General features: G+C 40.8%; 1 pseudogene; it reads right to left on the bottom strand.

The window, feature by feature from the left end:
- Positions 1-11584: 11584 nt before the first annotated feature.
- Positions 11585-64347, bottom strand: LOC126184204 (brahma-associated protein of 60 kDa-like; annotated as a pseudogene).
- Positions 64348-72089: the final 7742 nt, after the last annotated feature.

Below are 72089 nucleotides of genomic sequence, written 5' to 3'. Positions count from 1 at the left end.
GCCACCTCGCTCGGTAATATATAAAAGGGGTATCTCCTTGTAACAATGCCGAGACAATGGACATGAGAGAAGTAGCAGCAGAAGGGCTGAGTGCATTTAGGGTCAATGGTCCCATTGTTCTCTTTATGCAAACAAACTGCCCAGTTGACCTAGCATCATTGTGTAAATAAACCAGTGTAATTTAAAACCTTAATGTAAACAGACTGGATACGTATCCTCACACTGCTTATTATTGTTATATGTGTTATCATTTATTATTATACAGTTCAGTCACAGTCTTTTTGAACAAATAATATTCACATGTTCCAAATAGAGATATTTACTACAGTCACAGCAGCTGTATGTGGTAGGGGTGTTATTTCTCCTGTCACAGTATGAACAATGTCCTCTCTGTTTGTTAGGATGTTGACTGGGCCTTTGAAAATTTCACAAATCCTTGAAGGATATTAGGCAGTATGCTACTCATGGCAGCTCAGACTCACACATGTTCTGTAACAAGCTCATAAGACAACTGGTACAGAAAATCTCTTCATGGAGAGCAGCTCTCTGGGTTTTTAACAGCATGAATCACTAAGGAATTGATACCTCCAACATTCATTAATGAATAAAATATGACCATAGACCATCAGTGAGTACGTCTTGTACAACTGTAGGCAGCACACATCTTGTTACACATGTCTACAGCTCCTTTTGTCTTGTTATACATGACTATCATTTCTGCTTTGCCTGTCTCTTCATAAACTCTGTCATCATGGTGAAGACTGGATACCAGTACAATATTTTTGTCTTTCTTAGGAACATATGATACAAGATTGTAAGATCCTCTAAAGTCAAACATATTTGCACCCACGTGACATTTACTTGGCTTTGTGAATTCAAGTGGCAATTCCTTTTTGTTTTATCGTATGGTTCCTAACAAAGTTAGCTAAAAGTCATTTTTATTGCTTCAGCCAACTGAAGACTGGTAAACCAATTATCCACTGTGATATTCCTGCCAGTTCCTTTGATGGAGCTACACAGTCTCTGACCTACAGCAGCTGAAGTGTTATTTACATAAGATGGCCCCTCTGGTTGTGTTCAGTCATACACTTCCAAATCAATAGTATAATACATCCTGGTATTAAAAAGAACAAATATTTTTTAATCCATATTTGTTCTTCTTGCTGGGTATATCCTGTCTAAAATTACAATTGCCTCCAAATGCCACTAACTTCCATCATTTGTGAGGTATTCAAAGGGAGTATGCTGTTTTGCAATTCTGGACAAACATGTCAAAAAGTTTCTTGTTGGAGCTAACTTGTCATATTTCAGTCTTTCTTCCCTTGTGAACTTGTCATCAAATCACAGATATCTTAGAAGGAAGTGAAATCTACACAGGGGTACAGTGGGCCTAAAAAGTTCTACCACTGTACCATCAGTCTTCCATAGATTGCCTGCCTTTAGATTGTTAGCATTCAACATTCCAGCCAAATACAGTAAACCTATTAGAGCTTGAATTTCACTTGGAGTCATAGTGTTACAGTCACAGTGTCTGGAAAATTTACTTCTCTGGGACTCAATAAACAGGTTTATGTTTTCTTCTATTGCGCTGATAATATTAACAGTAAAAAAGAGCCTCCAAATTTCAGTTGGTGTTTGCAGACCTTTTACAGTAGGCTTTGCATTTTGGGATAGAAGATGGATTATTGTACTTTTGGACCTGGTTCTAGCATTTTTTGAATGTACATTGTAAGGTAACGGAGGATAATATGAAGCTCTTCCAAGTAGTTCATAATTTAAATTTAAATTACAGCAGTAGAAATAATATGTTAGGCTGGTTTACTTCAATCAAAACGTTTCATAGTAGAATTAAGTTATAAAGATGTTTAGAACAACTGCAAAGTAAGTTCTTATTTTATTAAGAAGATACCATTCAGTTTCGATCTTTGTAGTGCCAGACAAGTATTTATATGTCTCATATTTCATGCAAAGATGTCATTAAATGAAGGGAGAGGCAGGAAACTGTACCAAAACATGGAGTTATTCCCAATTATGTAATCTGATAGCATGTGATAAATTAGTTCTGATTTTAATTTTTGGTGCTAAAGAATAAAATTATGTATTAAATGCAGAGTGAAAACAGTGTAATGCAAAATGGCATGAAAATACTTGTATCGTGTTTTGACGAGTGTTGTAGTTTCATTGCATAGTTGTTGTTTTTTTTATTGCAACGAATTAAAAAATTATGTGGTGATAAATGTGTGTAAAATTATATAATGTATTTAGGTTTAGTATTTAAATCTTATAAAAATTGTAAACAAATTGTGGGCATGTTTAGGAATTATTTTGATTAATGTAGTGTCACGTGACCCTACTCAGGACTGGGGATATGAGGGGGGAAAAAAACAGGTCTTTGGTTCGTTATCTGTTGTGGTGGTAAGTTCGGAGCAGCAAAGTACCATGAGTATAAGCATGGATGCCAGTGTGTGTGAATAAACTGAAGGAACAACATGAAAGTGTGTAGGTGCAAGACAATAAACCATATCTACGAATTGCACCGATTATTATTTATCCAGATCTGATTTATTTGTGAACTTTAAAATGCATGGCCACAAAGTTAGAAGGGTTTTTTTTTATTTTTTTTTAATAAATGTTTCAATCTGTACTTGTATTGTTTAAATCATTTTGTGCAAGGTTGTGATATAGACAATTGTGTATTCAATTCACTGCTGTTCAAAGGCTAGCCAATATGAATCACTATTAGGGGCACAAATGCAACCACTCACTACCATCTCCCTTTGCAGATGAGCCACGTGAAAAATAGGTAGTGAACGAGCCCAAGTACAGTTGCAATTGAGGGCTTATCTGGGATAGGACTTTCTTCTCTATTCCATAATATTTCGGAATCGTGTGTCCGTCTGATGTTTACGTTTTTGAACAGTCAGTGTGAGGGCTCTGAGCTAAATCAGTGCATAAGCAGTAGTGGTGTGTTTGTGCTGGACAAATTATGTGCTGCCCCTTGGTTACGCCAATATAAGGCCACCATGATTGTGATGCAGTCATTTACACAGCCTGTTGACTATGCACTACCACAGGCACCAATCACACGCAATCTTCCGTGCCGTGTCCACGTGTTGCCGCGGGTAAAACCATCGTCCGTGCCGTGTCCATGCATTGCTGCAGGTAAAGCAGTCAACAAAGCTGTATCCACGTGCTGCCAAGGATCAATGCCATCATCCGTGCCACCAACCAACACATCTACATGCTGCCAGGGGCCACGCCACGTTTTCTCACTCCTGATTGAGTTTGCTGCACATCCACAGCGCCGACTACAATTCATTGTGTAGCTGTGCTGCCGCCGCTGACTGCAGACTTAGCGTCACATGAGGATATAAAAGATGAGTACAGCCAGCAGCTATATTGCAAAATTGTGCTCTTTCATTAGCCATGGCCAATGAGGTGCATGAATCTCAAAGTGAAGGCGAATCTGTGGATGTTAGGAGTAGCTATAGTAGCCCTATCATGCCAAAATAAATAGGCCGGATACCAGGAAGTGACCTGAGTGCATTTTTTGTAAAACTTACTAGTAAATTAGGAGAAATAGATTCAAAAATAGGGAATAAAACAACTGAAATAGTTGGAGAAATGGATTCAAAAATAGGGGATGTGGAATTGAGGCTTAGTGGTAAGATAAAGACAGTGAGTGAAAAATTTGATTATCTAGATCTCAAATTCACTCAAATTACAGATAAAGTCAAAAAAACTGTTAAAATTGTTGAGGGAATTATTGAGAGAGTTGATGAGGTTGAAAAAGGACTAGTAGCCAAGGTGGACACTGTGCAAAGTAATCTTGTGGGGTAGATTCAAGCACAGGAAGAGAAATGCACATTATTTCAGAAACAAGCAGAGGCAGACATTGAATCCATTAAGATAGGAGTGCTGAACTGCCATAAGGGGATTAATGACAATAAGGAAATGGAAGGGGAAATAAATGACTTGAGGGAAACAGTTAATACTGTAGCAGCAGAGAATGGAAATATGTTATTGGGATATCCTATGGGACATGGATTTCAATCAAAACCTTTTAGTGGAGAGAATAAATACCATTCGGTTGACTTTTTAGCTGCGTGTAAGGATAACTTTGTGACAAGGATGAGTGAGCAGGCAAAAATTAAATATGTTAAGAGGCAGTTACCCCCCCCCCCCCCATGAACCATGGACCTCGCCGTTGGGGGGGGGGGGGGGGGGGAGGCTTGTGTGCCTCAGCGATACAGATAGTCATATTGTAGGTACAACCACAATGGAGGGGTATCTGTTGAGAGGCCAGACAAACGTGTGGTTCCTGAAGAGGGGCAGCAGCCTTTTCAGTAGTTGCAGGGGCAACGGTCTGGATGATTGACTGATCTGGCCTTGTAACAATAACCAAAATGGCCTTGCTGTGCTGGTACTGCGAACGGCTGAAAGCAAGGGGAAACTACAGCGGCCTTTTTTCCGAGGGCATGCAGCTTTACTGTATGGTTAAATGATGATGGCGTCCTCTTGGGTAAAATATTCCGGAGGTAAAATAGTCCCCCATTCGGATCTCCGGGCGGGGACTACTCAAGAGCACGTTGTTATCAGGAGAAAGAAAACTGGCGTTCTACGGATCGGAGCGTGGAATGTCAGATCCCTTAATCGGGCAGGTAGGTTAGAAAATTTAAAAAGGGAAATGGATAGGTTAAAGTTAGATATAGTGGGAATTAGTGAAGTTCGGTGGCAGGAGGAACAAGACTTCTGGTCAGGTGACTACAGGGTTATAAACACAAAGTCAAATAGGGGTAATGCAGGAGTAGGTTTAATAATGAATAGGAAAATAGGAATGCGGGTAAGCTACTACAAACAGCACAGCAAACGCATTGTTATGGCCAAGATAGATACGAAGCCCACACCTACTACAGTAGTACAAGTTTATATGCCAACTAGCTCTGCAGATGATGAAGAAATTGAAGAAATGTATGATGAAATAAAAGAAATTATTCAGATAGTGAAGGGAGACGAAAATTTAATAATCATGGGTGACTGGAATTCGAGTGTAAGAAAAGGGAGAGAAGGAAATGCAGTAGGTGAATATGGATTGGGGCTAAGAAATGAAAGAGGAAGCCGCCTGGTAGAATTTTGCACAGAGCACAACATAATCACATCTAACACTTGGTTTAAGAATCATGAAAGAAGGTTGTATACATGGAAGAACCCTGGAGATACTAAAAGGTATCAGATAGATTATATAATGGTAAGACAGAGATTTAGGAACCAGGTCTTAAATTGTAAGACATTTCCAGGGGCAGATGTGGACTCTGACCACAATCTATTGGTTATGACCTGTAGATTAAAACTGAAGAAACTGCAAAAAGGTGGGAATTTAAGGAGATGGGATCTGGATAAACTGAAAGAACCACAGGTTGTACAGAGTTTCAGGGAGAGCATAAGGGAACAATTGACAGGAATGGGGGAAAGAAGTACAGTAGAAGAAGAATGGGTAGCTTTGAGGGATGAAGTAGTGAAGGCAGCAGAGGATCAAGTAGGTAAAAAGACAAGGGCTAGTAGAAATCCTTGGGTAACAGAAGAAATATTGAATTTAATTGATGAAAGGAGAAAATATAAAAATGCAGTAAATGAAGCAGGCAAAAAGGAATACAAACGTCTCAAAAATGAGATCGACAGGAAGTGTAAAATGGCTAAGCAGGGATGGCTAGAGGACAAATGTAAAGATGTAGAGGCTTATCTCACTAGGGGTAAGATAGATACTGCCTACAGGAAAATTAAAGAGTCCTTTGGAGATAAGAGAACCACTTGTATGAACATCAAGAGCTCAGATGGAAACCCAGTTCTAAACAAAGAAGGGAAAGCAGAAAGGTGGAAGGAGTATATAGAGGGTCTATACAAGGGCGATGTACTTGAGGTCGATATTATGGAAATGGGAGAGGATGTAGATGAAGATGAAATGGGAGATATGATACTGCATGAAGAGTTTGACAGAGCATTGAAAGACCTGAGTCGGAACAAGGCCCCGGGAGTAGACAACATTCCATTGGAACTACTGACGGCCTTGGGAGAGCCAGTCCTGTCAAAACTCTACCATTTGGTGAGCAAGATGTATGAAACAGGCGAAATACCCTCAGACTTCAAGAAGAATATAATAATTCCAATCCCAAAGAGAGCAGGTGTTGACAGATGTGGAAATTACCGAACTATCAGTTTAATAAGCCACAGCTGCAAAATACTAACACGAATTCTTTACAGACGAATGGAAAAACTATTTGAAGCCGACCTCAGGGAAGAACAGTTTGGATTCCGTAGAAACACTGGAACACGTGAGGCAACCTCAGACCTTACGACTTATCTTAGAATAAAGATTAAGGAAAGGCAAACCTACGTTTCTAGCATTTGTAGAATTAGAGAAACCTTTTGACAATGTTGACTGGAATACTCTCTTTCAAATTCTAAAGGTGGCAGGGGTAAAATACAGGGAGCGAAAGGCTATTTACAATTTGTACAGAAACCAGATGGCAGTTATAAGAGTCGAAGGACATGAAAGGGAAGCAGTGGTTGGGAAGGGAGTAAGACAGGGTTGTAGCCTCTCCCCGATGTTATTCAATCTGTATATTGAGCAAGCAGTGAAGGAAACAAAAGAAAAATTCGGAGTAGGTATTAAAATCCATGGAGAAGAAATAAAAACTTTGAGGTTCGCCGAAGACATTGTAATTCTGTCAGAGACAGCAAAGGACTTGGAAGAGCAGTTGAACGGAATGGATGGTGTCTTGAAAGGAGGATATAAGATGAACATCGACAAAAGCAAAACGAGGATAATGGAATGTAGTCGAATTAAGTCAGGTGATGCTGAGGGAATTAGATTAGGAAATGAGACACTTAAAGTAGTAAAGGAGTTTTGCTATTTGGGGAGCAAACTAACTGATGATGGTCGAAGTAGAGAGGATATAAAGTTTAGACTGGCAATGGCAAGGAAAGCGATTCTGAAGAAGAGAAATTTGTTAACATCGAGTATAGATTTAAGTGTCAGGAAGTCATTTCTGAAAATATTTGTATGGAGTGTAGCCATGTATGGAAGTGAAACATGGACGATAAATAGTTTGGACAAGAAGAGAATAGAAGCTTTCGAAATGTGGTGCTACAGAAGAATGCTGAAGATTAGATGGGTAGATCACATAACTAGTGAGGAAGTATTGAATAGAATTGGGGAGAAGAGAAGTTTGTGGCACAACTTGACCAGAAGAAGGGATCGGTTGGTAGGACATGTTCTGAGGCATCAGGGTATCACCAATTTAGTATTGGAGGGCAGCGTGGAGGGTAAAAGTGTAGAGGGAGACCAAGAGATGAATACACTAAGCAGATTCAGAAGGATGTAGGTTGCAGTAGGTACTGGGAGATGAAGAAGCTTGCACAGGATAGAGTGGCATGGAGGGCTGCATCAAACCAGTCTCAGGACTGAAGACCGCAACAACAACAACAACAACAACAACAACAAGAGGCAGTTGGAAGGGGGAGCTCAAACATTGGCAAACCAAAATGATAATAAATTTTGTGATTTTAAAACCTTTGAAAACCTGGTCTTGAACAAATACCAGGGCCAGGCAAAACAATTAAGATTGTAAAACGATTTTTTGAATGGACCTAGTTACAAGAGTGGACAGGGTAGGCAATCAAAAAACTAATTGATGCCTCACGTAAGGTCCGCAGGGGGGCTGGTAATTTTGTGAACAGGGCCAGACAAGGACATGATGGGATGAATAATGAAGTCAGCAAGGAAAATAGGGAAATTTGAATGTGTCATATGGATGCTGTCTTAGGAAATTAAAATCCGTGGGGAGGTTTTAACAATTACAGAAAAAGAGATAAAAGGTATGACAGGAAAAAATGGAACAAGGCTAATATCAGAAATGAACAGTGTGAGTTTAACGTTGATGACATGATTAAGAGGGAAGAGAAATTACAAGCAGAAGAGGACAATATTGCCTTGTGTGCAGCAAAATTCAGAGACAGATGTAGTTTCATCAAAAGGGGAAACAGAAGTGGATATGGAATTAAGGGGCAATGTTCACAGTAGTAATGGATGTGATGAATGGGTAGAGATGTCTATCGGTAATAGTATGGAGAATTATGGTAAAGGTGAGGAGAGGATTACACAGTGTGATGTAAAGGTTAATATGATTGGTGTATTTGACAATGTGGAAAATGCTGGTAAATTACCTACTGATAGTGTTACTGTGCTTATGTGTGCAGGTGATGACTGTGGTAGTGATAATGAGTTCAATGTGGATATGGAAATATGTAATATAGAGAATGTTGCTGTAGGTTGCCCTGAAGATAAAATTGTAACCTTCGTTTTCTGAACTGATGAGGTGGGGGAAGTTTATGCAAAGATCTGGGATAAAGCATATAAGGATTTCAGTGTATCACCTTGCGGAAAACCCGGCTGCAAGGTATATGACGGAGCTGGGTAGGCTATGTAGGACATATTGCAGTAAAAAGCATAGCACGTGGGCAGAATATATAACTGTGTTCAAGGGTCATATGAACACAGTGAAGAGTTGTGCGACAGGATTCTCACCCTATGAGCTCATGAAAGATATCAAGCCAGACAATCTAATCGCAGAACACATATTTTCCTCCATCTCAAGGCTTGACAAGTCAAGAGAAGATGCAGCTGGCCAGACAGCAAATGTTAAAGAAAGGACATGAGAGACAGAGGAGGCATGGAGAAAGGTATAAGACAACCAAGTTCAAGGAGGGAGATAAGGTGCTGGTGAGGAACAAGAAAAAAATCGAGTGACATTGATGGTGAAATCAAAAAGTTATTTGAATTATACTATGGGCCCTTCAAGATAACTGGTTGTCCACACCCTAATGCTCATAGCTTGTTATATCCAGTGTCCAAAAAGCCATTTGGACTGAGAAATGTAACTGAGGGTAAGGAAGTGAGAGATTTCCATATACACTATTGTGTCTAGTTAAGAAATTTTAGGATATAATGGCTATTATAGGCAGCTATAAAAATTATTGGGGGCTATGTATTTGTGTATGTATAATTGGAGGATTATTTGTGTTTCTGTGTGTGTTGCAATGCTATTGTTTGGAGGTCAACAAACTTCATTATACTGTATGTATTTGCATTAACTGAATCTGTTGTCCAATGAATTTGCACAACTGGTGTGGGATGATAGAAGCATTGTTGGAAAAAGTCATATATGAACTGAAACTGACTGTATATATAGTCTCTATTTCTGTAGAAATAAGTGTGGAGAATATAAAAGCAGGGAGGAATCTACAAATAGTTTGTTTGAAAATAGTCGAGATTTTATAAAAAATTTCTAATGTATCTGTGGCACCTGGAGTTGATACTGGTGCATGGGGGTAGGATTGTTGCTGGGATAGTCATGTAGGGCACTTACTAAATATGCAAACTGTAGAGGCATATGGGAAATAATGAACTTGCTTATTATAAGATGTTAATGAGGGAAGTAATGGAAATAACACTAATGGCTAAGTGGATGCACATAAAAGTTTTATGACCTTAGTAAGTTTATTTGCCATTCATGATTGAATCTAATCGAAATGGCAGAAAAGAATGGATTTCAAGATATTGCCAAATATTATGTGAAAACTGATATACATATTCATGAAAAATTTTGGAGTTTATTTATGTACAGTGATATAGCTGTATGGGTGCTTAAAAATATAAGAATATGCATCTGGGAATAAATTCTCTTGGTGTGGGGGGTACAAATATGTTGGAGCTCCTGATTTGGGAACATTTGAGGGTTGAAATAGAATATATTTAATTATGCCATGTTTGTGTTCGATTTGTGTGCATGTTTGTCATTTGTATAAACCTCAATAAGAGCTGATCAGTGAACACAGGATGTTCCTGGGAGGGTTTGGAGAGACTGACTCCTGGAAAATGTGGGTGTGCATGTCTAGGCAAGATTTGTGAGGATTTGATTAAATTTTGATAGGATGGCTTGGCTAACGAGAGGAAGCACAGTACTGCTGGCTGACAAGTCTGGAAAGCCTGCATTCCAATGCATAAAGCTGTGAACACAAGGAATTGGTTACAACCATCCCATGCAATTACAGAAACAACTGTGTAAAAAGTGAAAGTGTTAATGTGCACCAAGTATGCATCCAACATATAGACTAATATGGGCATTTATATAATATAAATTTCTCTGCATTTTGCCATCCCAATCAGACTCAATTTGAGACTATCTAATAGTACATTTAGGTTGGATACATTGTCGGATAATGTTCGTATGTTTTCTGATGACAGTATTCACACTGATTAACTCACCACTATAACACTGTTCTACATGTTTTTGTGCCATTATAGTTATGATTAAAATGTTTTGATACATATAAAGTAATATGGGTTGGCTGTGCCACTTCATGTTGCCATTACTAAGGTAAAGTCTCCATGAAATAGGGGTATGTAAGGTAATGGGGGATGATATGGGGCTCTTCCATGTAGTTCGTAATTTAAATTTAAAGCACAGCAGCAGAAATAATATGTTGGGATGGTGTAGTTCAATCAAAACGTTTCATAATACAATTAAATTATAAAGATGTTTAGAACAACTGCAAAGTATGTCATTATTTTATTATGAAGACACCATTCAGTTTCGATCTTTGTAGTGCCAGACAAGTATTTGTATGTCTCATATTTCATGCAAAGATGTCATTAAATGAAGGGAGGGGGGTGAAACTGTGCCAAAACATGGAGTTATTTCTAATTATGTAATCTGATAGCACGTCATAAATTAGTTCTGATTTTAATTTGCATGCTTAAGAATAAAATTATGTATTAAATGCAAAGTGAAAGTAGTGTAATGCAAAATGGACATGAAAATACTTGTTTTGTGTTTTGATGAGTGATGTAGTTCCATTGCATGGTGTTTTGTTTTTTTTTTCATTGCAACGAATTAAAAAATTATGTGGTGATAAATGTGTGTAAAATTATACAATGTAATTAGGTTTAAGTATTTAATCTTATAAAAATTGTAAATGAATTGTGGCCAGGTTTAGGAATTATTTTTATTAATGTAGTGTCACGTGACCCGACTCAGGACTGGGGATATGAGACGGGAAAAAAAAATGTCTTTGGTCCATTGCCCATTGTGGTGGTAAGTTCAGAGCAGCAAAGTACCATGAGTATAAGCATGGATGCCAGTGTACATGTATAAACAGTGAAGAAACAATGTGAAAGTGTGTAGGTGCAAGACAATAAACCATGTGTACGAATTGCACCGATTATTACTTATCCAGATCGGATTTATTTGTGTACTTTAAAATGCATGGCCACAAAGTTAGAAGCTTTTTTTTTTTTTTTTTTAATATGACCCAGTATTAGGTGTGCAAATGCAACTGTTCACTACCAACCCCCTTTGCAGATGTGCCACGTTAAAAATAGGTAATGAAGGAGCCTGGGTACAGTTGCAACATGTTTGTTTCATTTCATAACCTGATCTTTTCCAATATACAGGGGACCGTCTGTGATATTGTCAATAGCATCTTCAACATTAGATATCTCTTGTTCTGTATCAGAATTTTCAGGTCACTCTTCTACCTCATCTATAGTTTCTTCACATTCATCATCACAGTCGCCTTCATTATCACTCTCTGCCAACACCTCTGCAAGCAACTTTCTAATTCTTTCATTCTGCAAAAAATATATAAATAAAATAGTTAACTAACATGATCCTAACAAACCAATGTAATTAATGGAAGGTAACACTATAATAATAAGAAACCCTTTGAGAATTAACAGTAATGTAGCAGTAATGGCTTCCCTTCTACTCCTAAAGCCAGCATCGCAAATTATACAGAAAACTGTTGCTCGCATGGGACAGTGAGTTCACAATTGTTGACCTTTCAACCACCACTGCTCCAGTCCAAATGAAATGAAGGAGTAATGTAGTACTGCTGACTGTAGAAAAGTACATGTGGCATTTGATTCCTAGGTCCAATGAGATTAAAAGAAAAGAAAATAATTCATCTGTGTGGACTGTCAGTCCACGTGACTACTGCACGGTTAATTATCCGCCTGTAAACTCTCTGGATGTTGTTAGTATAGACTCCATATAAGCACTATACATAAGTGTTATATTAATCCTGGAGAAACATATTTTTCTCAATCCAGGATATTGTTCTTCACAATACTGTCAAAAATAGATATTGGTGTATTAGGATTTATTCCCATAAAGAATGTTACTCCACAAGCCTTAAGAAAAAGAAAAATGTATCAAACTGACTTAAGCCACACCTAAGTATAATTGATGTGCTGTGTATAAGAGAAAGAAAACTAGAATTGGGAAAGGTTGAATTTAAAAAAAAAAAAAACTTATCGAAGAAAAAAAAATGCTGCTGGAGCTGTGCAGGCAAGGCTCATATATTACTGTAAACATACTGTATGGAAAAATTTGGGAACGAGTGGGGTATGCAAAATATTAGCATTTACTGTGATGCTGATGGAAAGTGTTCATATGTTAGACTGCTCAAGAAATCAATCGACAAATGGATGTTTACAATACCAAAGGATACACAATTTTTTTATAAACATCAACTCCCATTTGAACCAGCTTAAAAAGGATGGTTACAGTGTATTGAAATTTGGGAGACAGGATGTTATGCAACTTGCAACACTAGAGCCATTTTCCAGAGTTAAATACCATTGGAATAACTACATTCCTTTCCAAAAGTTGTAAACTTAAAATTTCATGCAGATCTTCCATAAGAATTTGGAGCAGATGAGCTGCCACCATACATCCAGGAAGATGTGGAATGTTTTAATAGTAGAGTATTGCAGGAAATAAGAGGAGAAATTAAAATTCGTGAATGCTCTCACCCAGAAGAATTGCAAGAAGGTCCTGAAAAAAAAAATTTATATATATATATACACACATATATTACAATTTGAGAATATACACTCTTGGTATTTGTCAAATTACTAGCTGGAGAAAGAATTATATAATTTGGATGTAGAAGTTAAAAATTAATCTAGATGTCATTAAATACATAAAATAAGAGTTGTTTTCTGTACGTAACGTATGTGCAAAAATTCATAAAGTTTTTGTAGCTGCGTATTTGTTTTATTATTAGCTATCCTTCAAAAACCATAAAAGTGCTCATATTTACAATGATCTAAATGTGTCTTTTTGATGGCGATGTTGCAAAGTATTGGGACCTGGGCAAGTGGGTTTGATGTCCAAGTTTGTCACTACAAAATACAATGTCATTGTAAAAATACCATTTCTCCTATATGGGAAGTACCATGTGGCAACAACAGGAGTACAGGGAAGCATTTTGATGAGATGTGAAATCCTATTACAGCTGAGGAAAAGGCACAAGGGGTAGCACCTGTTGTAATATCTAACCTTGTGCATCAAGTACTGTACACTGCACATTCTTTAAACAAAGTGTAGACATAGTCTTTCCATACATGCAAATACGAGACAGTATACACACTGTGACACCTGACCACCAGTCCACCAGTGATCAGTCTAATACCAGAGAATGACAGGTTTTAGTATTTAGTCCACCTGTGCAGGTCTTGCAAGGGAAAAATAGTCAGGGTAATGGAATGTTAATAACATCTCATTCCTGGAAATACCCCCAACGGCTATGAGACAAGTTACATCAAATTCTTAGAGTGTGTGTTTTATGACTCGTCTCTCGAGTTACTTGTGTGAGGGACTAGAACGGAGGCCCTTTGTTCCAGGCATCCAAGGTGAATGTTGACACAGTCACCTGGGCAAGCATTGTGGTACAGACAACCTCAGTATCACAGCAATGGTCTGGTTACCTTGGCTCGGCCGGCTCATCTGTGACCATTAGGTGTGTAGTGGAGGCAGTAAGGACTGCATCATGGCGGCACTGGTGTGTAGCATGAGGTGGCACAGTACTCTCCAATACACATGGAGCAGTTCATGGTATGGTGTTTGCTTAGATACAGATGTTGCAATTACACTTATCATATCTCAGCTATGGTGGCAGATGTTTAAACATAAAAATATAGGCATCATTATTGCTGATAAGTTTGTCTGGTGGGAGCACAAGGTTGTTACTTTTTTTTAATCATTGCTAAAAAGGGTATGGTTGAAGGACCATGAAAACTAGCTGAATCTAGACAGCTGAAGGCATAGCAACCATCATTTTTTACCTATACAAAAGCACCACTTTTGTGACACGGAACTAGGGATTATCAAATACTACCACTATGTTGCATTCATTACTTAAGGACATGTCCACAACCACACCTTTATTCGCACTCACATTTACATTGTACATTACTGGGTTTTTGTATGTTCTGCTGCAATATATTGTCAGGGCACTGCTGCTGCTACTGTGGTGCAGACACCTTAAACTCAAATGGCTGTGTCTACTAACCCCATATATCAGGTAGGTCAACTGTGTGCTGCTGATGTTCCATTGCATCATCATGGGTCCACTGCACTGTGGGACAAATCATAATAAATGACAACACATATAATAATAACGAGCAATGAGAGAGATATCTTGCATTAATGCACTACTGGCCATTAAAATTGCTACACCAAGAAGAAATGTAGATGATAAACGGGTATTCATTGGACAAATATATTATACTAGAACTGACATGTGATTACACTTTCATGCAGTTTGGGTGCATAGATCCTGAGAAATCAGTACCCAGAACAACCACCTCTGGCCGTAATAACAGCCTTGATATGCCTGGGCATTGAGTCAAACAGAGCTTGGATGTCGTGTACAGGTACAGCTGCACATGCAGATTCAACACGGTACCACAGTTCATCGAGAGTAGTTGACCAGACGTTTTCAGTTGGTGAGAGATCTGGAGAATGTGCTGGCCAGGCCAGCAGTCAAACATTTTCTGTATCCAGCAGGGCTCCTACAGGACCTGCAACATGTGGTCGTGCATTATCCTGCTGAAATGTAGGGTTTCACAGGGATTGAATGAAGGGTAGACCCACGGGTCATAACACGTCTGAAATGTAACATCCACTGTTCAAAGTGCCATCAATGCGAACAAGAGGTGACCGAGATGTGTAACCAATGGCACCCCACACCATCACACTGGGTGATACGCCAGTATGGCGATGACGAATACACGCTTCCAATGTGCGTTCACCTCAATGTCGCCAAACACGGAATGCTACGTTCTTGAAATTTTAGACATGCCCAAAGAAGTTTCACTTCTAAAAGGACCAAAACTCTAGGATAGTTAAACAGTAAGTTCTGGTTTCAATTCCTGTGGCATGCTAATTTTTTTAATTATCGTAATCAAAATGACTATGGTCTTCAATTTTATCCATATTATTTGGTTTACATATAATTAATATTTATTTCATTTTGAATCCTTCCTCATATGGAATTTATTATCTTTTTCTCTAACTTTTTCTTCCTTTTATTATTTTTTTTTTTTTTTTTTGTTTGAAGTCTTTGCTTGTGTCATCATATTTACAGTACTTTTATTGATCTGTAGTATTACTAAATTTTTTACAAGTTACCAGTCTGTAGATGAAATGTAGCACATGAAACATTCTATTTACAGTCTGTAAAAGTTTTTGTAGGCCTTGCTCGGGGGGTATGTGGAGAGAGGAAAAGGAGTAAGTATACTATCATCTTCTATGGTAGAAATGTCGCATGGAAGTTACTTATAGAGATGTTCAAGTTTATATGTGGCACTAATTTATATTAATAAGAATACCACACAGATTCGACCTCCCAAGTTTCTGCTGTGTGAACAAAGAGATTGAGAAAGCCACCAGGCAGTGTTATAAAATCTACCAAGCCTTCCAAAACACATTCTTTCTTGACACTAGGAATATGGACCGCGAATTCTATACCAGACATAGTTTGCACATTAATGGGAAGGGAAAAATGTTTTGTCTGTAAAACAAATTGTAGAAATCTTGATGAATGCTCATGGCACATATAGCTCAGTGGTCATTTCTTTACCCCAGTCAATCCAAATAGTTTCACAAAGTACAAATCATAAGCATACAAAGTGCAGTGAAGTGTCCCAAACCATAGGAACATCAACAGTATCAACAGTGCCATCTGGACCAGAACCAGCAGATAAACATCCCCACCAACAGAAAAAGAGGAAACAGCTGCAAGTGAAAAGTGTAGTGAAACAGGCAGGCGAAAAATAGTGCCTCCGTCCCACCTGAAAGATTTTTTGATATCAGGCATGAGGAGGAGGAAACCACGATGTTAAGTACAACTAAATGTTTAACTGTACATATACACTATAGGATAAATAAGAAAAGAGTCGGTGTAGAAATCTTACAAAGACTGCTTATTTTGAGACTTTAGACAGAAATACCAGCACTTTCTTAACGCACTTGTACATAAATGGATTAGGTACAACCTGTCTTATGGTAGAGTGAATAAAACAAATGAACTCCAGATTTTACTCTCAGGCTGCAAAAGTATTAAAATTATTTGTTTAAATCAGCATTGGTTTACAAAAGATTGTGTCACATTTTTAAATAAGCTAAACAGTTTCAGTGTAGCCTCAAGTTTCCGTAGAACAAATAAAGGTGTAGCAGTACCAAAATTATTTTTACCAAAGTTAATGGGTCTTTTACAGAAAGTCATAAATGACAAAAAAAAGGGTTTTAATAGCCACTGATTTCAATATAAATCTCTGAAATGAAACCAGTGACTCAATACAGTTTATGGACCTAATCCAAAAATTTCGGTTCCAGGCAAACTTCATGGAATTCACAAGAAAAAGTGACCATACAGAAACCTGTATCGGTAATATTCTAACAAATCATAAATTCAATGATGCAAGGAAGCTATGTGTAGATTTAGGACTTTCAGACCATTCCACTTTGTTTAGAAATGACTAATTGAAATGAACAAAGAACTAGCAAAACTTACAGCAAAAGACATTTTACCGTTGGAAACTTAAGACTATTCTGCTCTAAATTAGAAGAGGTGGAGTGGCAAGTCCAAGATGAGATTCCAGTCTCTGTACTTGCCCGCAAAAGGCAAAGGTCCCAAGTTCGAGTCTCAGTCCGGTACACAGTTTTAATCTGCCAGGAAGTTTCTTATCAGCGCACACTCTGCTGTAGAGTGAAAATTTCATTCTAGAATCATCCCCCAGGCTGTGGCTAAGCCATGTCTCCACAATATCCTTTCTTCCACGAGTGCTAGTTCTGCAAGGTTTGCAGGAGAGCTTCTGTGAAGTTTGGAAGGTAGGAGACGAGGTACTGGCAGAATTAAAGCCGTGAGGAGGGGGCGTGAGTCGTGCTTGGGTAGGTCAGATGGTAGAGCACTTGCCTGTGAAAGGCAAAGGTCCCGAGTTTGAGCCTCGGTCCGGCGCACAGTTTTAATCTACCAGGAAGTTTGAACTTTTACACAGTTTGGAAAAATGGTTCCAACTAAATGGGCTAAAATTGAATATTTTGGAAACACTTTTGCTGCAGTTTAAAACTAAAAACTCTAAGGTAAAAGAATTCCACATTAGTTATAGAATCTAAGAACTGAAAGAAGTGGACTGAGTTAAATTTTTAGGCATGCATTTGGACCAAAATCTATCCTGGTCTTCACTCATAAAGTATTTAACAAGTAAATTAAATAGCCTGACATTTTCAATGAAGATTCTGTCATATTCGACTAGCATGGAGACAAGAAGAAGAGTTTACCACAGCTACTCTGAATCAGTTATAAGGAATGGCATTATTTTTTGGGGAGGCACAAGCAAAATGAGTAGAATCTTACAATTACAAAAATCACTTACTAGAAATATGTCTAATGCAAAACAGGAAGTATTCTTTCGCCCACTGTTAAGAAATTTAAAAATATTAAGTGCTCAATTTTTGTACATTTATGAGCTGATTTTTTTATTTTTTATTTATTTTTTTTTTTTTTTTGTATACAGTAATCCCAAGCTATTCATAGACAATAACTTCAAACATCAATACAGTATTACGACCAAGGAGAATTTCATGTTTCCCTCTCAAAGATTAAAGCTCTTTGCACAAATCCCAAAATACAGGGGCATGAAAATTTACAACATTCTAAAAATGAAACACATCCTCAGCATGGAGATTGGGCAACTAAAGCAAAAAGTATGACAATTTTTAGTACAGAAATGTTATTATTCCTTAGAAGAATTTCATAATGATAGTATGGCAGCCTGAGCCAGAAAGCAAGTGGCTGAAATGTTTTGTTTGTTAAGCTTCGAAGTTTTATGTCTAATAAATGACTGTAATAATTATTCTCCCTTTTAACAGTAATACTGCTGTTAGGCTAGACACAGTCCCTGCAAATTATAAATTTGTAATTATTGTTTTTGTAGTACACATAAATTGTATTTGCGGTATTGATGAATCCTCTGTATATTAAAACTTGTGATTTAACTCTGTATGTTACGGAACTATAAAAATTCTGATGCTGGTTCTGAAATTAAATTGAAAATTTCCGACATCTAGCGAAAGGGCTTAAGGTGAACAGACTCAATTAAAGTTTTACATACTGTATATTTGCTATGCATTGCCCCCAAAATGATATGTACATTTTATTGAATGGCTATCATTATAAAAACATTTAACATACAAATTATTTTCGCACCATGAAAAAAGATAAACACTACCTTATTTCAGTCACGTTTTTAATACAATTTCACTTCATTAAAATTTGTGCAAAATAATGTTAATAAGTTCTAAGCAAAGAAGGGAAAGCAGAAAGGTGGAAGGAGTATATAGAAGGTCTATACAGGGACGATGTCCTTGAGGACAATATTTTGGAAATGGAAGAGGATGTAGACGAAAATGAAATAGGAGATATGATACTGTGTGAAGAGTTTGACAGAGCACTGAAAGACTTACGTCGAAACAAGGCCCCGGGAGTAGACAACATTCCATTAGAACTACTGACAGCCTTGGGAGAGCCAGTCCTGACAAAACTCTACCATCTGGTGAGCAAGATGTATGAGACAGGCGAAATTCCCTCAGACTACAAGAGGAATATAATTCCACAGAAATGTTGGAACACGTGAAACGATACTGACCCTACGACTTATCTTAGAAGAAAGATTAAGGAAAGGCAAACCTACGTTTCTAGCATTTGTAGACTTAGAGAAAGCTTTTGACAATGTTGACTGGAATACTCTCTTTCAAATCCTGAAGGTGGCAGGGGTAAAATACAGGGAGCAAAAGGCTATTTACAATTTGTACAGAAAGCAGATGGCAGTTGTGAGAATTGAGGGGCATGAAGGGGAAGCAGCGGTTGGGAAGGGAGTGAGACCAGGTTGTAGCCTGTCCCCGATGTTATTCAATCTATATATTGAGCAAGCAGTAAAGGAAACAAAAGGAAAATTCAGAGTAGGTATTAAAATCCAAGGAAAAGAAATAAAAACATTGAGGTTCGCCGATGACATTATAATTCTGTCAGAGACAGCAAAGGACTTGGAATAGCAGATGAACAGAATGGACAGTGTCTTGAAAGGAGGGTATAAGATGAACATCAACGAAAGCAAAACGAGGATAATGGAATGTAGTCAAATTAAGTCGGGTGATGCTGAGGGAATTAGATTAGGAAATGAGACACTTAAAGTAGTAAAGGAGTTTTACTATTTGGGGAGCAAAATTACTGATGATGGTCGAAGTAGAGAGGATATAAAATTTAGACTGGCAATGGAAAGAAAAGCGTTTCTGAAGAAGAGAAATTTGTTAATATCGAGTATTGATTTAAGTGTCAGGAAGTCGTTTCTGAAAGTATTTGTATGGAGTGTAGCCATGTATGGAAGTGAAACATGGACGATAAATAGTTTAGACAAGAAGAGAATAGAAGCTTTCGAAATGTGGTGCTACAAAAGAATCCTGAAGATTAGATAGGTAGAGCACATAACTAATGAGGAGGTATTGAATAGAATTGGGGAAAAGAGGAGTTTGTGGCACAACTTGACTAGAAGAAGGGATCGGTTGGTAGGACATGTTCTGAGGCATCAAAGGATCACCAATTTAGTACTGGAGGGCAGGGTAGAGGGTAAAAATCATAGAGGGAGACCAAGAGATGAATACGCTAAGCAGATTCAGAAGGATGTAGGTTGCAGTAGATACTGGGAGATGAAGAAGCTTGCACAGGATAGAGTAGCATGGAGAGCTGCATCAAACCAGTCTCATGACTGAAGACCACAACAAACAACGATGACTGAAATGAGGCGTTCGTGGATCAGAAATTAAATTTTACGAAAAGAATTAAATTTAATACCAAATAAAACGAATAAAAATAAAGACAACAATCATTTTGACAATATTAAAAAAATACCCTTTTGTCAGTACTCAACACACGACGTTTAGCTTACAAGACTAGAGCCTTTGCCATTCTGCTACAGACGCATTTCGCCCACTGTCCATAATCAAGGGTTCACCAAGATTGATGGATCAACTGTGTTATACCTGGCACCCAAGCCTACACCAAAAAGTCAATCCCTCCCCTGGTGTCTCAGTGACAAATAAATCTTTACTATATTCCGAAGTACCTGAATTACAACGATAATATTTTACCGTCAGATCAAACAACGATAATTGATACTTACATGGTTATACACGTTGTACATAGAACCTACTTGGTTGTGGTTCTTTAACTTGGTGGTGTATATAAACAAAACAAATAAGCTTGCATTATTCTTCAGTGCTTCTCGTTTTCCTGTCGGCAAATTTCGTAATCACTAGATAAAATTATATTTCACTCTCTTAATATCTTCTACTTATGTTAAACTGTAGTATTGTATACTTTTAAGCGCGACTGGCAAAGAAACAATGACACAGAAGGAACGAGGGTACCGCTAAATTACAACATATTATACAACAGTAGTCCATCAACAAGAACCGTTTCAATCTTGCCCCGGGCATGGATGTATGTGATGTTCTTAGGTAAGTTAGGTTTAAGTACCGTATTTACTCGAATCTAAGCCGCACTTTTTTCCGGTTTTTGTAATCCAAAAAACCGCCTGCGGCTTAGAATCGAGTGCAAAGCAAGCGGAAGTTCTGAAAAATGTTGATAGGTACCGCCACAACTAACTTCTGCCGTCGAATATATGTAGCGCTACATACGCATCCTTTGTAGGCACAAAGATAAATACTGGCGCCAAAACCTTTGCGTCAGTAAATAAAATTAAAAAAAAAAATTGGAAGACGAGCATTTTTCCCCGCCCGAGTTTCGACCACTGCATTTTCATACATTATCCAACGAGGTAAATACAAATTCCGTATTGTTCATCTTCGAATTTCAATGTACTACGAAAATCTGACTGGTAATACTGGGATTTTTGTCAATATGGCCAACTCTACGTTCTGAATTTTTTCCTACCTGCTAGAAGAGATGGTTGCTAATAGGAACCTGATGAAATGTGAATCACATGCAGTATTCTCTTCACCACAAGAATACGAATATAAACATTTTGCCATGTATTCTTTCGTGTTTGCTTCTATCTCATTTAAATCCTGTCTGCCAAATAAACTACGAAACTAGAGTGAGACAACAGCAAACGCGGAAGAATATACGCATCGTGTCATGTTTATATTCGTATTACTCTTATGCCCAATAGTGATACAGTCAGAAATGAAGCACGGCAACTGACTAGATTTTTAAATCTAAGGTGACTAATTTCTGTGCAGAATTTGATGTACTAAAGAAGCGGCCGCAAAGATTTTCAAACGGAGAAAAATGTTCGCCAAACTTTCGTTCAGGACATGTTATATCATACGCAGTCTATTATTTGGTTCTTGTTGATCATTATCAAAGAAAGCAGCAGTGTAAGTAACAACAAATAGCAGTCTCTTGCCATTGTTTCGCTAATGTGACGATTCCTCTCTTTTTTTAATTGTAGGCGGCAGTAGCGCGCACAAAAGCAAGCTATGCCGCGAGCAGCGACAGGCCGTAAACACGCACTATCAGAATGCGACAAACAATGCATTGACACAGTATAGTAATGCATTTTCAGCTTAGAGTGACTGACGTAAACACCTATAACATTGAAAACGGCACTTATCAAAGCAAAATAAGCAATCGATTCAAACCAGATGAAGCACGTGAAAAAGGAAGGGTATCCGTATAAATACGGACGGAGCGCCTGACGCATAGCAATGGCTACCTGGTAAAGCTTAACTGCTAAGCTTTCGACTCGAACCAAACTACTGTAGCTGTATCGTCATTCATTCGACCTAAATTGTGTCTTATATTACAATGGACTAACTTTGTTTCGATTTGGAGGTGCGGCCTAAAACTTTTCTCTCCCCTTGAATTTCGAGTCTCAAATTTCAGGTGCGGCTTAGATTAGGGATTTTTTTTTCCCTTATTTCGAGTCTCATATTTCAGGTGCGGCTTAGATTCGAGTGCGGCTTAGATTCGAGTAAATACGGTAGTTCCAAGTCTAGGGGACTGATGACCTCAGATATTAACTCCCTTAGTGCTCAGAGTCATTTGAACCACTTTGAACCATCAACAAGAAAGCTACCTTCACTTTAGACGGCCCGCATCAAAAGTTCTGCAAGAAACGTAAATACACTGTAGAAGGAATGAACGATGTAATAGGAGACTTATAAAAATAAATCAGGCCTCTGTTCTAACTTACCGGTTTATTACGACTAGCTCGGACAACATTTGGGAATTCCATAGTAAATTTTATGGTGTTGCCAACTTCCAACACATACTCATAATGTATTGTGTGATGGGCACACAATTTTAGAAATGAGCTAATAGATTTGGACACCAATGTCTTTCCATTGGACTGTAGGTACTCGTAGAATACCATTCATACGTGATTTTTTTTTTTTTTTTTTTTTTTTTTGGTTCAGCACTGCCTGAGTTCTCTTATAAAAGCAAGAAACCGCTTGGAGAAGCGTGAAACTATAATAGTAACAAACGGATAATTCCTATGATGAATACGACATAAAATCATTTCTCTTAATGGGCTCTATATTACGTACGTTGCATAGACGAAACACGTGTGTTTTAAACGAATAGATTTGAGACACATGTGGGTGAATCACTGCCAGGTGTTCGATATTCGTGACTCTTCAGATAAGGCCTCAGTCATTTCATCCGAATTTTCAAGATGATAAGAGCACACAGAAGACTGGCCATAGTTTAAACTCCTTCCAGCACCTAGTTCGTATGACATATCACAGGATACATTCAAATGATTATGAGGAACGGGAAAGCAAAAAGGGAATGCTGGATGGAATTTACATCACATCCTTTCCAAATTTTAATCCCACATCCTAATTCTCTGCACCATCTCAATTGGAAGAGGATGGTTGTGTGTGATGTCCTTAGGTTGGTTAGGTTTAAGTAGTTCTAAGTTCTAGGGGACTGATGACCTCAGATGTTTAGTCCCATACTGCTCAGAGCCATTTGAACCATTTTTTGTCCAGTGAGTTTAAGCTTAAAATGGTGGGAAGTCCCCTGAATGTCAGAAATAGAGCACTTGTCATAACTTTATAAAACTGTATAGCTCAATAGTTCAGCATGTATCGTTGTCAAACACTTGTCATTGTCCTATGTAGTAGGATAGGAATAGGAAAGGTACGCACTTGCGTCATTATTTAAAGCACAGCAAGTCGTGCTAGAGAAAGCCACTGCACCCGACTGACGGCCTCCTGCTGCCATTGCCGCCGCCCCAATGTGCGTCCACTCAGGCCGACAGCCCACGTTCAAATCTGAGCCAATGTTGTTCGGGACCACCGCTGTGCTGTGTATGGCGTCACGGGTGTCTATATTCAGCCGTCAGGTCAGAACCTACCTGCACACACGGATCTATACCTGCACTTTGGAATGCAGTTAGACATCCGTTGTATGTTACAGGTAGTGATCCCCCACCACAGCCAGCTACACAATTTCTGACGCAGCTATGCTCTAATTTTAGAACTGTGTGGCGTCGTACAATGCTACAGTTACGAGCCACACGCATTTACTGCAGCCCATGTGCTGTGGTTCTGTCTCCACCCACATTCATCCAGAACAATACCATCGGCATATCTGTCTTTGGTAAGTTGTGATGTCCACTACCTTGTAAATATAACGCAATGGACTTTCTGACCAGACAAGCGGATGAAAGGAAGACCTCGAAGCAATTTAGAGGCTTGTGGAAATTCTTTACGCGAAACGTTATTGCGAAGGTTTACAGAATCCACATTTGCAACAGGCAGGAGAACGATTTACTGCCACGAACATACACCCCACGTAAGGACGACAACGGAAACATATAATCGTTTTCCCATCGCTAAAGTGTCTTTACCCGCTGGCTTAATATGTTTTACGCAAAGTCTAACGACACAACTGCGTGGAATGCTCAATGAACGAACTGATGACGTTCAAACAAATATGCACTAATATTTACCCCATTAGTTTTGGTTGTTTTAAATTAGAGCATGCAGTACCGCAAAACCAGACTTATGAACCTTGCCTAAGAAACGAAAATGTTACGCGACGATTATATGGTCGCAGTTCATAACATCTGTCGGTTATCGAGATTTCCTAAACGTTCAAAATCATTTATCCCAACACGACCCTTCTCGAAGCAAAAAACTTCTTTTCTGGCGTGTTTTGCCCGAAAACAAACACCCCACACAGAAGACATTTCTTCGCTTTCCGTTCTGTTTTACAACACCTAGGCGACGTTCGCCAGTTTCAAGTGCATTATTTATTTATTTGCCATTTTCTTTTATATTGTTATCTAGATACAATAACAGACCAAATTTTGCACATGGACTGGCATGAATATAGCACATAATATTTTAATATAACTTCAAATGTGTTAATACAACTAAGCATTATTATACAGGGTGTTACAAAAAGGTACGGCTAAACTTTCAGGAAACATTCCTCACACACAAATAAAGAAAAGATATGTGGAGATGTGTCCGGAAACGCTTAGTTTCCATGTTAGAGCTTATTTTAGTTTCGTCAGTATGTACTGTACTTCCTCGATTCACCACCAGTTGGCCCAATTGAAGGAAGGTAATGTTGACTTCGGTGCTTGTGTTGACATGCGACTAATTGCTCTATAGTACTTGCATCAAGGGCATCAGTACGTAGCATCAACAGGTTAGTGTTCATCACGAACGTGGTTTTGCAGTCAGTGCAATGTTTACAAATGCGGAGTTGGCAGATGCCCATTTGATGTACGGATTAGCAAGGGGCAATAGCCGTGGCGCGGTACGTTTGTATCGAGACAGATTTCCAGAACGAAGGTGTCCCGACAGGAAGACGTTCGAAGCAATTGATCGGCGTCTTAGGGAGCACGGAACATTCCAGCCTATGACTCACGACCGGGGAAGACCTAGAACGACGAGGACACCTGCAATGGACGAGGCAATTCTTCGTGCAGTTGACGATAACCCTAATGTCAGCGTCAGAGAAGTTGCTGCTGTACAAGGTAACGTTGACCACGTCACTGTATGGAGAGTGCTACGGGAGAACCAATTGTTTCCGTACCATGTACAGCGTGTGCAGGCACTATCAGCAGCTGATTGGCCTCCACGGGTACACTTCTGCGAATGGTTCATCCAACAATGTGTCAATGCTCATTTCAGTGCAAATGTTCTCTTTACGGATGAGGCTTCATTCCAACGTGATCAAATTGTAAATTTTCACAATCAACATGTGTGGGCTAACGAGAATCGGCACGCAATTGTGCAATCACGTCATCAACACAGATTTTCTGTGAACGTTTGGGCAGGCATTGCTGGTGATGTCTTGATTGGGCCCCATGTTCTTCCACCTACGCTCAATGGAGCACGTTATCATGATTTCATGCGGGATACTCTACCCGTGCTGCTAGAATATGTGCCTTTACAAGTACGACACAAAATGTGATTCATGCACGATGGAGCTCCTGCACATTTCAGTCGACGTGTTCGTACGCTTCTCAAAAACAGATTCGGTGACCGATGGATTGGTAGAGGTGTACCAATTCTATGGCCTCCACGCTCTCCTGACCTCAACCCTCTTGACTTTCATTTATGAGGGCATTTGAAAGCTCTTGTCTACGCAACCCCGGTACCAAATGTAGAGACTCTTCGTGCTCGTATTGTGGACGGATGTGATACAATACGCCATTCTCCAGGGCTGCATAAGGGATTCCATGCGACGGAAGGTGGATGCATGTATCCTCGCCAACGGAGGACATTTTGAACATTTCCTGTAACAAAGTGTTTGAAGTCACGCTGGTACGTTCTGTTGCTGTGTATTTCCATTCCATGATTAATGTGATTTGAAGAGAAGTAATAAAATGAGCTCTAACATGGAAAGTAAGCGTTTCCGGACACATGTCCACATAACATATTTTCTTTCTTTGTGTGTGAGGAATGTTTCCTGAAAGTTTGGCCGTACCTTTTTGTAACACCCTGTATTCAAGTAAAATAAATCTACATGTAATAGTTACACGAAAAGAAAAAAACTATTTTTTTAAACAAAAAACCAACAAAAAAAGTCTAATAATCCATTTGGCCATCTGGCGCTCAGGTATGTTCATGCGAAATCCAGAAGGCACATGCTACTGGTCTGCCACACTATGCTGGACTGCTGGATGACAAATTTTGTTATTTGTAATTATGGACTACACTACTATACAACACTACATCACACAGCACTACACTACATTACGGTACTAGGTATCAGAACCAAGCTAGTTTCCTCATTTGTCTGCATAGTGAGCCGTAGGACCGCTGAGGTACAACTCAGGACTCACAGTATCTGAGCTACTGTGCCACACAACGTGTATAGTTTGAGAGAGAGCTGTCAGGGTCTCAGGAAATTCTTCTTGGTCCTCCCCGAGGCTCATCTTCTCGCCGCTTGCGAAAGGTTGTTCTAAGTCGATGTTCTGCTATAGTGTGTCTCGTTGTCGTGATGTACTGCCTCTTCTTGGTAGTCCCTCAGCCTTTTAGGCTTGCAGTTCATCAACTGAGCTTTTAACTGTCAGCGAGTTCAGCTTATGCTGTAGTTCCTGGTTCCTTATTATATTATACACTGTTGTATTACCAGGGACGTTCCTGTTCTGGTCTGTAACATCTTGTCTAATGGCACATTCCCAGAGGATGTGCTCTGTGGTGCCAATTGCTAAAAGTTAACAAATGTCTGTGGTGCGTTGTCGTATTTTCAGTAAGCAGATAGGCTATGTACCATGTCCCGACAGGTATTGAATAACTCCCTTGCATGGAAGGAAGTATGACATCCTTGATCTTTCCTTTACAGGCAGTGTATAGCTCCATTGGTCGGAAGATAACATTCTTGATCTTTCTTTTATGTTCGGGGGGGATCCGGTAAGTTGTCCTCCCTGTTTCTGAACTGTCCCAGAGTTCTTGCCATTCTCTATCAATGCATACCTTTATTTCCTTATTCGATGTGGCTCTTGTGTCCAGTGTCTCCTTTACCATGCCATACTCGCCCCTTTTGAACCAGTATAGAGCATCACTCATTCTTACGGCTGCGATTGCGTTATCGCAATTGGTGGCAGCTGAAAACTTCTTCAGCCAATTGTTGCTATTTTGTTCAGGATTTTAGTGCCTAATGCAGACGATTTCTACATGTGCATGAAAGCTTTGCTTTCGTCGATGATTATGCTGTTGTTGTTGTTGCTGTTGTTGTTGTTGTTGTAGTCTTGAGTCAGAAGACTACTTTGATGTAGCTGTCCATGCTATTCCATCCTGTGCGAGCCTTTTCATCTCCGAATAACTACTACAATCTACATCCTTCTGAATCTGCTTACTGTATTCACCTCTTGCTCTCCCTCTACGATTTTTACCTCCCCCACCCCCCACATTTCTCTCCTATACTAAATTGGTAATTATTTGATGTCTCAAAAGTGTCCTATAAAACGATCACTTATTGTGCCACAAATTTCTTGTCTCCCCAATGCTATTCAGTGTCTCCTCATTAGTTACGTGACCTAACCATCCAATCTTCAACATTCTTCTGAAGCATCATATTTCAAAAGCTTATACACTCTTCTTGTCTAAACTGTTTATCATCCATGTTTCACTTCCATACGTGGCTACACTCCAGACAAATACTTTCAGAAAAAGACTTCCTAACAATTAAATCTGTATTCGATGTTAATAAATTTTTCTTCTTCAGCAGTGCTTTTCTTGCCATTGACAGTCTACGTTTTATATCCTCTCTACTTCGACCATCACTGTTATCTCGCTGCCCGAATAGCAAAACTTATCTACTACTTTAAGGGTCTCGTTTCCTAATCTAATTCCCCATAAAAGTAGGTTTGCCTTCACTTAATCTAACTTCCAAGACGAGTCGTAGGGTCAATATTGCCTCGCGTGTTCCTATATTTCTCCGGATCTTCGCCGAGGTCGGCTTCTACCAGATTTGTCATTCTTCTGTAAAGAATTCGTGTCATTATTTTGCAACCATGACTTATTACACTGATAGTTCGGTAATTTTCACACCTGTCAACTGTTTTCTTTGGAATTGGAATTATTACATTCGTCTTGAAATCTGAGGGTATTTAGCCCATCTCATATATCTTGCACACCAGATGGAAGAGTTTCGTCATGGCTGGCTCTCCTAAGGCTATCGGTAGTTCTGACGGTATATTGTCTACTCCCGGGGTTTTGTTTCGAATTACATGTTTCACACCTCTGTCAAATTTTTCTCATAGTATATCTCCCATCTCATCTTCATCTACGTCCACCTCCCCTTCTATAATATTGCCATCAAGAACATCTCCCTTGTAAATACCATCTATCTACGTTTTCCACCTTTCAGCTTTCCCTTCTTTGTTTAGGATTGATTTTCCATCTGAGCTCTTGATATTCATACAGCTGCTTCTCTTTTCTCCAAGGGTCTCTTGAATTTTCTTTTAGGCTATATCTACCTTTCCCGTAGTGAAATATGCTTCTAAATCCTGTCATTTGTCCTCTAACCATTCCTGCTTAGCCGTTTTACACCTCCTATCAATCTCATTTTTTAAACGTTTGTATTCCCTTTCTCCTGCTTCACTTTCTGCATTTTTATATTTTCTCCTTTTATCAGTTAAATTCAATATTTTTTGTGTTATCCAAGGCCTTGTCTTTTTACCTGTTTGCTGCTCTGCTATCTTCACTATTTCATCTCTTAAAACAACCCATTCGTGTTCTAATTTATTCCTTTCCCCTGTTCCAGTAAACCGTTGCCTAATGCTCTCTCTGAAATTCTCAGCAACCTCTGGGGTCTTTCAACTTACCCAGGTTCCATCTTCTTAATTTCCTACCTTTTTCCAATTTCTTCAGTTTCAATCTACTGTTCATAAAAAATAACTTGTGGTCAGAGTCCACGTTTGACCCTGGAAATGTCTCACAATTTAAAATCTGGTTTCTAAATCTGTCTTACGATTACATAATCAGTCTGAAACCTTCCGGTGTCTCCAGGTCTCTTCCACGTATACAATCTTTTTACTATGATTCTTAAACCAAGTGTTAGCTATGATTAAACTATACTCTGTGCAAAACTCTACCAGGCGGCTTCCTCTTTCATTCTTTTACCCCAGTCCAAATTCACCTTCTATTTTCCCTTGTCTTCCTTTTCCTACTATTGAATTCCAGTCCCCCCATCACTATTAAATTTTCATCTCCCTCAACTATCTGAATAATTTCTTTTATCTCATCATACATTTCTTCAGTTTCTTCATCATCTGCTGACCTAGTTGGCTTATAAGCTTGTGCCACTGTGGTGGGTGTGGACTTTGTGTCTATCTTGGCTAGAATAATGCAATCATTATGGTGTTCATAGAAGCTTACCCGCATTCCTGTTTTCTTATTCATTGTTAATCTTAATCCCGTGTTACCCCTATCGATTTTGTATTTATAACCCTGTATTCACCTGACCAGAAGTCATGTTCCTTCTTCCACCGAATTTCAGTAGTTTCCACTATATCTAACTTCAACCGATCCATTTCGTGTATATATATACACTCCTGGAAATGGAAAAAAGAACACATTGACACCGGTGTGTCAGACCCACCATACTTGCTCCGGACACTGCGAGAGGGCTGTACAAGCAATGATCACACGCACGGCACAGCGGACACACCAGGAACCGCGGTGTTGGCCGTCGAATGGCGCTAGCTGCGCAGCATTTGTGCACCGCCGCCGTCAGTGTCAACCAGTTTGCCGTGGCATACGGAGCTCCATCGCAGTCTTTAACACTGGTAGCATGCCGCGACAGCGTGGACGTGAACCGTATGTGCAGTTGACGGACTTTGAGCGAGGGCGTATAGTGGGCATGCGGGAGGCCGGGTGGACGTACCGCCGAATTGCTCAACACGTGGGGCGTGAGGTCTCCACAGTACATCGATGTTGTCGCCAGTGGTCGGCGGAAGGTGCACGTGCCCGTCGACCTGGGACCGGACCGCAGCGACGCACGGATGCACGCCAAGACCGTAGGATCCTACGCAGTGCCGTAGGGGACCGCACCGCCACTTCCCAGCAAATTAGGGACACTGTTGCTCCGGGGGTATCGGCGAGGACCATTCGCAACCGTCTCCATGAAGCTGGGCTACGGTCCCGCACACCATTAGGCCGTCTTCCGCTCACGCCCCAACATCGTGCAGCCTGCCTCCAGTGGTGTCGCGACAGGCGTGAATGGAGGGACGAATGGAGACGTGTCGTCTTCAGCGATGAGAGTCGCTTCTGCCTTGGTGCCAATGATGGTCGTATGCGTGTTTGGCGCCGTGCAGGTGAGCGCCACAATCAGGACTGCATACGACCGAGGCACACAGGGCCAACACCCGGCATCATGGTGTGGGGAGCGATCTCCTACACTGGCCGAACACCACTGGTGATCGTCGAGGGGACACTGAATAGTGCACGGTACATCCAAACCGTCATCGAACCCATCGTTCTACCATTCCTAGACCGGCAAGGGAACGTGCTGTTCCAACAGGACAATGCACGTCCGCATGTATCCCGTGCCACCCAACGTGCTCTAGAAGGTGTAAGTCAACTACCCTGGCCAGCAAGATCTCCGGATCTGTCCCCCATTGAGCATGTTTGGGACTGGATGAAGCGTCGTCTCACGCGGTCTGCACGTCCAGCACGAACGCTGGTCCAACTGAGGCGCCAGGTGGAAATGGCATAGCAAGCCGTTCCACAGGACTACACCCAGCACCTCTACGATCGTCTCCATGGGAGAATAGCAGCCTGCATTGCTGCGAAAGGTGGATATACACTGCACTAGTGCCGACATTGTGCATGCTCTGTTGCCTGTGTCTATGTGCCTGTGGTTCTGTCAGTGTGATCATGTGATGTATCTGACCCCAGGAATGTGTCAAAGTTTCCCCTTCCTGGGACAATGAATTCACGGTGTTCTTATTTCAATTTCCAGGAGTATATATATATATATATATATATATATATATATATATATATATATATATATATATATAATAACCTACCTGCCCGGTTAAGGGATCTAAAATTAACGCTCCAATCCGTAGAATGCCAGTGTTGTTTTTCCTGATGACGACATCCTCCTGAGTAGTCCCCGTCGGGAGATCCGAATGGTGGGAGACTATTTTAATTTCGGAATATTTTACCCGAGAAGTTTATACTAAGGTACCTATATACTTCCTTTCTATTCACATTTTTCACTGGCTGATCGTTTATTCTAATTGTGTGGTTTGGTTCAAATGGCTCTGAGCACTATGGGACTCAACATCTGTGGTCATAAGTCCCCTAGAACTTAGAACTACTTAAACCTAACTAACCTAAGAACATCACACACATCCATGCCCGAGGCAGGATTCGAACCTGCGACCGTAGCGGTCACGTGGTTCCAGACTGAAGCGCCTTTAACCGCACGGCCACACCGGCCGGCTTGTGGGGTTTCTCGTTGTTGATAATGTCCCTTTTAATAACACAAATTGTTTTTTGTGTTGCTGTCGTTAGTTTTCTACGCGCTAGATCTTTCAAGAACCACCCTACTATTTTTTCTAATTTAGTCCTTTGAGTTGGCAGATATTGTAATTAGCAGATCGTCTGCGTAGGTGATGCAGCTTCTAGTGCTTTGTATTACTCTGAAGTTGGTTCAGTAATGGCTCTGTGTCAACATCCCAGAACTCTAGACCACAAACAGAGCTGGAGACATCTGCGACAGTCCACTGTTTCGGTCTTTTAAACAGTGCAGGCCATCATAAATTATCAAACGCCCCAGCTATATCATTCATTCATAGTGCATGTCGTCTAAGGTGTTCACAAAGTCCACTGCGTAATTCGTCGCATCCGCAGTGGATTTCCCTTTTCTGAAACCATACTGCATGGGCTGCAGGGGGCTCATGCCTACTACCTGTCTGTGGTCCCTCAGAATTCTCCTGCACTTTGTCTACAGCATTTAACAAACAAGTCTGCCTGTAAGGTTTCGGATCTCTCGAGACTTTGTCTTTCCCTGTTTTTGTTATAATGATTTAGAGATTTTTCATATTCTGGACAACCGTTCCTGCAAAAGCTATTTCTTTAGTAACACTTATGTATAGTATAATTCAATCCTCTAACTGATGCAACACTTCTGCTATAATTCTGTCAGGCCTTGGTCCTTTCTTCTCGTTTAACTTCGGTATTGCCAGCCTCACTTCCTCTTGGGCAAATGGAATCACAACACTTATTCACATGCTGTTCTAGTAATTCAGAAGGGAGTTACTGATCGTACTGTGTGTCTTCCATCGTCGTATCGTCCACATCACAGTTCTGAGCTGCTACTACACTGATGTCTCCCAATCTGTTGTCATACTGCCATCGGATAGTCTCAGGGTTGATAATAGAGTGTGTGATCGAACCCTGTTTGTTATAAGTTTGTATGTAAATCCCCAAACATTGTTACCAGTTGGTCCTTAACGTACGCCTCCCATTTTTCTACTCTTGTTAGGCGTAGTAGTTTTTTATATTGTTGTTTGACTGTTCCAGTGAAGGTCAACCTTCTTTGCCGTTCTGTTTTCCCTAAGGGTCTCTGGTAGTCTCTTCTCGCCTATCTTGTTAGCGCTTTAAAGATTATAGGGTGGGGCTCCAAGCGATTTTAAAGTCTTCTGGCTTCCTAACAAATATTGGAATCGCCTTCTCTTGCGCCATCTGCTACTCTTGCACCAATTGGTTGACTTTGGGGTCAACATCAAACCCGCTTCCTTGCAGTAGTTGTATCTTTAATTCTGGCTTTAAAATTTCCCAATTCGCTTTGCGTAGATTGTATAGTCGCTCGTATAGGACGATAGCTTCTAAGTCATTATCTGAACCTATAACTTTGAAGTAAATGTGATTATGAAACTTTCCTGGCAGATTAAAACTGTGTGCCGGACCGAGACTCTCGGGACCTTTGCCTTTCGCGGGCAAGTGCTCTACCCACTGAGCTACCCAAGCACGACTCATGCCCCGTCCTCACAGCTTTACTTCCGCCAGTACCTCGTCTCCTTCCTTCCAAGTCTCGGTCCGGCACACAGTTTTAATCTGCCAGGAAAGTTTCATATCAGCACACACTCCGCAGCACGGTGAAAATCGCGTTCTGGAAATGTGGTTATGCTCACTTGTTGTAATTCCATCACACACCTTCCAGTTTGCATTGTGGTATCTGACTTTAGAATTTGCGAGGGTGATCTCTATATTTGTTGCCGCACATGCTCGATTTTAGAAATTAGGAGGATTGAGAGGCCTATCCATGACATGAAGGCCAATTTCTTATATAGCGTCCTTAAGGTATAGTCCTCTTTCACCACCTGGAGAAATGCATGATACACACTGTGCTCTCCTAGAACACATCTATTCTCTACCAGCTTAGATCAAGGACCACCTTCACAGTGAACAAATATCTATTGTAACAACTTCACATGGCATAAATGCTGTTTAACCAGGAAGGTATACGCCATCTTTGGCTTGAAAACAAAAGAAAATTGATACTTAAACGCCGAAACACAGGCTTAACCAAGCAGAAAGCAATGTTTAAATCATGTAAGAGCAATAAGTGCTCAGCACCATTTCTCAGGGACAACAACATAGATATATTTCCACTGTGAAGATGGTCCATGATCGAAACCAGAAGTGAATAAATGTATTGTAAGATAGCACAGTGTGTATCATGTATTTCTCCAAGTATAGCGTTGCTGTTGACAGTTACGTGAAAAAAAAAGAATCCTCTTTCATCAGTTACTCTACTATGCCACAATGCTGATTTCACATTTGCATCCATGGCGGAAACATGTCTGTCGTGTCGACCCAGTATTTCTGCTGTTTTTAAATTTTGTATATGTGGTTGTAGTTCGTGACTGTATTGAAAATATGGATTAGTTATGTAAAATTTTCCTAAGGCAGACATTACTTCTATTGTCACCTCGACATCGTCGCACAGCTGATGTTTCTTTGTCACTGATATACGTACTGAAACATAACCACTAGAACTTCAAACAAAAAATGGCAGTTAACAAATACACTCATAGCGCCGTGATGCGGTCACCTGATCGGCCGGCGCTTGACGTGTGGGGAGGGGGGGGGGGGGGCTTTTGGCCCGTAGCCGGTAGCCGGTGGCCGCTTCAGCACGAAGAAACTCCCGAACGTGAACTGTTCTTATCTGTACGCAGCCACGAGCTGCTTTGTGCAACTGTTGCTGGAAGTTTTTGTTACTGCCGGTGGGTTAGAAACTGCAACTGATAATTTTAGCAGACAGCCGAAATACGGTTTAAAAATAGGTGAATGTGGGAACTCGAACCCACGACTTTGTGTCTATATTTCGCGGCGTTTACCATTTTTTTACGGTACCTCAGCAGCAAAAATACTATTATTTTATATGCTACTTATCTTAGTCCGTATCAGTCTACTGAATTATATCTTTATAGAGGATTAGAAAAGCAGCTCTAGGAAGATATACTACTGATCTGTTTCTTGGCAGAGGACGTTCCACTACTACTATTTGTTCTTGGGTGAATGCAGAACATTTTCCATACATTACAATCTCATACACTGATCAGCCAAAACCTTACGACGACTGCCCACCGCGACGTTGGATGCCGCCTCGTGGCGTTCCAGGCACGTGACGCGGTAACGTGATTGTGTAAGCGGAGCAGACACGAACGGGGGACCACCTTAGCGAAGACATGGGCTGCAAATGGGGAAATCAATTGAGATAAGCGACTTTGACAAAGCACGAACTATTATTACGTGGAACCTGTGAACGAGTATCTCGAAAATGGGAAATCTGGTCAAATGTTCGCGTGCTACTGTCGTGAAACGACCTGTAGGCGCTAAATGGTTGGATGTCCATGACTCTTCGCAGAGCTTGCGGTTCGAAGGCTTGTATGCTCTGTAAAGTAGGATAGATGCTGATCTGTGGTATCTCTGTCGAAAGAGCACAATACTGGTGCATGCACAAATGTTTCGGAGCACACCTTTCGACATACATCGTCGAAATTCGAGCTCCGATGCAGGCCACCCCTTACGTGTTCACATGTTGACCCAACGACATCGTCAAATATGATTGCAGCGGGCATGGAACCACCGGGATTCGACCGTCGATCAATGGATACATGTCGGTTCTGCTGGGGAATCACATGTTTTCTACAGCAGGTCGACGGTCATCTCCACAATCGACATGATCGAGGTGAACGGCGGCTCGATACGTGCAGCACGCCACGGACGCAGGATGGTGGGAGCAGTATTATGCTATGCAAGACATTCTCCTGCGCTTGCATTGGACTTGTGGTAGTATTCGAAGACATGCTGACAGCTGCAAACCACCTGCATCCCTTCATGCTTGATATCTTCCCCGACGGTGATGTCATCTTTCAGCAATATAATGTTTCAGGGCCAGAACCGTGCTACAGTGGTTTGATGAGCATTATAGTGAACTCACACTGATGTCTCGGTGACGAAATTCATCTGATGTAAATCTTATGGGACCCAACTGGGTCGTCATTGGGTGCCATCGCCGCGTACGCACATCAAAAGCATTCCGTCTTCAGGCCACAAGTGGCCCATCGATAACATCAGCCCGTCATGTCATCCTCAGCTGAGGATGCGGATAGGAGAGGCGTGTGGTCAGCACACCACTCTCCAGGTCGTTATGATAGTTTTCTTTGACTGGAGCCGCTACTATTCGGTCGAGTAGCTCCTCAATTCGAATCACGAAGCTGAGTGCACCCCGAAAGCGCATGGAGGCCCGGATGGTCACCCATCCAAGTGCCGGCCACGCCCGACAGCGCTTATTTTCTGTGATCTGACGGGAACCGGTGTATCCACCACGGCAAGGCCGTTACCTCGTACGCACATCAGCGGCCCGTTATTTATGCGAATTGCATGTCCAGTGAGTAGACATCTGATGTCACATACCTCCACAAACCAACCAACAAATTGTTGAATACCTGATATGCAAAATCAGTGATGTATTTCATTCAAAAGGCGGATAAGCAAGCTGTTAAGTAGGTGGTCATAATGTTTTGGCTCATCAGTATATAAGGAGAGTCTGATACCAGATATCAGTGTAACATCTGCTGTGCATAGAAGAACTGCAAATAAATGTCTCTGTTGCCTCTGACTAGAGTAATTTCTCAATCTTCAAAAGATAAATTTCTAACTATACCCACTGAGTTTATTTATCTCCATGACTCATTTTATTTACTGATAGTAGACACATAAGATATACTTGAAATGAATTATAGCAATATTACACTTCGAGCAAGTACAGTGAATAAATCTTTTACGTAATATATTGTAATTAAGTCTTCAATTACTGTAAAACCACATACACTATACGCTGAGGAAACTATTTTACAAGCACAATTGTTCAATCTTATTGAACTGAAGATTTCAGAGGAGTGGAATGCAATATATTCCAATAATCAATTACTGTTTACCGCAGGAGAGATAAATACAGCAAAACTGTAAACAACCAAATCTGCTCAGTATTGTATAACATTCTAAAATGTATATTACTTATTAAAACCAGTCAGGTGCAGTATAACTTTGTTGATGGTTTACCAAGGCACCACAACAAAGTTTCTGTAATAAGTCTTTATCAGAATTACAAACAAGCAGCTTCCCAAATGCACTGTTTAGAACACACTAAAGAAAATGAGCAAAACAGCAAAGCATTCAGAATCACAAACCGTGTCAAATTTATACGTACTATTCCTTTGTGAGCATGACAGTTCTGACTGATCATAACGAATATGCAATGCTTGTTCAAGTCCTGCTCGTTTCTGCTGTACTTGTGTATAGAAATAACGACAGACTGCTTCTTGTGTCCAATGCTGGTAGAAATATTTTGCTCTCCTTTCTTCTTATGGATTACCCACAACATCGCTCATTGTCTTTATATCTCTTATCTGTGAAAGTATCCACTTGCTGATGAATTGCTGAAGATATATAGCAAAGCTGAGAAAAAAACTCCGCGTTAGTCTTTAACTAATTAATTGTCTCTACAGTGTCCTGGAACTTGTTATCCAATTCCTTATCGAATTTCTTGTTGAGTTATTGTTGAGAGCGGGAAGTGGTTCATCTGTTTTGTCGGGGTGTCATCTACTTCTACATCGACGTAGTGACATGCGGCCTGTTTCTGTACTGCGCCTTCCACAGTGATAGAGTGATTGATTACAACTGGGTCAGGAGAGTGGAGTAAAGGATTCAGACGCTCAGGAATTTCTACAAATTTCATTTTATGACACTCAAATATTTGTGACAACTACTTGTCACAGTTAATGTATTCCCTTCCACGCGCATCTTGTAGTTTGTGTGTTTTTACGTACCGCCAGAGAGCACTGATCATGTACACACCAAGAAGTCTTGCAAGTCTAGGTTTGAATTTCAACTGCAGTGGATGGTAATCTATATCCACATCTACATTTACGCGATTACTCTGCAATTCACAATTAAGTGAGTGGCAGAGGGTTTATCGAACCATCTTCAAGCTATTTCTCTAAGGTTCCACTCTTTACAGTGCGCGGGAAAAACGAGCACTTAAGTCTGTCTGTGCGAGTTCTGATCATGATCATTTCTCGCTAAGCAGGTGCGAGCCAACAGAATATTTTCGCATTCGGAGAAGAAAGTTGTTGATTGAAATTTCACGAGAAGATACTGCCGCAACGAAACGCCTTTGGTTTAATGATTGCCACCCTAATTCACGCATCATGACCTTGCACTCTCTCCCCCATTTCGTGATAATACAAAACGAGCTGTCCTCCTTTGAACTTTTTCGATGTCCTTCGTCAGTCCCATCTGATGCGAATCCCACACCGCACAGCAATACTCCAGAAGAGGGCGGACAAGCGTGGTGTAAGTCGTCTCTTTAGTAGACCTGTTGAATTTTCTAAGTGTTCTACCAATGAATCGCTGTCTTTGGTTTGTTTTACCAACAACATTATCTGTGTAATCGTTCCAACTTATGTTATTCGTAATTGTAATCCCTAAGCATTTTGTTGAATTTACAGAATTTAGATTTGTGTGATTTCTCGTGTAACCGAAATTTAGCGGATTTCTTTTAGTACTCATGTAGATAACTTCACACGTTTCATTATTTAGAGTCATTTGCCGCTTTTTTCACCATATCGATATCTTATCCAAATCATTTTACAACTGGTTTTGATCATCTGATGACCTTACATGATGGTAAATGAAAGCATCATCTGCGAACAATGTAAGAGGGCTACTCAGATTGTCTCCTATGTCATTTATGTGAATCAGGAACAGCAGAGGGCGTATAACACTTCCTTGGTGAAAGCTATATATCACTTCTGTTTTATTCGATGACTCTCCGTTTATTACTACGAACTGTGACCTACGTGACAGGAACTCACGAATCCAGTCGCACAATTCAGACGATACGCCACAAGCACACAGTTTGATTAGAAGAAGCTTGTGAAGAACGGTGTCTAAGGCCTTCTGGAAATCTAAAAATACGGAATCAATTTGACAACTCATTACTTCGCGAGAATAGAGAGCTAGTTGTGTTTCACAAGAACGATTTTTTCTGAATCCAGGCTGACTGTTTGTCAATAAATCGTTTTCTTCGAGTCTTCCTGTCTAAGTACAGGTCTTTCGATGAGTGAGGGGTCGTATATCATTGTTTGGTATGGAGCTATTGTATCAGAATACTCGGAAAGGAACCTGACTGGTAAGCAATCTGGAAGTAATCTTAAGTGATGTAAGCTGCTTCACTACACCCACAATATCTACTTCCAAGTTACTCATGTTATCAGTAGTTCTAGATTAAAATTCTGTAATGTTTACTTCGTCCTTGTGAACGAGTTTCGGAAAACCGTGTTTAGTAGCGCTGCTTTAGTGCCACTGTCATCAGTGACATAACCATTGTCATCGCGCACTGAAGGTATTGATTGCGTCTTGCCCTTTTTTGTTGCTTCTACAAAAGTGGTTCAAATGGCTCTGAGTACTATGGGACTTAACATCTGAGGTCATCAGTCCCCTAGAACTTAGAACTATTTAAACCTAACTAACCTAAGGACATCAACACACCCATGCCCGAGGCACGATTCGAACCTGCGACCGCAACGGTCGCGCGGTTCCAGACTGTAGCGCCTAGAAGCGCTCGGCCACCTCGGCCGGCCCGCAAGAGTGTTCTAAGCTGTTTAGTGTACAAGTGGGGGGGATCAGTACCATCGCTTATTAATTTATGCCAACTATACATTTTCTTTGAATTCAAAGCACATCTAGTCGACGCTTACATAGTCAGATCGCAAGGGGTTGCCGGTTGCTGTGGCCGAGCGGTTCTAGGCGCTTCAGTTCGGAACCGCGCTGCTGCTACGGTCGCAGGTTCGAATCCTGCCTCGGGCATGGATGTGTGTGATGTCCTTAGGTTAGTTAGGTCGGATAGGTTCTTGGCGAGCAGAAGGTATTCGATATGAAGATCCTAAGTTTTCGTTTCTGCTTCATAGGTTTCTTCAACGCTTCCTGGACGTCTAATTTCCTTTCTAATTATTGCCCAATCCAGTTTACGTTCTAAAGCCAACAGATCCATATAGGCTTGAGATCCACGGACACCATTTCTAACTTTCTGCGGGAGAATCTAATCAGCAAGTTTCTTCTTTTTCTTGCCTATTGTGTGGGGAAAGTCTGTTTGTTTTAGGTTGCGGTGCAGATGGTCTGTTTTCAGATGATCGATTGGATGTTGATTGCTGTGTCATAGGTTTCTCTCGCATTGGTGGATAAGATGGCTGCTGAGGTTTCGGCATTATGTCTGGCCCAGCGGAAGAATCCATAGTAGTAGGTGGATTAAACGGACGTGGCTGAAGAGGAAAGCTGGGACCTGCACACCGCCTCAAATGTGGCACTGACGGTGGAGGATACCTCTGCTGAGGGGGCACGGCTACTAGATCACGACCTTGTACAGCACTTAACAGCTCGAGAAGGAGTCAACACTTCCTTCATGCACTTCCGCATGAATTCTGAGGGACGGTCGGTTTTATTGGTGACCTGGTGGCCGTTAGTGAATATCTCGGACCTAGTCGCTGAGGCGGCCGGCCGGTGACCAGGTTTTATGTCGAAGACTGTACAGGGCTCAGGCTACGTAAACAGGAAGAAGATATGACTGCCCACGGCTGCGCATGCGAAGATAACCAGGCAGTGCAGCGCCAAGAATTTTTCAATTGGCCTCAACATGACGATCCTTGGCAACACATCCTTACTGATTTTGCTGCTCCTTTCTGGAATACAAGATGACTCATTATTATCGATGGATACAGCAAATATACTTTTGTCGTTCTAGTGCTCTCAACTACCAACGCTGGCGTTATCAAAGCACTCTCTTCTGTCTTCTAGTTAAAAGGTTTGCGATACACAATTACTTTCGATAATCGTCCGCAATTTTCGTGTCGGAATTTCAACAATTTTGCAGACAGAAGGGACTTCAACATACCCAAATGGTACTGTTCTCTCATCAAGCAGAACAGTGAAGCCAAACATTTTTTTGTCACTTTCAGGGCTCAGATGTTCAGACTTCTTGTTTCGTATTCGAGGGAAAACGCTTTCTTCTTGTTTCTAAGGATCTATCGCTCTATGCTTGCTCACGACGCTTCGCGAGCAGAACTTTTACACAGTCGTCGCCACTGCTCCCTGCTTCAACTCTTTCACCCTCGACACTTCGTAGCCTAGTTCCACACGAAGGTCAAAGTTTTCTATCGTATCTACAACAAGCCTCACAACTGGTATTTTGGCATCGTCACTTATCATTAACGAGTAACGTACAGACTTGTGAGTGTGAAGATCACATACAGGTGCCTACAGGATGTCCGATTTGAACCATCACAGATCAATCTCACAGCCCGTTTTTGGATTTTAAAAAATTTTCCCACTTCTGCAGAATTTGCACAGAATATTATACTATATGAGATAAGAGAGTGGAAATATTCGAAAGATGACAAAATTATTGTTTGCCTGCCAACATAGTGCAAAATAGCTCTTAGTGCAAAACATGCTAAGCTTAGTGTCTTGAGCAGCACATCAGTGTGCTCAGTCCATCTTAATTTATTATCCATTTTTATTCCAAGATACATTATATGTGAAATTTCATTTATTTTATGACCACTGATATTTATTTCAGGGGCTTGAAGCCTGTTATTAGCTGTCAGAAACTGCATTAAATTTGATTTTGAGAGGTATAATACTAGAACCATTTATGTACTTTATGTGTTATTGTTTCAGTTGTAATCTGTATTGTCGATTTCACACCCTTCATCAAGAGATTAGTATCACCAGCAAACATTACTCTATTTGCATTATTATTTAGTGATGCTGATAGGTCATGAATGTACACTAAGAAGATCAGGGGTCGAAGGATCAAGCCCTGGGGAACGCTACCTGCTGAGTCTAAAAGTTCAGCAGTGCGTTCATCTACGGATTGTAAATAAGTTATCGCTTCTAAATGAGATAATTACTTAAAATTTAATACTTATCATGCTGATATTTCAAGAGTCTTTATAATGGAGCATGTTTGTTTACTCGATGTCACCGTCCACATCATGTTCCTCTGCCAAAGGGTCAACATTCCCAGGTCCAGATTCCTGAGCCGAACTTGCAGTTGTCAGTTGGTTGAAGAAAGCGCGGTGCACCGCAGCGATGTAAGGGAGAAGTGTCATCACATCTTTTCATTTTGCTTCGGTGACAAGGCGCACAGCATTGTTGAGAGGGATGAGTTTTATGGTTTCTGTATTTAATGTGAGACATCACTGCTTGATTCATGTAGGCTTTAACCTGGACTTCAACATGGAGTGCAAAATTCGCTTATAAAGACAATTTCTGCTTCATTAATATCTGGATATTACAAATCCAAAGAAAGAAAATAATGCAAACAATGCCAAGTATTTTGGACAGGTCAGGAAAACTGCTGGTGAATCCTGTTGATGCCTTGGGCAGATCGAGGGAATATTTTGAAGAGTTGCTCAATGTAGGTGAAAATACGATCAGTAATGTTTCAGATTTCGATATACAATGGGATAGAAATGATGGTGGAAATAGGATCACATTTGAGGAAGTGGAGAAAATGTTCAATAGATTGCAGTGCAATAAAGCGGCTGGGGTGGATGAAATTAAGTCGGAACTCATCAAATACAGTGGAATGTCAGGTCTTAAATGGCTACACAGGATAATTGAAATGGCGTGGGAGTCGGGACAGGTTCCATCAGACTGGGCGAAAGCAGTAATCACACCAATCTTTAAACATGGAAACAGAAAAGATTGTAACAGCTACAGAGGTATCTCTTTAATCAGCGTTGTGGGTAAAATCTTCTCAGGTATTGTTGAAAGGAAAGTGCGAGTATTAGTTGAGGACAAATTGGATGAAAATCAGTGTGGGTTTAGGCCTCTCAGAGGTTGTCAGGACCAGATCTTTAGCTTACGGCAAATAATGGAGAAGTGTTACGAGTGGAACAGGGAATTGTATCTATGCTTTATAGATCTAGAAAAGGCATATGACCGGGTTCCTAGGAGGAAGTTATTGTCTGTTCTATGACATTATGGAATAGGAGGCAAACTTTTGCAAGCAATTAAAGGTCTTTACATAGATAGTCAGGTAGCAGTTAGAGTTGACGGTAAATTGAGTTCATGGTTCAGAGTAGTTTCAGGGGTAAGACAAGGCTGCAACCTGTCTCCACTGTTGTTCATAGTATTTATGGATCATATGTTGAAAACAATAAACTGGCTGCGTGAGATTAAGATATGTGAACACAAAATAAGCAGTCTCGCATATGCGGATGACTTAGTTGTGATGGCAGATTCGATTGAAAGTTTGCAAAGTAATATTTCAGAGCTAGATCAGAAATGTAAGGACTATGGTATGAAGATTAGCATCTCCAACACGAAAGTAATGTCAGTGGGAAAGAGAGATAAATGGATTGAGTGCCAAATAGGAGGAACAAAGTTGGAACAAAGTTAGAACAGGTGGACGGTTTCAAGGACTTAGGATGCATATTCTCACAGGATGGCAACATAGTGAAAGAACTGAATAGAGTATCATGGATGAATTTTATAAGGGGGACTATGCTCCAGACTGAACGCTGGAAGGCATAATCAGTCTTAAATGATTATTATTATTATTATTATTATTATTATTATTATTATTATTTCTTTACTTTCTCAGACGCTAAGTCTGGTTAAAAATGGAAAGTGACACGGACCTTGATCAACCGTCACTTCCTTTTAACTGTACGGTATATGTTATATTGCATTTAGGAACTTTTGGGTAATTGAACATGTATCAATAATTACGGATTTTTGTAATTGTATATATAAGTTTGGATGTAGCTGTATTGCATTGATGTACTGGTGGATATTGTGTGGTATGACTCCTGTAGTTGGTAGTATATTGGTATAATGTCAACTTTATCCTGCTGCCACATGTCCTTGACTTCCTCGGCCAGTTGGATGTATTTTTCAATTTTTTTCTCCTATTTTCTTTTGTATATTTGTTGTATTGGGTATGGATATTTCGATTAGTTGTGTTACTTTCTTCTTTTTATTGGTGAGTATGATGTCAGGTTTGTTATGTGGTGTTGTTTTATCTATTATAATGGTTCTGTTCCAGTATAATTTGTATTCATCATTCTCCAGTACATTTTGTGGTGTATACTTGTATGTGGGAACGTGTTGTTTTGTAAGTTTATGTTGTAAGGCAAATTGTTGATGTATTATTTTTGCTACATTGTCATGTCTTCTGGGGTATTCTGTATTTGCTAGTATTGTACATCCACTTGTGATGTGATGTGATCTACTGTTTCTATTTGTTGTTTGCAAAGTCTGCATTTATCTGTTGTGGTGTTGGGATCTTTAATAATATGCTTGCTGTAATATCTGGTGTTTATTGTTTGATCCTGTATTGCAATCATGAATCCTCCCGTCTCACTGTATATGTTGCCTTTTCTTACCCATGTGTTGGATGCGTCTTGATCGATGTGTGGCTGTGTTAGATGATACGGGTGCTTGCCATGTAGTGTTTTCTTTTTCCAATTTACTTTCTTTGTATCTGTTGATGTTATGTGATCTAAAGGGTTGTAGAAGTGGTTATGAAATTGCAGTGGTGTAGCCGATGTATTTATATGAGTGATTGCTTTGTGTATTTTGCTAGTTTCTGCTCGTTCTAGAAAGAATTTTCGTAAATTGTATACCTGTCCATAATGTAGGTTTTTTATGTCGATGAATCCCTTTCCTCCTTCCTTTCTGCTTAATGTGAATCTTTCTGTTGCTGAATGTATGTGATGTATTCTATATTTGTGGCATTGTGAACGTGTAAGTGTATTGAGTGCTTCTAGGTCTGTGTTACTCCATTTCACTACTCCAAATGAGTAGGTCAATATTGGTATAGCATACGTATTTATAGTTTTTGTCTTGTTTCTTGCTGTCAATTCTGTTTTTAGTATTTTTGTTAGTCTTAGTCTATATTTTTCTTTTAGTTCTTTAATATTTGTATTATCTATTCCTATTTTTTGTCTGTATCCTAGATATTTATAGGCATCTGTTTTTTCCATCGCTTCTATGGAGTCACTGTGGTTATTCAATATGTAATCTTCTTGTTTAGTGTGTTTTCCCTTGACTATGCTATTTTTCTTACATTTTTCTGTTCCAAAAGCCATATTTATATCATTGCTGAATACTTCTGTTATCTTTAGTAATTGGTTGAGTTGTTGATTTGTTGCTGCCAGTAGTTTTAGATCATCCATGTATAGCAAATGTGTGATTTTGTGTGGGTATGTTCCAGTAATATTATATCCGTAATTTGTATTATTTAGCATGTTGGATAGTGGGTTCAGAGCAAGACAGAACCAGAAAGGACTTAATGAGTCTCCTTGGTATATTCCACGCTTAACCTGTATTGGCTGTGATGTGATATTATCTGAATTTGTTTGGATATTAAGTGTGGTTTTCCAGTTTTTCATAACTATGTTTAGGAACTGTATCAATTTAGGATCTACTTTGTATATTTCCAATATCTGTAGTAACCATGAGTGGGGTACACTATCAAAAGCTTTTTGGTAATGAATGTATGCGTAGTGTAGCGACCTTTGTTTAGTTTTAGCTTGATATGTCACCTCTGTATCCATTATCAGTTGCTCTTTACATCCTCGTGCTCCTTTGCAGCAGCCTTTTTGTTCTTCATTTATAATTTTGTTCTGTGTTGTATGTGTCAATTTCTGTGTAATGACTGAAGTTAATATTTTGTAGATTGTTGGTAGGCATGATATGGGGCGATATTTAGCTGGGTTTGCTGTGTCTGCTTGATCTTTAGGTTTCAGATAAGTTATTCCATGTGTAAGTGTATCAGGGAATGTGTATGGGTCTGCAATGTAACTGTTAAATAATTTAGTTAGATGTGAATGTGTTGGGGTGAACTTCTTTAGCCAGAAATTTTCTATTTTATCATTTCCAGGGGCTTTCCAATTGTGCGTAGAATTAATTGCTCGGGTGACTTCATGTTGCAAAATTATCACTTCAGGCATTTGTGGTATCATCTTGTATGAGTCTGTTTCTCCTTGTATCCACCGTGCATGCCTGTTATGTTGTATCGGGTTTGACCATATGTTGCTCCAGAAGTGTTCCATGTCTGTTCTGTTTAGTGGATTGTCTATTTTAATGTGTGTGTTATCCATTGTTTGGTAAAATCTCTTTTGGTTTGTGTTGAATGTTTGGTTTTGTTTCCTTCTATTTTCACTTTTTTTGTATCTTCTAAGTCGTTTGGCCAATGCTTGCAACTTCTGCTTCTTTTCATCTAATTGCTCTATTGCTCCTTGTTGTGAGATTTTACCTAACCTTTTTCGTTTTTTGTCTGATATTTCATTTCTTATAAATTGTGTTAGCTGTCCGATGTCTTTTCTCAGTTTTTCTATTCTGATCTGTAGCCTGTGTTGCCATGCTGGTTTTGTGGGTTTCTTCTGTGTGTTGGTTGGTTCTGATCTCTGCCTAGTGTGTATATTTAGTGTAGTGAGTGCTCCTACATAAACCAGTAGTTGTAACTCTTCCATAGTTGTGTTTTCATTTATTTTGTTGTGTATGATTGTGTTGATAGTTGTCATTGTTGTTTCGACTTGTGGGTTATTTGGTGGTCTATGCAAGAATTGTCTAATGTCTGTATTTGTGTCTTTGTATTCTATGTATGTCAGCTGAAATTTTTCTTCTATATCTAACATGTGTGTCACTTCGTGTTCTATTTGCGCTTGTTCTGGTGGTTGTCTTAAGATTTCGTTTTCCTCTGATTGTTTAATTCACGCATTTTGTTCTTTGTTTGTTTTCTCTGGGATGATTGAGTCCGTTACTGTATTTTCTTCTTCTTCTGATTGCACATTATTTTGTTCTAGTATTTGTTGTACTTGTTGTTTGATGTTTTCTAATTCTGACTGGGGTATCCTGTTATTTTTGATTATTACACGGATCTGATCTGCTAGTCGTTGTTCTGTTAAAAATTTTAGTTCCGGGTATCTGGTAATAAATGTTGTGTATACTTGTGATCTGTATCCAGTTGTATTGGTTCCTAGGTTTGTTGCTTGGTAATAACAGAACATGAGGTGTCGATTAACTTCATCTGACCATCTCATCCTCTGTCTTTGTTTTCCTTCTAGGGTGGTTGCAGGAAGCATATCCTGCAAAACACCTCTATTTAGATTTAAATGATTTTCCAGTTGGCTAGCAGTGTCGTTACCATTGTGGGCGGGCATAGGGTTCAAGCGTCGTCCCCCACCATGACGGCGCTTGTCCGAGGCTTCTTTAGTTCTGTCCTGAACCAAGTAATCACACTAAAAGGGGGGTTAGCCCTATTAGTGGTTTGTTCTTTTCGTCGCCTTTTACGACTGGCAGAACATACCGGAGGCCTATTCTTTTCCCGGGCCTCCACGGGGTTATTATTATTATTATTGACTTTTTTTCCTCAGACTTAAGTCTGGTTAAAAATGGAACGTGACGCGGACCTCGGTCAAGCGTGACTTCCTTGTAACTGTATGGTATATGTTATATTGCATTTAGGAACTTTCGGGTAATTGAACAAGTATCAATAATTACAGATTTTTGTAATTGTATATATATGTTTGGATGTAGCTGTATTGCATTGATGTACTGGTGAATATTGTGAGGTATGACTCCTGTAGTTGATAGTATAATTGGGATAATGTCGACTTTATCCTGATGCCACATGTCCTTGACTTCCTCAGCCAGTTGGATGTATTTTTCAATTTTTTCCCCTGTTTTCTTCTGTATATTTGTTGTGTTGGGTATGGATATTTCAATTAGTTGTGTTAATTTCTTCTTTTTATTGGTGAGTATGATGTCAGGTTTGTTATGTGGTGTTGTTTTATCTGTTATAATCGTTCTGTTCCAGTATAATTTGTATTCATCATTCTCCAGTACATTTTGTGGTGTGTACTTGTATGTGGGAACGTGTTGTTTTATTAGTTTATGTTTTATGGCAAGTTGTTGATGTATTATTTTTGCTACATTGTCATGTCTTCTGGGGTATTCTGTATTTGCTAGTATTGTACATCCGCTTGTGATGTGATCTACTGTTTCTATTTGTTGTTTGCAAAGTCTGCATTTATCTGTTGTGGTGTTGGGATCTTTAATAATATGCTTGCTGTAATATCTGGTGTTTATTGTTTGATCCTGTATTGCGATCATGAATCCTTCCGTCTCACTGTATATATTGCCTTTCCTTAGCCATGTGTTGGATGCGTCTTGATCGATGTGTGGCTGTGTCAGATGATACGGGTGCTTGCCGTGTAGTGTTTTCTTTTTCCAATTTACTTTCTTTGTATCTGTTGATATTATGTGATCTAAAGGGTTGTAGAAGTGGTTATGAAATTGCAATGGTGTAGCTGATGTATTTATATGAGTGATTGCTTTGTGTATTTTGCTAGTTTCTGCTCGTTCTAGAAAGAATTTTCTTAAATTGTCTACCTGTCCATAATGTAGGTTTTTTATATCTATAAATCCCCTTCCACCTTCCTTTCTGCTTAATGTGAATCTTTCTGTTGCTGAATGTATGTGATGTATTCTATATTTGTGGCATTGTGATCGTGTAAGTGTATTGAGTGCTTCTAGGTCTGTGTCACTCCATTTCACTACTCCAAATGAGTAGGTCAATACTGGTATAGCATAAGTATTTATAGCTTTTGTCTTGTTTCTTGCTGTCAATTCTGTTTTCAGTATTTTTGTTAGTCTTTGTCTATATTTTTCTTTTAGTTCTTCTTTAATATTTGTATTATCTATTCCTATTTTTTGTCTGTATCCTAGGTATTTATAGGCATCTGTTTTTTCCATCGCTTCTATGCAGTCGCTGTGGTTATCCAATATGTAATCTTCTTGTTTAGTGTGTTTGCCCTTGACTATGCTATTTTTCTTACATTTGTCTGTTCCAAAAGCCATATTTATATCATTGCTGAATACTTCTGTTATCTTTAGTAATTGGTTGAGTTGTTGATTTGTTGCTGCCAGTAGTTTTAGATCATCCATGTATAGCAAATGTGTGATTTTGTGTGGATATGTTCCAGTAATATTGTATCCATAATTTGTATTATTTAGCATGTTGGATAGTGGGTTCAGAGCAAGACAGAACCAGAAAGGACTTAATGAGTCTCCTTGGTATATTCCACGCTTAATCTGTATTGGCTGTGATGTGATGCTATCTGAATTTGTTTGGATATTAAGTGTGGTTTTCCAGTTTTTCATTACTGTGTTTAGAAAGTGTATCAATTTAGGATCTACTTTGTATATTTCCAAAATCTGTAGTAACCATGAGTGGGGTACACTATCAAAGGCTTTTTGGTAATCAATGTATGCGTAGTGTAGGGACCTTTGTTTAGTTTTAGCTTGATATGTCACCTCTGTATCAATTATCAGTTGCTCTTTACATCCTCGTGCTCCTTTGCAGCAGCCTTTTTGTTCTTCATTTATAATTTTGTTCTGTGTTGTATGTGTCATTAATTTCTGTGTGATGACTGAAGTTAATATTTTGTATATTGTTGGTAGGCATGTTATGGGGCGATATTTAGCTGGGTTTGCTGTGTCTGCTTGATCTTTAGGTTTCAGATAGGTTATTCCATGTGCAAGTGTATCAGGGAATGTGTATGGGTCTGCAATGTAACTGTTAAATAACTTAGTTAGATGTGAATGTGTTGAGGTGAACTTCTTTAGCCAGTAATTTGCTATTTTATCATTTCCAGGGGCTTTCCAATTGTGTGTAGAATTAATTGCTCGGGTGACTTCATGTTGCAAAATTATCACTTCAGGCATTTGTGGTATCATCTTGTATGTGTCTGTTTCTGCTTGTATCCACTGTGCATGCCTGTTATGTTGTACCGGGTTTGACCATATGTTGCTCCAGAAGTGTTCCATGTCTGTTATGTTTGGTGGATTGTCTATTTTAATGTGTGTGTTATCCATTGTTTGGTAAAATCTCTTTTGGTTTGTGTTGAATGTTTGGTTTTGTTTCCTTCTATTTTCACTTTTTTTGTATCTTCTAAGTCGTTTGGCCAATGCTTGCAATTTCTGCTTTTTTTCATCTAATTGCTCTATTGCTTCTTGTTGTGAGATTTTACCTAACCTTTTTCGTTTTTTGTCTGATATTTCATTTCTTATAAATTGTGTTAGCTGTCCGATGTCTTTTCTCAGTTTTTCTATTCTGATCTGTAACCTGTGTTGCCATGCTGGTTTTGTGCGTTTCTTCTGTGTGTTGGTTTGTTCTGATCTCTGCCTAGTGTGTATATTTAGTGTAGTGAGTGCTCCTATATAAACCAGTAGTTGTAACTCTTCCATAGTTGTGTTTTCATTTATTTTGTTGTGTATGATTGTGTTGATAGTTTTTATTGTTGTTTCGACTTGGGGGTTATTTGGCGGTCTATGCAAGAATGGTCTAATGTCTGTATTCGTGTCTTTGTATTCTATATATGTCAGCTGAAATTTCTCTTCTATATCTAACACCTGTGTCTCTTCGTGTTCTATTTGTGCTTGTTCTGGTGGCTGTCTTAAGATTTCGTTTTCCTCTGATTGTTTAATTGATGCGTGTTGGTCTTTGTTTGTTTGCTCTGGGATGTTTGAGTCCATTACTGTGTTTTCTTCTTCTTCTGATTGCACATTATTTTGTTCCAGTATTTGTTGTACTTGTTGTTTGATGTTTTCTAATTCTGACTGGGGTATCCTGTTATTTTTGATTATTACACGGATCTGATCAGCTAGTCGTTGTTCTGTTAAAAATTTTAATTCCGGGTATCTGGTAATAAATGTTGTGTATACTTGTGATCTGTATCCAGTTGTGTTGGTTCCTAGGTTTGTTGCTTGGTAATAACAGAACATGAGGTGTCGATTTACTTCATCTGACCATCTCATCCTCTGTCTTTGTTTTCCTTCTAGGGTGGTTGCAGGAAGCATATCCTGCAAAACACCTCTATTCGGATTTAAATCATTTTCCATGTGGCTAGCAGTGTCGTTACCATTGTGGGCGGGCATAGGGTTCAAGCGTCGTCCCCGACCATGACGGCGCTTGTCCGAGGCTTCTTTAGTTCTGTCCTGAACCAAGTAATCACACTAAAAGGGGGGTTAGCCCTATTAGTGGTTTGTTCTTTTCGTCGCCTTTTACGACTGGCAGAACATACCGGAGGCCTATTCTTTTCCCGGGCCTCCACGGGGTTTATTATTATTATTATTATTATTATTATTATTATTGACAATACTTACTGGCACTGTTACAATGCCTTTTTGTTTTTAGAGCATAAATTAACATGCAAAACAACACAGAATAACAAGACGACGTGACTTTGCCTCTTGACTTATAGCACTATTCCCGCGAACGCACTTCACTCTGACGTGAGAGGAAGAAAGCATTTGGAGCTCTCAAATAGCTCCGGTGAGCGTTATCTTATATCACTTCTCCACAATAAATTTCCGAGCATTGTGAGTAAACTGAGTGGTGTAACTAAAACACTAAAATTTTTCGACTTGGACCACTGGTTCACGGCAGCTCATATAGAACAATATATTGTCGATGAAGTCACCACATAATTTTATTGTCGTGGTAGGTATCGCGTCACACCCACAAGAGCTGGTGCTTCTTAGGGATGTTGTGGTTTTTATAATTTCATTGGGTGTTGTGGATTTATAGTGCAGCGCCATTGTTGGTGTACGTTGGGTAAAATTAAGTGGTGTTATGGCTTTGAGGTAGGCTTAGTGTTTTGTGTTCCTGTGTTTTCGGCTACAGAGAGGAAGAAAATACAGAATTCAGTGGCGGCCTTTTCAGAACGTTGCCGTCTGTTCCATTTTTTATGAACTGTGCTACCCCTGATTCTTCTGATATTTTGTCCCTGTGACAGTATAGTGTATTCGACGGTACAAATCCCATCTAGTGAAACAGATTTAGGTTGGGTTCTTAATCCATAATCAACAGAAGATGCTACTCTCGGAAATAGGAGTGGCTGTCTCTGAATCTACAGAAATCACTCAAACAAATCTGCGTATCGAGGAAAGTAGTATTGCGAGAGGGACCAGTTCTACCCGCTAAGAGAATTATGGAAAAATTCGATGTATTAGAAAAGTTAAGGAATACTTGAGACAGTTTAGAGATATTTCTTCCGTTATGTACGTTGAGATTTTAATCCTGTCATTGCTTAGAATAGGTCATACGCATTTGTGTTTCATATAATCTTGAACATTATGCGTCACTGAATTAAGTTTCGGGAAATCGAGTCCTTCGTTGAATCTGGAGAAATGAATCCCAAAGCTGATAACATTGTGCGATTGCGCGCATGTTCTAACATAGTAACTGTCCTCGCTTGACCCACCCTACAATAACAGAGTGTAAATGGGCTATGGAATTATAAATGTGCTGAAGATTTGAGGCATGCGGAACGAGTGGAAATAAAGCCGTAGCTGTGCCCGAGTGACAGCTGTGAGCAGTCAGCGAACCCGCCTGGGCTCCCTATCACTGACGCAGTGTAAACAGTAACAGACGTTAAGCCTCAACGACTTTGATTACAAGGGAAGCACAGCAAATAACAGATGCCATAGGAATCAGTTCCCCTGCTCTACAGTCAAGGCAGCGCTACACGGATGCCGCTCCCATTTAAAATTATTTTTTATTGTGGGCTATTGAGATCTGCATTTGAACTTAATTAGCACATACTTTAGTTTTCCTTCCCATATTACTTCATCTGTTCACTGTTTGACTTTTACGTCGTTTAGTTCATCCGGTGTAAGGGTTTGTATCTGACACAGCTTGTAGTTGTAAATTGTCGTTGCTATGTGTGGAAAGCTCAAAGCTCTAAGCGCTAGTATAAAGCACAGAAGATCAAACCGCTATACATACTGGCTAAAGCTGAAATTTTTACAAAGGTCCTAACTGTGGACAGATTAAATACTGTTGGTGGTGGCGTGTTTGTAGTTGGTAGAAGTAGTTTACTCTGCAGTGAAATTTAAGTAGATAGTTCCTATCAATGTGGATAGATGTTATATTTGACAACCAGGATGAATTAATAATTGGTTCCTTTTATCGCCCCCAACCCCCCCCCCCCACCCCCTCGACTCAGATGATACAGTTTCTGAACATTTCAGAACTGAGTCTTATTTCAAATAGGTTCCCCACACATACAATTATAGTTCGTGGTGACTTTAATCTACCCTCGATGTATTGACGAAAATACATGTTTAAAGTCGGTGGTAAGAATAAAGCATCGTCCGAAATCTTACTAAATGCCTTCTCCGAAAATTATTCTGAACAGTTCGTTCTAGAGCCCTCCCGAAGCTTAAATTGTTGTGAAAACATACTTGACCTCTAAGTAACAAATAATCCTGAGCAAACAGGGGGAACCACCACGGATACAGGGATCTACATCTACATGGTTATTCTGCAATTCACACTTAAGTGCCTGGCAGAGGGTTCATCGAACCATTTTCATACTACTTCTCTACCATTCCACTCTCGAATGGCGCGTGGGAAAAAGGAACACTAAATCTTTCCGTTCGAGCTCTGATTTCTCTTATTTTTTTATAATGATCATTTCTCCCTACGTAAGTGGGAGTCAACAAAATATTTTCGCATTCGGAAGAGAAAGTTTGTGATTGAAATTTCGTAAACAGATATCGCCGCAAAGAAAACCGCTTTTGTTTCAGTGACTGCCACCCCAACTTCCGCATCATATCAGTGACACTCTCACACCTATTGCGCGATAACACGAAACGAGCTGTCCTTCTTTGCACTTTTTCGATGTCCTCCGTCAATCGTACATGGTAAGAATCCCACACCGCGCAGCAGTATTCCAGCAGAGGACGAACTAGTGTAACGTAGGCTCTCTCTTTAGTGGATTTGTCGCATCTTCTAAGTGTCCTGCCAACAAGGCGCAGTATTTGTTTCGCCTTCCCCACAATATTATCTATGTGGTCTTTCCAATTTAAGTTGCTCGTAATTGTAATTCCTAGGTATTTAGATAGATATATAGATAGATATTTAGATAGATAGATACTGTCTACAGGAAAATTAAAGATACATTTGGAGAAAAGACAACCACTTGTATGAATATCAAGAGCTCAGATGAAAACCCAATTCCAAGCAAAGAAGGGAAAGCAGAAAGGTGGAAGGAGTATATAGAGGGTCTATACAAGTGCAATGTACTTGAGGACAATATTATGGAAATGGAAGAGGATGAAGATGAAGATGAAATGGGAGATGGGAGATACAATACTGCGTGAAGAGTTTGACAGAGCACTGAAAGACCTGTGTCGAAACAAGGCCCCGGGAGTAGACAACATTCCATTAGAACTACTGACGGCCTTGGGAGAGCCCGTCATGACATAACTCTACCATCTGGTGAGCAAGATGTATGAGACAGACGAAATACCCTCAGACTTCAAGAAATATATGATTCCAATCCCAAAGAAGGCAGGTGTTGACAGATGTGAAAATTACCGAACTATCCGTTTAATAAGTCACGGCTGCAAAATACTAACGCGAATTCTTTACAGACGAATCGAAAAACTGGTAGAAGCCGACCTTGGGGAAGATCAGTTTGGATTCCGCAGAAATGTTGGAACACGTGAGGCAATACTGACCTTACGCCTTATCTTAGAAGAAAGATTAAGGAAAGGCAAACCTACGTTTCTAGCATTTGTAGACTTAGAGAAAGCTTTTGACAATGTTGACTGGAATACTCTCTTTTAAATTCTGAAGGTGGCAGGGATAAAATACAGGGAGCGAAAGGCTATTTACAATTTGTACAGAAAGCAGATGGCAGTTATAAGAGTCGAGGGGCATGAAAGGGAAGCAGCGGTTGCGAAGGGAGTGAGACAGGGTTTTAGCCTCTCCCCGATGTTATTCAAGCTGTATATTGAGCAAGCAGTAAAGGAAATAAAAGAAAAATTCGGAGTATGTATTAAAGTCCATGGAGAAGAAATAAAAACTAGGAGGTTCGCCGATGACATTGTAATTCTGGCAGAGACAGCAAAGGACTTGGAAAAGCAGTTGAACGGAATGGACAGTGTCTTGAAAGGAGGATATAAGATGAACATCAACAAAAGCAAAACGAGGATAATGGAATGTAGTCGAATTAAATCGGGTGATGCTGAGGGAATTAGATAAGGAAATGAGACACTGAAAGTAGTAAAGGAGTTTTGCTATTTGGGGAGCTATTGCTATTGCTATAATGGTCGAAGTAGAGAGGATATAAAATGTAGACTGGCAATGGCAAGGAAAGCATTCCTGAAGAAGAGGAATTTGTTAACATCGAGTATAGATTTAAGTGTCAGGAAGTCGTTTCTGAAAGTATTTGTTTGGAGTGTAGCCATGTCTGGAAGTGAAACATGGACGATAAATAGTTTGGACAAGAAGAGAATAGAAGCTTTCGAAATGTGGTGCTACAGAAGAATGCTGAAGATTAGGTGGGTAGATCACATAACTAATGAGGAAGTATTGAATAGGATTGGGGAGAAGAGAAGTTTGTGGCACAACTTGACAAGAAGAAGGGACCTGTTGGTAGGGCATGTTCTGAGGCATCAAGGGATCACAAATTTAGCGTTGGAGGGCATCGTGGAGGGTAAAAATTGTAGAGGGAGACCAAGATATGAATACAGTAAGCAGATTCAGAAGGATATAGGTTGCAGTAAGTACTGGGAGATGAAGCCTGCACAGGCTAGAGTAGCATGGAGAGCTGTATCAAACCAGTCTCAGGACTGAACACAAAAAAAAAAAAAAAAACAAAAAAAAACACCAACAACAACAACAACAATAACAAGGTATTTAGTCGAATTGACAGCACTTAGATTTGTGCGATTTATCGTATACCCAAAATTTATCGGATTTCTTTTAGTAGCCATGTGGATGACCTCGCACTTTTCTTTGTTTAGTGCCAACTGCCACTTTTCGCACCATATAGAAATTCTCTCTAGATCATTTTGCAATTGGAATTGATCGTCTAATGATTTTACTAGACGGTAAATTACAGCGTCATCTGCAAACAATATAAGGGGGTTGCTCAGATTATCACTGTAAATCAGGAACAGCAGAGCGCCTATGACACTACCTTGCGGAACGCCAGATATCACTTCTGTTCTATTCAATGATTTACCGTCTATCACAACGAACTGTGACCTCTCTGAGAGGAAATCACGAATCCAGTCACACAACTGAGACGATACTCCATGTGCGCGCAATTTGATTAATAGCCGCTTGTGAGGAACTTTATCAAAAGCCTTCCGGAAATCTAGGAATATGGAATCGATCTGAAATCCCTTGTCGACAGCACTCATTACTTCATGGGAGTAAAGAGCTAGCTGTGTTGCACAAGAACGATATTTCCTGCATCCGTGTTGGTTATGTATCAATAAATCATTTTCTTCAAGGTGATTCATAATGTTCGAGTACAGTGTATGCTGCAAAATCCTACTGCAAATTGAGGTCAGTGATATGGGTCTGTAATTAGTGACCACGAGGTCATTGTACCGAGACTGAATACCCTAACATTCAAATCAACCAAACACAAACGCAAAATATATCTATTTAAAAAAGCGGATAAAACTTAGCTTCAAGCCTTCCTAAGAGACAGTCTCAGCACCTTCCAAACCGACAACGTAGGCGTAGATTAAAGAAATAGTAACAATGGCAAGTGAGAGATATATACCAAATAAATTAATGAGAGATGGTATTGATCCCCCATGGTAAACAAGACAGGTAAGAACACTGTTGCAGAAGCAACGAAAAAAGCATGACAAATTTAAAAGAACACAAATTTTCCAAGATTGGCGATGTTTCACCGAAGCTCGGAAGTCAGCGCGGACTTCAATGTGAGCTAGTTTTAATAGTTTCCACAACGAAACTCTGTCTCTAAATCTGGCAGTAAACCCTAGAAGTTGCCGTTCATATGTAAGGTACACCAACGGTAAGACACAGTAAATACCTTCGCTGTGCGACAGCGATACTATTGTTGCCGATAACAGTTCCATTAAAGCGGAGTTACTAAAGACGGTTTTCCGAAATTTCTTCACAAAAGAAGGCGAAGCACATATTCCAAAATTCGAATCACGAACTGCTCCCAAAATGAGTAACTTAGAAGTAGATGTCCTGGGTGTAGTGAAACAGCTTAAATCACCGAAAAATGCAGGGCCTCCGGTGCAGATTTGTATACGAGTTACGTTCCTTTCAGAGTATACTGATACAATATCTCCAAACTGAACACTCATAGGCAACCGACGTAGCTCGACGAAACATCCGTACCTAAATACTGGAAAACTGCACAGGTCACACCAATATCCAAGCAAGGAAACAGTAGTAATTAGCTGAATCACAGACTCATATCAATGACGTCAGTTTGCAGTAAGAATCTGGAATATATATTGTGTTCCAACATTATGAATTACTCTAATAGAACGATCTGTTTTCAGGTAGCACGGATTCAGAAAATATAGTCTTTTCGAAACACAATTAGCTATTTGTTCACATGAAGTAATGACTTCTATGGACACGGGATCTCAAATTGATTCCATATTTCAAGGTTTCAAGAAGGCTTTCGACACCGTTCCTCACAAGCGTCTTCTAAAAACGTAAGTGCCTACGGAGTGTGTGTCATTTGTGCCCGGGATTTGTGATTTCCCGTCGGAAAGATCACACTACATAGTAATTGGTGGAAACTCATCGAGTAAAACAGAAGTAATATCTGGCGCTCCCCAAGGAGGTGTTATAGGCCCTCTGTCGTTCGTAATCTATATAAACGATTTAGGAGACAATCTGGGGTGCCTTCTTGGAATATTTGCAGATGATGGTGTCATTTATCGTCTTGTAAAGTCATCAGATCAAAATCGATTGCAAAATGATTTAAACATTACATCTGTGTTGTGTGAAAAGTGGCAATTAAATCCAAATAATGGAAAGTGTGGGCTCATCCACATGAGCATTAAAAGGAATCCGTTGAATTTCAGCTACACGATAAATCGTACAAATCTAATGGCTATCAATTCAACTAAACACTCAGGGATTACAATTATTAACACGTTAATTCACATGGATAATTTTGTGGAGAAAGCGAACAAAGGATTGTTTTTTATTGGCAGAACACTTAGAAGGTCCAGCAGGTCTACTAAAGAGATTGCCTACACTACGTTTGTCTATCTTCATCTGGAGTATTGCTGAGCGGTAAGGGATCCGTATCAGATAGGGTTGACAGAAGTTCAAAGAAGAGCAGCTAGCTTTGTATTACCGAGAGATAGGAGGGAGAGTGTCACGGATATGAAACGCTAGATGGGATGTCAATCATTAAAAAAAATGGATGTTTTTCTTTGGGTCGAGACCTTTTCACTAAATTTCAGTCACCCAACTTCCTCCTCCGAATGCGAAAATATATATTTTGGCGTCCACCTACATAGTAAGAAATGATTATCCTAATAAAGTAACAGAAATCAGAGCTTGCACTGAAAAATTTAGCTGTTCATCTTCCCCACGCGCTCTTCGAGTGTGGAAGAGAAGAGAAATAGCTTGAAGGTGGTTCGATGAACCCTCTCCTCAGCATCTAGCTGTGAATTCCAGAGTAGTCATGTAGATGTAGATAAACAAATTTTGATTAAGCGTACACTGCCTGAATAGCAGCCTGCCAGAATGGGACAAGAACATAATAGCAACACAATATTTTAACTTTGGTACACTGTAGTTGGCAATGATTATGAAATATTGACAGTATAAACAACCAAAGGCCGAAATTCTACTTAGGTTGAAAATAACTCACTGCAAAGAAAATGGAAACTTCTACCTAAAAACAAAATAGATCACTAGAAAATAAATCATGGAGAATCAAAGAATGAGAAAAGTAAAAAGATAGTGCAAGAATCGTTCACCAAACACACTCAAACGGTTTCCCACATTAAACCCATCTCTAAGGCCTAGTTATCGATGGGAAGTTAAGCACTAATATTTCCTCCTTTTTCCTACTTTAAACTGCCTGTTCAGTATGGCCTAGGAATGACTATCGAGTCTAATACTGTCCTTTTGGTTCTCATCCATTACTACGCTACTCTATGCTGAGACTCCAGTTACACGTGATTACCAATGTTCTAAAAATTAAGTGCACAACTGTTACACAATCGCTTCAGATATACAAGAAAATAACGGCTTATTCAAATACTAATCCTGGTCCTAGGAAGACCTGGGATATTTAACGCTACAGTGTGTCTTTATGTTGCATTACTGGAGGATAGCTGTGGTACCACAGTCGTTGCAAGACGTGTTCGGCGGTCGTCTGTCTTGGTGCGACGTCCACGATTATCACCAAGCTGACAACCACACCAACGTCTCATGCATTTTCAACATCACTGTGGAACACACATGATGGTGAGGAATTACTTCATATGTAGACATATTCTGAATATTTGTGGCTCGAAATTTTCTGTTTTAATTTTTCCAACTATTGAACATCACATAGTTTCTTTAACAATATTGTGCTGAGGAGCAAGCCAGTATCTACTCTGTATGAATCGTATGGTGTAAAGTGAAGGACTGCATGTTCAAGACTGCACCTTCACCACATTCTTAGGTTCATGTTTATTGTCTTTTAAGCCAGTGTAAATAGGCTGAATAAGGGCTGCGACTAGGGATGTAAACAAGCTCTGGTAACCGGGGAGAACGCCCCAGGTCCCCATAATGTGGTATCCTTGGCTGGCATCTTTCGATCCAGGACCAACTACACAGCAGAGAACTGCGGGGTGCCGCCCTGTCAAGGTAGCCACAACTCAACTGCTCCTCATCCCGCCTGCGACAGCCGCTGCGGTTGCATTCGTTCAGAAGCTGTTGAGTTGCTGTTGAGAACCCAACATCAGGGTGTACACCCTTTGTGTTAGTAATAAAGTTCTATTGTTCTTGGTTACCTCGGCACATCTCTTTTTGCATCATGCATTACCCACATAATATCATAGGCTATAAAAGTGGCGACAAAGTGAAAAAAGTGGTCTCACTTGCCATTTTGCCATGGCTGCTCCCTCGCTGGAACAATCGCTCCTGCTGCTTGTCCAGTTACTGGGTCAGCAGTTGCAGTGTCTTACCCAAGACACTGAAACGTGCCCTTAGAAAAATTAATGAATTATTGTGCTGATAAACCTCTTACATTATTTGATCTTCAAACAGCTGAGCACAACTGAACGTACTCAGACATTACTCTCTTTACTTATTCTGATCAACACTAAACTGACACACAATATTTTTAGCGCAACGCAATCTGACTTTCAATAATCCCTACAAAAGAATGGTCCTGACTAACATTAACCTATACCTTTCATGTATCACTTACCTCACAAAAATCTTCGTTGCTCTAACTACTGCAATACAGCGAGCGCCACTATTGCCAGCTAAATAAAAGATTCTAACTACTAAAGTCACTAACTACTGATAGGCATAGTTAGCTAATGAAAGATTTTGATAGAGAACAAACAATGTATTTACCTTAATAGTGTTCAAAAGTCATTATATATATAATATCAGTTCATGACATCCAGTCTTACAAATTTACTGTCTCTGATGGACACACGTCCAGATCATGCGCTCTCAAAACTCCGCCATCTCTCTCTCCCCACATCAACCACTGCTGGCGGCTCACCTCCAACTGCGCAACGCTACGCGCTGTTAACAGCAAACAGCCCAACACTACAATAGCGAATATTACAACAATGCCACCCAGCCACAGACTGCACACAGCACAGCCAGTGATTTTCATACAGTGCGCTACGTGGCGTTACCAATATAAAAACCTAAAAAGCCTACTTACATAGCCCCCATTTTCCCCACAAAAAATTTTACAAATTGTTTTGGGCAGTGGCCAATAAAGATTTGAAAAAAAATTTTCATAATTACAATAACAAAGAAATCAAATGCACACACTTATTGATACAATGTTGGTCAAAAGCTAAAATTTTCTCACAGTCCATAAAGACAGTCCTGATCATTCAATTGCATTGTTTTTTGTTGTTTTTTCAAAGTCTGAGCAGTAAAAGAAAATGCACATGGAAGTAGTGGATTTCCATGCAGTCTTGAAGAAGTAGTGTTGTCCTTCCAACAGAAAGACAGTGCTGACTCTTGACATGCAGACAGGTAATGGGCCACAACAGAGCAAACCCACAGCAGAGTCAGTCGAAGTTTTGAAGAATATTGGTAGGTGGGTCATCACAGAGCAAACCCACTGTATTCCTGGTGGAGATTATGGTATTGGTGGGCCACCAGAGGTGCAGACCCACTGCAGTCCTTGTAGAAATAATGGTATTGGTGAGTCATCAAAGGTGTAGACCCACTGTAGTCCTTGTAGAGACGGCAAGCAGCCATCCGTTGCGACTGTACAGGTGCACAATCACCATCGAAGAGTTTTGCGGAGAATATAGCAAGTCCATAAACCACCACTTGTGCACTCACAAAGTTTTTTTTTTTTTTTTTTAAATTGTTTAGACCCAGCAATGCTGTTGACCAGTCCCTTGCTCAATTATTAACACACGTGGAAACACTTTCAGTCCCTACTTCTCACATATTGTCCATATACTATGACCAACAGAAACTTGTGCAGTGAAATGTAACTTACAAGTTACTTAATTTGATGAACTGATGTCAATTACAATTTTATAACATAGGAATACAATAACAAAGGTACAAAATACATCATTAAAGAACATAATAGTACAGATAACATTTGCAATAATACGAGCTTCACAAAAGAATAGATATAGACATATACATCAGTGTTACAGGAATTATGACATAAGTAAATATATAAAATAATGAGAATAGTTTTCGAAACATTAATTTCACACATGAATATTAAAACAAAACAGAATAAATAATGTCTAAACATCTTTACAAAGTAAATAACATTATCAGAGAAATTCTACAACGTAAATCTTATTAGCTAAACACAAAGACAGGAAAAACACAAATTCACATAGCGTAATAACACAGAAGTAAAGGACAGGGTTTGTTTTCAGTGTGACATTTGGTACTGCAGTCCAACCCATTTCGTAGATCTTTCCTCTTATTTCAACATTTGTTTCCCCAAAAAAATCCTATCCAAGCATGCTTTCTGTATTCTGTTCACATCCTCTTTCAAAAATAGTTTTTCTCCACTGTACACTACTTTTTTGCCAAACCATTTTCTTATAGCTTCTCAATGCATTTCTTCCAATTCATCACAACTAGTTCTCTTATATAGCCTACCCCATCTTAAGCTAACTTAAATCTACTGAGCTCAGATATATATACTAAAGGACGAGGCAATGCAGCAGTACAAAACAATTAACATAAACAGCAATGACAAAAAAAATGCAAATTGGCAAAGTTAGCAGCAATAAAAATAAATTAGCAAAGCAAATGCAACATTATAACTAGTATGAGCCAATGTGCAGCAACAAGAAAAATAAATCAGTAGTAAAACTGGCTTAACAGAGTAATACAAAGTGAAATTCAGTAGCACTATGCCTGGCAAACAGCAGCAGCAAATGCCGTAACTTATATCTAAACATGACAAAGCTCAAGCAGAAAAAATATCTATATTAGTACATCTATTAAATTTTATTTTAACCAATGCTGCAGTGCAGCTAGAAACTAGATATTAAACGAAATGAGCAAATATATACAAAGCAATGTGTGAAACGTCATTCACTATTACAACAATGCCACCCAGCCACAGACTGCACACAGCACAGCCAGTGATTTTCATACAGTGCGCTACGTGGCGTTACCAATATAAAAACCTAAACAGCCTACTTACAACATCAGTTACGTGACTCAACGTAGTTTGGTGACACTGCCTACAGATACCATCAACAGAATAGCACAGCTTCTGCATCATGCACTGCTCTTCCTGTACACTACCAAATTACTTTAATGGCACCTCACTTGTCCTGAAGCTTTTCCCACAAAGGACTCAGCTACAATGGTCCCACTCCCTCGGGAGTTTGACAATACATTGGATTCATGGCCCACCTTCCTTGCCATATGGACTACCTCTGTCATATTTCTGCTCACTGAAGTTTCTTTAGTGCCTTCTTCAAGTCCATTGGTCTTTCGCCCCTGTGCCTCAACCACACTAACCTGCATTTCTCCTTCCACTGACCCTGTGCTGGCGCCCACTGCTCCTGCGCCACCAGCTCATTCGCTGTCAGTCCCTGTGCCACAGGCTCCAGCACTTCTGGCTCTGACACCACCAGCTCCAACGCGACTGGTTCCAGCACCAACGGCTCTGGTGTCACCAGCCCTGGCGCCGCCGGGTCCAGCGCCACCAGCCCTGGCGCCGCCGGGTCCAGCGCCACCAGCCCTGGCGCCGCCGGGTCCAGCGCCACCAGCCCTGGCGCCGCCGGGTCCAGCGCCACCAGCCCTGGCGCCGCCGGGTCCAGCGCCACCAGCCCTGGTGCCGCCGGGTCCAGCGCCACCAGCCCTGGCGCCGCCGGGTCCAGCGCCACCAGCCCTGGCGCCGCCGGGTCCAGCGCCACCAGCCCTGGCGCCGCCGGGTCCAGCGCCACCAGCCCTGGCGCCGCCGGGTCCAGCGCCACCAGCCCTGGTGCCGCCGGGTCCAGCGCCACCAGCCCTGGCGCCGCCGGGTCCAGCGCCACCAGCCCTGGCGCCGCCGGGTCCAGCGCCACCAGCCAAGCAGCTCCCACTCCAGCAATTCCTGCTCTGCCACCACCGACTCCAGCACCAATAGCTCCGGCTCCACCAGCTCTGGATGCACTGGATCTGGCGCCACTGGCCCGAGTGCCATTGGGTCCAGCGCCAACGCCCCGGCGCCACGGGCCCAGCGTCATGTCCAGCTCAACCGGCTCCGGCTATAGCAGCACAGTGCCTATCGCTCCAGTGCTTCCCACTCCATCTCACTCATTTGGTTTTTCCTTCACCATGCAATCTGGTGGCATACAACATGCCTACTCCAAGACACTGCTCTGTGTCGCTCTGAACTTTTTGTTGCCCTCTTACAACTCCAGCTGCTGTTGTCTCCTGCGATCTTCAGAGTTTCCTCATCTTAGCAGTTTACCTGTCCTCTCTCCTTGAGGCACCTTCCATGAGTATTTGGTTGGGGTTCCTCGGCACTCCAGTTCGCCAGTCATGGAAGTTCTGCTGCAAGACTAGCCCGCCAGGTCACACTGCCTTTGGCGCCCCAGTCACCTTTCTTTTGATGTCGACCCTGTATTTCTTATTTTCCAGGTCTGTCCATCTCTGTTTTCTGCTGGACGGGTCTCTCTCTTTGTGGCTGCTTCGCACTGCCAGCCTTTGGCCCATCTTCCAGTCCAGGTCTCCACCGCTGGAGATACGTTTTCTGGATCTGCCATCCAATGTCAGGATATCTTCTTCCTCCATGAGGGCGGCGCTCCTTCTCCACACTGGCTTTGTCTTCACTCCATTAGGGAAGACGCGATACCACATCCGTGGCTGACACCTTTGTCACAACAGTCGATTACACAGCGAAATTACTTCTCTATCTGCTCCTTAGGAATGTGGGATGTGGTATCAGTGGCTAGCACCTTACAGTACAGCCACCAGCCACACAGCAGAGAGCCGCAGGTTGCTGCACAGTCAAGGCGCCCACAACTCAACCGCAACTCATCCTGCCTTCGACAGCCGCTGGGGTATCTGAGGGCGCCACAGCGCCACTATTGTCGGCACTAGCATACCTTCGCAGGCCACGTGTTACAAGTAGAACTTCCCAGTATTACTCCGCCAGATGGATTTATAAGACACCGATCAGCAGCTCACCAATCAATCTATGAGTATGTGATTTCTATTTCAAGTTCGAGAGTTCGATACCAATGTTCACCGAGTGCCAATTGTCAGAATGCTGCGCATGCCAGTCGGATCCAAGACATCAATAACGTAGCAGATGCGGACTTCGCGTATGGCAGTGTTTCATTACTGTGACAGACTGTGTACGCAACTGTATCTTCAAGAACTGTTATCGAGAAAGGCGAGTTTCTCATCAGATCGGAACGATTTTTCACTTGCATTCGTTCAGAAGCTGTTCAGCAGCTATTGAGAACCTAACATCAAAATTTATTCTCTGTGTCAGAAATAAACTTCTGTTGTTCTTATTTTCCTTGGCACATCTCTCTTCTTGTAGTACGCATCACCCACATCATGGGATACCAAACGGAATTTGTGGGGACTCTTGGAGAAAAAAAAGGAAAAAGGAAAAATTGGTAATTAAAAACAAAGTCAAAAATAGAAAATACCATTCGCTTCGATGCATATTCACGGATGTCTTTAGAGTGTTGGTCGCCAGTAGATTAGTTCTGGAGTTAGTTTGTTCATTTATTCGATGTAGAGTTTTATTCTGTCATCTGGGTTCTAAACCAGAGCGCAAGTGGCACCTAATCTTATAAATACAACATTTGCTATATTTACAGGAAATTTTTTGTATATCCCTTGTTTAGTGTAAGACTGTTTTACGAAAACAAGTAAAAGAAGTAAGGAAGAAGTAAAGACGAGAGACAGGAAGAGTGAGGAAGAGTAACTTCGTGTTGAGGAAGAAATACACTGTGCGATCGAAAGTATCCGGGCACCCCCAAAAACATACGTTTTCCATATTAGGTGTATTGTGCTGCCACCTACTGACAGGTACTCCATATCAGCAACCTCAGTACGAGGTGCATTCAAGTTCTAAGGCCTCCGATTTTTTCTTCTCTGGACTGGAAAGAGATAGAAACATGCCCATTGTTTTAAAAGCAGGCCGCGTTCATTGTCAATACGTCCCAGAGATGGCAGCACCGTACAGCAGATGGAATTTTACCGCCAGCGGCGAGAATGAGAACTGTTTTAAATACTTAAAAGGGCGACGTTTCCTTACTTGAACAGCGTGCAATCATTCGTTTTCTGAATTTGCGTGATGTGAAACCAATTGAAATTCATCGACAGTTGAAGGAGACATGTGGTGATGGAGTTATGGACGTGTCGAAAGTGCGTTAATTGGTGCGACAGTTTAATGAAGGCAGAACATCGTGCGACAACAAACCGAAACAACCTCAGGCTCGCACAAGCCGGTCTGACAACATGATCGAGAAAGTGGAGAGAAAGGTTTTGGGGGATCGCCGAATGACTGTTGAACAAATCGCCTCCAGAGTTGGCATTTATGTGGGTTCTGTGCACACAATCCTGCATGACGACCTGAAAATGCGAAAAGTGTCATCCAGGTGGGTGCCACAAATGCTAACAGACGACCACATGGCTGCCCGTGTGGCATGTTGCCAAGCAATGTTGACACGCAACGACAGCATGAATGGGACTTTCTTTTCGTCGGTTGTGACAATGGATGAGACGTGGATGCCATTTTTCAATCCAGAAACAAAGCGCCAGTCAGCTCAATGGAAGCACACAGATTCACCGCCACCAAAAAAATTTCGGGTAACCGCCAGTGCTGAAAAAATGATGGTGTCCATGTTCTGGGACAGCGAGGGCGTAATCCTTGCCAATTGCGTTCCAAAGGGCGCTACGGTAACAGGTGCATCCTACGAAAATGTTTTGAAGAACAAATTCCTTCCTGCACTGCAACGAAAACGTCCGGGAAGGGCTGCGCGTGTGCTGTTTCACCAAGACAACGCACCCGCACATCGAGCTAACGTTACGCAACAGTTTCTCCGTGATAACTTTGAAGTGATTCCTCATGCTCCCTACTCACCTGACCTGGCTCCTAGTGACTTTTGGCTTTTTCCAACAATGAAATACACTCTCCGTGGCCGCACATTCACCAGCCGTACTGCTATTGCCTCAGCGATTTTCCAGTGGTCAAAACAGACTCCTAAAGAAGCCTTCGCCGCTGCCATGGAATCATGTCGTCAGCGTTGTGAAAAATGTGTACGTCTGCAGGGCGATTACGTCGAGAAGTAACGCCAGTTTCATCGATATCGGGTGAGTAGTTAATTAGAAAAATATCGGAGGCCTTAGAACTTGAATGCACCTCGTAGTAACTAGACATCGCGAGGGAGCAGAATGGGGCGCTCCGTGGAACTCACGGACTTCGAACGTGGTCAGATGATTGAGTGTCAGTTGTGTCATACGTCTGTACGCGAGATTTCCACACTTCTAAACATCCCTAGGTCTACTGTTTCCGATGTGGTAGTGAAAAGGTAATGTGAAGGAACACGTAGAGCACAAAAGCGTACAGGCCGACCTCGTCTGTTGGCTGACAGACCGCCGATAGTTGAAGAGGGTCGCAAGAGGGCAGGCATCTATCCAGACCGTCACACAGGAATTCCAAACTGCATCAGTATCCACGGCAAGTATTATGACAGTTAGGTGGGAGGTGAGAAAACTTTGATTTCATGGTCGAGCGGCTGCTCACAAGCCACACATCACGCCGGTAAGTGCCAAACGACGCCTCGTTTGGTGTAAGGAGCGTAAACATTGGACGATTGAATAGTGGAAAAACGTTGTGTAGAGTGTCGAATGACGGTACACATTGTGGCGATCCGATGGCAGGGTGTCGGTATGGCGAATGGCCGGTGAACGTCATCTGCCAGCGTGTGTACTGCCAACAGTAAAAATCGGAGGCGGTGGTGTTACGGTGTGGTCGTGTTTCTCATGGAGGGAGCTTGCACCCCTTGTTGTTTTGCGTGGCACTATCACAGCACAGGCCTACATTGATGTTTTAAGCACCTCTTTGCTTCCCACTGTTGAAGAGCAGTTCGGGGATGGCGATTGCATCTTTCAACACGATCGAGCACCTGTTCATAATGCACGGCCTGTGGTGGAGTGGTTACACGACAATAACATCCCTGTAATGGACTGGCCTGCGAACAAACCCGACGTAGAAGTCCATACAATACCACCGGTGGGTCCAGCATTGGCGCTGCTGTGGACGCCGATGGAGGTATAGCTGATGAAGGCCCGGCGTCCAGGACTAACGTCACTGTGAACGGCGACGGAAGTGGTGGCTGCTGCAGCGGCTACGTAGGCGGTGTATATCTGCACTCTGCGAAACACAGTTAAGTGGATGGCAGAGGATGCGTCCCACTGTACCAGTTGTTAGGATTTTTTTCCGTTCCAGTCGCGTATGGAGCAAAAGAAGAATGACTGTGCAAATGCCTCTCAGCATGCTGCAATTTATCTAGTCTTGTCCTCACGATCCCTACGTGAGTGATATATTGGGAGTTGTAGTATATTCCTAGAATCATCATTTAAAGCTAGTACTTGAAGATTTGTTAACAGACCTTCTACGCATACTTTCTGTCCATTTTCAATAGTCTGCCACTTCAGTTCTTCCAGTATCTCTGTGACGCTTTCTTATGGGTGAAAGAAACCTGTTATCATTCATGCTGCTATTCTCTATAAACGTTCAGTATCCTCTTCTAGTCTGATTTGCTCTGGGTCCCACATATTTGTTCGGTATTCTACGATGGCTGGTACGAGAGATTTGTAGGTAATATTATTTGTAGAGTGATTACATTTCCCTAATATTTACCAATAAACAGAAGTCTATCACTTGCGTTACTCCCGACTGAGCCTATGTGATCGTTCCATTTCATATGCCTACAAAGTGTTACACCTAGGTATTTGTATGAATTTACCTATTCCAACTATGAGTCACTGATACTGTATTCAGAGGACACTATGTTTTTTGTTTTGTAAAGTGCAAAATTTTACATTTCTGAACATTTTTAAAGCAAGCTGACACTCTTTGCACCACTTTGAAATCAAGGTCCGACTGAATATTTGTGCTGCTTCGCTCAGACAGTACTTCTATGTAGGTAACTGCATCATCCGCGAAAAGTTTGAGATTACTATTAATGTTGTCTGCAAGGTCATTAATACACAAAATCAACAGCAAGGGACCCAACATACTTCCCTGGGCTATATCCGGAGTCACTTCTATATCTGTCGATGACTCCGTCTAAAATAACGTGTTGCGTCCTCTCTGCCAAGAAATCCTAAATCCAGTCACAAATTTCATCTTGTGCCCCATACGATCGTACTTTCGGCAATAAGCGTAGATATGGGACTGAGCGAAATGCGTATCGGAAATTGAGAAATATTGCATCTACCTGACTGCCTTGATCCGTGGCTTTCAAGATGTCATGTGAGAAAAGTGCGAGCTGGGTTTCACGTGATCTACGTTTGCGAAATTCATGCTCGTTGCCGTGGTAGAGCTCGTTCTGTTCGAGGTACCTCATTATGTTTGAGCTCAACATGTTATAAGATTTCATAACAAATGTATGTCAGTGACACTGGGCGGTAGTTTTGTGAATCACTTCTATTACCATTCTTTCCGTGTTTTATTCGACAGTTCAACGTAGACGAACAGAGTATAGTATGGCTACCTATAAGCTCAACGACTGTAATATTATAAATCATGCACGAAGAGCTATTTGTGATTCTTTTTTATTTACACAGCAGACGTGGGAGCAGCGTAAGTACCGGCTGGAGGTATAAGTAAATTATTTATCCCTTCCACCTATTTGTTAGCATCCTCCACCGCAAGTAACTCGCCAATAAACCCTACGATGCTGTAGCGAAGTAGCAGCTAGAACTCCACTATTGAACATGAGCGACCTGTGTATGCGACAGATGATTGCCGAGTGTACTGCTGCCACATAAACGATATAAGCAACAGACGTATGTACGATAGTAGTCATCTTTTAGCATGCTACATGGGCGAAATGACACTGTAGAAATGACACTATGACATCTTGCGTTTACTGTCGCGAGTCGAGGGAAAGGTTTCTTCTAATAGGCAGAAGATGAGAACCCGAGGAACAGGGAAATTCACGAACGTCTCCTGTTCTTAAACGGTCTTCCTTTCTTGGTGTTCTTTCGGTTAGCTTTTGCGCTTCCTCTGCGCCTGCGCCCTTGGCGGAGGCCTATCTCACTACTATCTTGGTACACCCCTGGGTGTGACCTGTGCTTTCTTCCAACTACTGGCCACGGTTTTTTGTTCGAGGAACTTACGATAGATTATAGTTAACAGAGGGACCAACTCAGCCACAGATTTTGTATAGAATCTGACAGGGATTCCATCGGGTCCTGGGGCTTCGTTCGGTTTTTAACGACTGCAACTGTTTCCCCGACGTCTCTGGCAATAATACCTGTTTCACTCATCTTTTCAGTGATACGAGAATTAAATTGGGGCAATACTCCTGGGTTTTCCTTTTTGTAAAGGAACATCTGAAACAGAGATAAGCATTTCTGATTTTACTTTGCTACTCTCAATTTCAGTTCCTGGCTTGTCCATGGGTGACTGGACCTAATTTTGGTGCCATTAACAGCATGTCAACACGACCAGAATTTCTTTGGGTTTTGTGAAAGATCTTTCGACAATATTCTGCTACGGTAGTCATTGAAGGCTTCATACAGTGCTCTTTTGACTGTCAAAGTCATTTCATTCAGTATCTCTCTCTTTTTCTATCTATCTATCTATTTACGCTTTGTTTTATATCTACTATGCAGTAGTCTCTGCTTCTTTAGAAAATCCTTTACAGAGAATGTATACCATGGAGGATCACTCCCATAATGATTTTTTTCTACTGAGTACATATCTATTCACTGCATTGTAAGGTGGCTATAATTTCGCACCTTACAAGCACCCATCCACATACTTTGCCGTGATCTACAAACAATTAGGTGTCATGTGATAGGTTGTACAGCGTATATATGAATATATAAAGGAGACTGACATTTTCATTTACGCCTTGTAAGTAATTGTTAATGCTTATTGTATGAAAGGTGATGGAGTGTCTATTATCACAATGGCGTAATGAATGACTGCCAGTACTAGTAGAGGTTGGAATGACAGTGGAAATGAAACGGCAGGCGGAACTCAAGCCCTGGGTGGAAGGCCCACACAGGTGTGGTGGTTCAACTCCACTCAGGAAGTGCCAAGACGGACAGTCTGGGCACCTGAGCGCGAAGACACAATACAGGGGTGACCGGCCACTATTGTAGTAGGGCCAGAAGGACAACCGGATAATACGAGGTGCATTCAAGTTCGAAGGCCTCCGATTTTTTTTCTAATTAACTACTCACCCGAAATCGATGAAACTGGCGTTACTTCTCGACGTAATCGCCCTGCAGACGTACACATTTTTTACAACGCTGACGCCATGATTCCATGGCAGCGGCGAAGGCTTCTTTAGGTGTCTGTTTTGACCACTGGAAAATCGCTGAGGCAATAGCAGCACGGCTGGTGAATGTGCGGCCACGGAGAGTGTCTTTCATTGTTGGAAAAAGCCGAAAGTCACTAGGAGCCAGGTCAGGTGAGTAGGGAGCATGAGGAATCACTTCAGTCCGCAGCTCGTGGTCGTGCGGTAGCGTTCTCGCTTCCCGCGCCCGGGTTCCCGGGTTCGATTCCCGGCGGGGTCAGGGATTTTCTCTGCCTCGTGATGACTGGGTGTTGTGTGATGTCCTTAGGTTAGTTAGGTTTAAGTAGTTCTAAGTTGTAGGGGACTGATGACCATAGACGTTAAGTCCCATAGTGCTCAGAGCCATTTGAACCACGAATCACTTCAAAGTTGTTATCACGAAGAAACTGTTGTGTAACGTTAGCTCGATGTGCGGGTGCGTTGTCTTGGTGAAACAGCACACGCGCAGCCCTTCCCGGACGTTTTCGTTGCAATGCAGGAAGGAATTTGTTCTTCAAAACATTTTCGTAGGATGCACCTGTTACCGTAGCGCCCTTTGGAACGCAATGGGTAAGGATTACGCCCTCGCTGTCCCAGAACATGGACACCATCATTTTTTCAGCACTGGCGGTTACCCGAAATTTTTTTGGTGGCGGTGAATCTGTGTGCTTCCATTGAGCTGACTGGCGCTTTGTTTCTGGATTGAAAAATGGCATCCACGTCTCATCCATTGTCACAACCGACGAAAAGAAAGTCCCATTCATGCTGTCGTTGTGCGTCAACATTGCTTGGCAACATGCCACACGGGCAGCCATGTGGTCATCCGTCAGCATTTGTGGCACCCACCTGGATGACACTTTTCGCATTTTCAGGTCGTCATGCAGGATTGTGTGCACAGAACCCACATAAATGCCAACTCTGGAGGCGATCTGTTCAACAGTCATTCGGCGATCCCCCAAAACCTTTCTCTCCACTTTCTCGATCATGTCGTCAGACCGGCTTGTGCGAGCCTGAGGTTGTTTCGGTTTGTTGTCACACGATGTTCTGCCTTCATTAAACTGT

Source organism: Schistocerca cancellata, chromosome 4 (assembly GCF_023864275.1).
Source record: "Schistocerca cancellata isolate TAMUIC-IGC-003103 chromosome 4, iqSchCanc2.1, whole genome shotgun sequence".
Classification (NCBI taxonomy): domain Eukaryota; kingdom Metazoa; phylum Arthropoda; class Insecta; order Orthoptera; family Acrididae; genus Schistocerca; species Schistocerca cancellata.
This window is presented reverse-complemented; position numbering and strand designations above follow the sequence as displayed.